Source organism: Triticum urartu, chromosome 1, assembly GCF_003073215.2.
Source record: "Triticum urartu cultivar G1812 chromosome 1, Tu2.1, whole genome shotgun sequence".
Taxonomy (NCBI): Eukaryota; Viridiplantae; Streptophyta; class Magnoliopsida; order Poales; family Poaceae; genus Triticum; species Triticum urartu.
The window spans coordinates 395,381,197-395,452,828 of record NC_053022.1 but is presented as its reverse complement, the minus strand read 5'-3'; the positions used below and the strand labels follow the sequence as shown (position 1 = coordinate 395,452,828).

At 47.1% G+C, this 71,632-nt stretch overlaps 3 protein-coding genes and 1 long non-coding RNA gene across 4 annotated transcripts; 3 read left to right on the top strand and 1 right to left on the bottom strand.

Annotated features, from left to right (window-relative positions):
- Positions 1–30,532: 30,532 nt before the first annotated feature.
- On the top strand, positions 30,533–34,103 carry LOC125514448 (probable protein phosphatase 2C 48). The gene is made up of 4 exons (XM_048679791.1): positions 30,533–31,269; positions 32,603–33,020; positions 33,102–33,325; positions 33,410–34,103. Exons 1-4 carry the CDS (start codon positions 31,075–31,077, stop codon positions 33,587–33,589), a joined length of 1,017 nt encoding a protein of 338 aa, XP_048535748.1. The 5' UTR covers positions 30,533–31,074; the 3' UTR covers positions 33,590–34,103.
- Positions 34,104–43,954: 9,851 nt separating this feature from the next.
- LOC125514430 (probable protein phosphatase 2C 48) lies at positions 43,955–47,369 on the top strand. The gene is made up of 4 exons (XM_048679758.1): positions 43,955–44,732; positions 45,890–46,307; positions 46,394–46,617; positions 46,702–47,369. Exons 1-4 carry the CDS (start codon positions 44,436–44,438, stop codon positions 46,882–46,884), a joined length of 1,122 nt encoding a protein of 373 aa, XP_048535715.1. The 5' UTR covers positions 43,955–44,435; the 3' UTR covers positions 46,885–47,369.
- LOC125514436 lies at positions 47,103–52,209 on the bottom strand. The gene is made up of 8 exons (XM_048679769.1): positions 51,847–52,209; positions 51,635–51,765; positions 50,575–50,652; positions 50,428–50,472; positions 50,224–50,268; positions 50,071–50,122; positions 48,007–48,103; positions 47,103–47,569 (listed from the first exon to the last, which is right to left on the bottom strand). Exons 1-8 carry the CDS (start codon positions 52,151–52,153, stop codon positions 47,404–47,406), a joined length of 921 nt encoding a protein of 306 aa, XP_048535726.1. The 5' UTR covers positions 52,154–52,209; the 3' UTR covers positions 47,103–47,403.
- Positions 47,544–48,031, top strand: LOC125514442. Its single transcript, XR_007286450.1, has 2 exons — positions 47,544–47,674; positions 47,781–48,031. It is a non-coding gene; the product is annotated as an uncharacterized LOC125514442 (long non-coding RNA).
- Positions 52,210–71,632: the final 19,423 nt, after the last annotated feature.

Here is a 71,632-nt window from a genome sequence, read left to right as displayed (position 1 = left end):
GCTCAGCCAAGTTGGCCAGGTGCGCCTCCTCCAAGGCCTGGGCCTCGAGGGTTTATCCAACGATAGGAGTGTGAAGTGTATCCATATTACGGCGGCGAAGATCTTACCTCCGCTGCGAAGAGAGGGGTTCGGGGCGGTACTCCTCGTGGACATGTGATGGGTCGTCGACGCCATCACCACCGTCTTCACGGGTGAAGCCAGGAGGACTGTGTGGTCCATTGACCATCAAGACTTCCACCGTGGGGTCGCTGCTGTCGCACTCAGATGCAGTCTCGACGGAGCTAGTCGACAGATCGAATAGGCCGTAGAGAGTTTCATCAGGCTCGATCGCCGTGATTTGTGGGGTGGCCGATTGGCGGGCACCGCATGCCTCACCCACCGTTGAAGCCGCGACCGACCGGATAACTGGCGCCGACGAACAACGGAAAGCGAGGTCGCCGTAGGAGCCGACTGATACTGAGTCGACGGCTGCCGAAGAAGGACGCCGCGGACGCATGCGCGGAAGTGTGTCGCCCCGCGGACGGGGAGCGCCTCAACGTCGAGTGGAGCCTCATGGAGCCAAGCGGAGTCGTCGGCGATGAAGACAAGCGCGCCGAGACGGATCTCACAGCCTTCAGCCAATCCTCCGTCGGAAACCATGATGACGGGAATCAGAAAAATCGCAACTTCTCCAACAAACTGCTAAGACACTTGCCCCACGGTGGGCGCCAACTGTCGTTGATCTAAGACTGACAGGAGAATGGGGGTAGGTATGAGGAGGCAAGATCCTAGCTATGGAGTAGTTGTACACACGAGTTTACGAGTTCAGGCCCTTCTCGAAGGAAGTAACAGCCCTACCTTTCGGTGCCCTGAGGCGGTCGACTGGATTATATGCGTGTGTGAGTTTACGAAAGATGCGAACCCCTGTCCTGGAGGAGGGGGTGGCATATATAGAGTGCGCCAGGACCCCAGCTCCCCTCCGTTATGCGTGGTTCAATGTACATAAAGAAGGAGCATTACAGGTAACGTCCGTATTAAAGTGCTATAAATGATAGTTAAGTCTATGAGTAAATGCTCGACCGTTGCTGTGTAGAGTGGCTTCAGATCTCCTGTTTGTCGAGTGATTTCTGTGACGGTCGAGTGACATTGATTCTTCCGAGTGGAATGTCTCTGGTCGAGTGGATGATGGTACCCTTTGAATGCTGCTGGCTTTAGGGTGATGTCCTTGGGGAGGAAGTCTAGGTCAGGCCTATGACCCTACCCTAGGTACTTCATGAGTCAGGACTTTAGTTAATGTTAATCCCACTATTTTGGAAGAGTGTCAATTTTGCATACATGTGGATCGTGTTAAGAATATGTTTTGTGATAGCTATATTGTTGAATTTTCTTATTATCCTACATGTAATTATTATGAGGGAGGAATTGTAATAATATCAAGTTTCCTCTTTATGTGTTGAAAATCTTAAAGATTTGTTATTTTACCTCCCTATGCAAGTTGATTATTGTTCCCACAAGTTGTTTTCTCACAAAATCCCTATGCATAGGAAGTGGGTTAGACTTAAATGTTCTACTCATATTCTTCATGATGCTCTCTTTATGTTTCAATTCTTATCCTTTATGTGAGCATCATTGAAATCATCATGCCTAGCTAGGGGTGTTAAACGTAAGCGCTTGTTGGGAGGCAACCCAATTTTATTTTTGTCCTTTCCTTTTTGCTCCAGTTTAGTAATAAATAATTCATCTAGCCTCTGTTTAGATGTGGTTTTATGTTTTAATTAGTGTTTGTGCCAAGTAGAACCTTTGGGAAGACTTGGGTGAAGTCTTTGCGATCTTGCTGTAAAAAAATAGAAACTTTTGCGCTCACGAGATTAGCTGCCATTTTTACTGGAGAGTGCGATTAGGTTGATTATTTTTGAATATGATTAATAGACAAATTCCTCACGTCCACCAATTTATTTCAGAATTTTTGGGGTTACATAAGTATACGTTTGATACAGATTACCACAACTGTTCTGTTTTTGACAGATTCTATTTTCATTGTGTTGTTTGCTTATTTTGATGAATCTATGAGTAGTATCGGAGAGTATGAACCATAGATAAGTTTGAATACGGTAGATATTACACCAATATGAATTTATAATGAGTTCACAACAGTACCTAAGTGGTGATTTATTTTCTTATACTAACGGAGCTTACGAGTTTTCTATTAAGTTTTGTGTTGTGAAGTTTTCAAGTTTTGGGTAAAGATTCGATGGACTATGGAATAAGGAGTGGCAAGAGCCTAAGCTTGGGGATGCCCAAGTCACCCCAAGGTAATATTCAAGGACAACCAAGAGCCTAAGAATGGGGATGCCCCGGATGGCATCCCCTCTTTCGTCTTCGTTCATCGGTAACTTCACTTGTGGCTATATTTTTATTCACCACATGATATGTGTTTTGCTTGGAGCGTCATTTTATTTTCTTTTGCTTTGATTTATTTTTGAATAAAATACCAAGATATGAAATTCTTAAATGTTAGAGAGTCTTCACATAGTTGCATAATTATTCGACTACTCATTGATCTTCACTTATATCTTTTGGAGTAGTTTGTCGTTTGCTCTAGTACTTCACTTATATCCTTTTAGAGCACTGCGGTGGTTTTATTTTGAAGAAACAGATGAACTCTTGTGCTTCACTTATATTATTTTGAGAGTCTTTAGAACAGCATGGTAGTTTCTTTGGTTATGAAACTAGTCCTAATATGATGGGCATCCAACATGGATATAATAAAAACTTCCATATAGAGTGCATTGAATACTATGGGAAGTTTGATACTTGATAATTGTTTTGAGATATGAAGATGGTAATATTAGAGTCATGCTAGTTGAGTAATTGTGAATTTGAGAAATACTTGTGTTGAGGTTTGCAAGTCCCGTAGCATGCACGTATGGTAACCGTTGTATGAAAAATTTGAAGCATGAGGTGTTTCTTTGATTGCCTTCCTTATGAGTGGAAGTTGGGGACGAGCGGTGGTCTTTTCCTACCAATCTATCCCCCTAGGAGCATGCGCGTAGTGCTTGGTTTTTGATGACTTGTAGATTTTTGCAATAAGTATGTGAGTTCTTTATGATTAATGTTGAGTCCATGGATTATACGCACTCTCACCCTTCCATCATTGCTAGCCTCTTCGGTACCGTGCATTGCCCTTTCTCACCTCGAGAGTTGGTGCAAACTTTGCCGGTGCATCCAAACCCCATGATATGATACGCTCTGTCACACATAAACCTCCTTATATCTTCCTCAAAACATTCACCATACCTACCTATTTTGGCATTTCCATAGCCATTCCGAGATATATTGCCATGCAACTTTCCACCATTCCGTTCATCATGACACACATCATCATTGTCATATTGCCTTGCATGATCAAGTAGTTGACATCGTATTTGTGGCAATGCCACCATGCATAATTTATCATACATGTCACTCTTGATTCATTGCCCATCATGGTACACCACCGGAGGCATGCATATAGAGTCATATTTTATTCTAGTATCGAGTTGTAATCTTTGAGTTGTAAATAAATAGAAGTGTGATGATCATCATTAATAGAGCATTGTCCCCTAAAAAAGAAAAAAAGAAGGGAGAAAGGCAAAAAAAGAGGGAAAGGCCCAAAAAAGGATAAAAGAAATAAAAGGGACAATGCTACTATCCTTTTTTCCACACTTGTGCTTCAAAGTAGCACCATGATCTTTATGATAGAGAGTCTCTTGTTTTGTCACTCTCATATACTAGTGGGAATTTTTCATTATAGAACTTGGCTTGTATATTCCAACAATGGGCTTCCTCAAATGCCCTAGGTCTTCGTGAGCAAGCAAGTTGGATGCTCACCCACTCAGTTTCTTTTGTTGGGCTTTCATACATTTATAGCTCTAGTGCATCCGTTCCATGGCAATCCCTACTCCTCGCATTGACATCAATTGATGTGCATCTCCATAGCCCGTTGATTAGCCGCGCCAATGTGAGACTTTCTCCTTTTTTGTCTTCTCCACACAACCCCCATCATTATATTCTATTCCACCCATAGTGCTATGTCCATGGCTCACGCTCATGTATTGCGTGAAAGTTGAAAAAAGTTTGAGATTACTAAAGTATGAAACAATTGCTTGGCTTGTCATCAGGGTTGTGCATGATCGGAGCATTTTTGTGTGACGGAAATGAAGCATAGCCAAACTATATGATTTTGTAGGGATAAGCTTTCTTTGGCCACGTTATTTTGAGAAGACATGACTGCTTAGTTAGTATGCTTGAAGTATTATTATTTTTATGTCAATATTAAACTTTTGTCTTGAATCTTATGGATCTGAATATTCTTGTCACAATAGAGAGGATTACATAGATAAATATGTTAGGTAGCATTCCCCATCAAAAATTCTGTTTTTATCATTTACCTACTCGAGGACGAGCAGGAATTAAGCTTGGGGATGCTTGATACGTCTCCAATGTATCTATTATTTTTGATTGTTCCATGCTATTATATTATCAACCTTGGATGTTTTATATGCATTTATATGGTATTTTATATGATTTTTGGGACTAACCTATTAACCTAGAGCCCAGTGCCAATTTCTATTTTTTCCTTGTTTTTGAGTATCGCAGAAAAGGAAAACCAAACGGAGTCCAATCGACCTGAAATTTCACGGAGATTATTTTTGGATGAGAAGAAGCCCACGGAGTACCGGAGATGGGCCAGAAGAGTCCCGAGGCCACCACGAGGGTGGGGGGCGCGCCCCCCTACCTCGTGGCCACCTCAAGGACCCCCCTGACTTGTTCCCGACTCCAACACCTCTTATATATACCCAAACATCCAAAAAGAAACCTAGATCGGGAGTTTCGCCACCGCAAGCCTTTGTAGCCAGTGAAAACCAATCTAGACCCGTTCTGGCACCCTGCCGGAGGGGGGAATCCATCTCCGGTGGACATCTTCATCATCTCAGTGCTCTCCATGACGAGGAGGGAGTAGTTCACCCTCGGGGCTGAGGGTATGTACCAGTAGCTATGTGTTTTATCTCTCTCTCTCTCGTGTTCTTGATTCGGCACGATCTTGATGTATCGCGAGCTTTGCTATTATAGTTGGATCTTATGATGTTTCTCACCATCTACTCTCTTGTGATGAATGGAGTTTTCCCTTTGAAGTTATCTTATCGGATTAAGTCTTTAAGGATTTGAAAACACTTGATGTATGTCTTGCATGTTCTTATCTGTGGTGACAATGGGATATCACATGATCCACTTCATGTATGTTTTGGTCATCAAGTTGCGAGTTCCGTGACCTCGTGAACTTATGCATAGGGGTTGGCACATGTTTTCGTCTTGACTCTCTGGTAGAAACTTTGGGGTACTCTTTGAAGTTCTTTGTGTTGGTTGAATAGATGAATCTGAGATTGTGTGATGCATATTGTATAATCATACCCATGGATACTTGAGGTGACATTGGAGTATCTAGGTGACATTAGGGTTTTGGTTGATTTGTGTCTTAAGGTGTTATTCTAGTACGAACTCTAGGATAGATTGATTGGAAAGAATAGCTTCATGTTATTTTACTACGGACTCTTGAATAGATCCATCAGAAAGAATAACTTTGAGGTGGTTTCGTACCCTACAATAATCTCTTCGTTTGTTCTTTGCTATTAGTGACTTTGGAGTGAGTCTTTGTTGCATGTTGAGGGATATTTATATGATCTAGTTATGTTATTATTGTTAAGAGAACTTGCACTAGTGAAAGTATGAACCCTAGGCCTTGTTTCCTAGCATTGTAATACTGTTTACGCTCACTTTTACCACTTTCTACCTTGCTGTTTTTATATTTTCAGATGACAAAAACCTATATCTACCATCCATATTGCACTTGTATCACCATCTCTTCGCCGAACTAGTGCACCTATACAATTTACCATTGTACTGGGTGTGTTGGGGACACAAGAGACTCTTTGTCATTTGGTTGCAGGGTTGCTTGAGAGAGACCATCTTCATCCTACGCCTCCCACGGATTGATAAACCTTAGGTCATCCACTTGAGGGAAATTTGCTACTATCCTAAAAACCTCCGCACTTGGAGGCCCAACAACGTCTACAAGAAGAAGGTTGTGTAGTAGACATCACTGGGGGCCATAGGTTTCGCTAGAGGCTTCTCTCAAGATAGAAATTATTATGGTGGGTGAACAAATTACTGCCGAGCAATTGATAGAAAAGTGCAAAGTTATGACGATATCTAAGGCAATGATCATGAACATAGGCATCATGTCCGTGTCAAGTAGACCGAAACGATTCTGCATCTACTACTATAACTCCACACATCGACCGCTATCCAGCATGCATCTAGAGTATTAAGTTCATAAAGAACAGAGTAACGCCATAAGCAAGATGACATGATGTAGAGGAATTAACTCAAGCAATATGATGAAAACCCCATCTTTTTATCCTTGATGGAAACAATACAATACGTGTCGGTTCCCCTTTTGTCACTAGGATCGAGCACCGCAAGATTGAACCCAAACCTACGCATTTATCCCATTGCAAGAAAAACCAATCTAGTTGGCCAAACCAAATCGATAGTTCGAAGAGACTTGCCAAGATATCAAATCATGCATATAAGAATTCAGAGAAGATTCAAATAATATTCATAGATAAGCTGATCCTAAATCCACAATTCATCGGATCTCGGCAAACACGCCGCAAAAGAGTATTACATCGAATAGATCTCCAAGAACATCGAGGAGAACTTTGTATTGAGAATCAAAAGAGAGAGAAGAAGCCATCTAGCTACTTGCTATGGACCCGTAGGTCTGTGATAACTACTCACGCTTCATCGGAGAGGCAATCGTGCTGATGTAGAAGCCCTCCGTGATCGAATCACCCTCCGGCAGGACGCCAGAAAAGGCCCCAAGATGGGATCTCATGGGTACAAAAGGTTGCGGCGATGGAAAAGTGGTTTTGTGGCTCCACTGGAAGGTTTCGTGACCTAACTGAAAAGGGGTCGGCGCCCGCGCCCCACCCCTCTCTCTCTCTCTCTCTCGGCCCTCACCTCACCCGCGCCGTCGCCCCCGGGACCGAGCCACCCCCGACCCCCGCCGCCCCCCGCCCCGGCGCCTCGTTGACCCGGCCCGCCCCCGCCGCCCCAACCCGGCGCTCGCCGCCTCCTCCACCACCGCCAGAGCCAAGGTGAACTTTTTTCTACTGTTATTTGCTATTTTGGTTTAGGTGTTATTAATAGGTTTAGGTTAGTGGTAGGATTAGGTTAGTGCTAGGTTTAGGTTTAGATAATTAGAAGAAGGAGAAGAAGAAGAAGAAGAAAGTTGAAAAAAGAAGAATAAGTAGAAGAAGAGGAAAAAGGGAAAAAGGAAGAGGGTCATGGATCGCCGGTCGCCGAGGGGATAGATGGTGGAGCCAGTGGGTCCTGCCGGTCCCGCCGCCGTCGCCCATCCCGAGAATCCCCCGGTCTGAGTGTTGACCCGTCGACCGTGTGTCACCATACCAGAGGGCGCCCGGGGACGAGCGGGTTAGGGGGTTCCTCGACGTCGATGGAACCCTAAATAGCAAGTATCGCTGGTGCGAGATACATGTGGCCGTCGGTGTCGAACACTACATCCATGTGCCACAAGTGACGTCGGCCTCCGGTGTCTCGCAACAACAGTTCTCGGGGTCGATGACGGTCGAACACCTATGCGAATTTGTCTTGCAGCCTCTGCGGTGACGATTAAAATCCAAGTGTTGAAACTTGAAACACCCAGACTGACTCAAGTCGGTTTGGTTGTTTGAAGTTTCAAAACTTGGCTTTAATCCTCATCGCAGAGGCTGCCAGACAAATTCTCCAAGGTTATCGACCATCATCGGCCCCCAAAACTATTGCTGCGTGCGGGACACTGGGCGCCGGCGTCACTGGTGGGATGTGGATCTAGTGTTCAACGCCGAGCGCCACATGTATCTCGCACCGATGATACTTGTTATTTAGGATTCCATCGACACCGAGGAACCCCCTAAACCTCTCATCCCGTTGTAGATATTTAGTTAGGTTGATGGAAAAAACAATATTGCTATGTTACTCATCTTTCGATTTAAATGTGCAGTTTTTTCATCGCTGCGAGGGTCTAGTGTTCGACGAGCTCCGCCCCTGCGTTCGTCGGTGAGCACAAATGAAATCTCCTCCTCCCCCTTCATTTGCTCTGTTCCTATCTTCGTGTCGATGAAACTTGCTAGCTATAGGTGTCTTCAATCATCAGTATGCGTGAGCACTATGTGTCTCCCGTTCGAAAGGGTTACATCTATAAATATGCATGCATTTGCATATTTATAACCGTGATTCTTTCGAATTGTCCAACATTATCCATGGACAGCCCGAGTATGTGTAGATTGGGTTCGTTTTCCCATATGCTCTGCTCCGAATCTGATGCAGAATTTCATTAGTGCCTCCCTATTGTTCTCCAGGTACACATCCTCTCTGCTTATTGCCGAGACGTGTATCAGGAGAATAGCGGAGAGGTGCTGTCGAAATTTTACGTCCGATCTGGAGCAGAGCATGGGAAAACAAACCCAATCTACACATACTCGGGCGGGATTAGGACCTATCTTTTCCTATTAGCGTCTAGGTTGCATGGCGTAATAAAAGTGACAAACTCCATTAACTGATTAATATATACATGCTGATATATATATATATATATATTTCTTATGTGTCCAGTAGCTAGGCAAGATGAGTGATCGTGCATGGATGTACACCGGTCTCACTAGTCAGAAAGACATGACCATTGAATGGTTAACAAAAACCAAGGGGTTTCTGAGAGCTGCATTTGCAAATGGCCAGAGGACAACCTGGTGCCCCTATGCCGGGTGCAACAAAGAGGACAGAGGATGAAATGGGCAAACACCTATAGAATAGGGGTTTTACGCCAGGTTATACGGTGTGGACATTTCATGGCGAGTCTACCCAACGTGCTAGAGCTGAGGTGCTTCGTCGTCGCACCGATGAGGATGGTACCGGGATGGAAGACATGGTACAAGACTTTGATGATGCTCGGGACTCGGACGATGAAATGGAGATCTGCAAAGGCCTTCAATGAAATGTTGGAGTCTTCAAAACGTCCTCTCCACGAGCATAGTGAGCTTTGTCAGCTGGATGCCATCTCACAAATAATGGCTCTGAAGGCTCAATTCAACTTGGGTAGAGAATGCTGCGACGCTATAATGACAGTATTTGGATGTTTTCTACCCAAAGGCCATGTACTACCTGCAAACCTGTACCAGTCAGACAAAATCCTCCGTGCTCTTAAGACGCCCTATGAGAAGATACATGCATGTGAGAAAGGATGTGCCTTATTTAGGCTTCAATATGCGGACTTGGACTATTGTCCCATTTGCAAGTCATCCAGGTATATTGTGGTAGACAACGGTATGGGTGAGAAGACGCTGACCAAAATCCCCGTTAATGTTCTTCGGTATATGCCAATTGTACCAAGACTTCACTACTAGGAAAAGGCTTATACATAGAAGTTTACTAGTAGTGTGTATTATGGACCCCACACTACTGATAGTTACCAGTAGCGTCTGTTACAAAGCGCGCTACTGATACAACATAGTAGCAGCGTTGGTTTTTTGAAGCCACGCTACTGGTAAGTTTGCCACGGCACACCACCCGACCAAAAAATATTAGCAGCGTTTGTTGTCTAACAAGCGCTACTGTTAAGAAAGTAGTTGTAGCGCTCGTGCACCTAGACGCGCTACTGCTCTTCTTCTATGGGTAAACTTATACTAGTAGCGTTGTTTTTGTACAAGCGCTATAGCTAGTTTTACGTACCAGCAGATATTTTGGCTGACACTCATAGCAGTAGCGTGCTTTGGCACCCCGTGCTACTGCTATGGTCGCCACCCACCTACCACCTTTCCCCTCCTTCCTCCCCATTCTTATTCCTCTCCCCCTTCCTTTCTCCCCTTTCCTTGCACCTTGCATGTTCCATTCAATGCTCCCCCTCCACCACCCCTCCATTAGAGCCCTCCCTCCCCCTCTTCTTTGCCCTCCACCACCCCCCTCCATTAGAGCCCTCTTCTTTGCCCTCCACCACCCCCTCTTCTTTTCCCTCCACCCCCTTCCATTAATGCCTTCCCTCTCCTCTCCCACTATCTCCCTAGCTAGCTCTCTCTCTCCCTAGCTAGCTAGTTAGAGCTATATATCTAGAGCTACTAGGTAATTAAGAAGAAAGGTGCTTGATATCCCTCTCAACACATAGGTGAGCAAAAAAAGGTGTTTGTGTGGATAGGATCGCAACTATATATATATATGGGCGATATGAGAATATATATACTGATTTGTGTGTGGCATAATTTGAGTTTCCTACATTGTGTATTTGATGAAATAATGTGGGTGACATGAGTTGCCTATGTTTTGCCGAAATGTCGATTCATATCCGTTTCGGCGAATTTCGGGCAAACTCAATATGTCCTATGTTTAGGGAAGGTCATGCTGAATTTTTGTATGAATTTGATCCATGCATGCATATATACGTGGTTATAATATTTGCTCCATGCGCAGGTGATCATGAAGGTCAATGGAAGGATGGTGGAAAGATATTGGCAATCCGCTGTGGACGACATGTATGAAAAAAGAATAAAGGATGTTTTATGTCCGTGTCGAAAATGCAAAGGAATTGTCAGGCTCGACCCCTTTGAGGGTGGCACATTCAAGGCGCACCTGCTCATGCATGGTTTCATGCATGGCCATACTCGGTGGATAAGTGAAGATGATGATCATGATGATGATGATGATGATGATGAGGATGTCGACGGGGCAGGAAATAACGACATGGGGCCACCAGACGAAGAGATGACCGATTATGTGCCCGAAGAGGAAGACGGCCTCGGAAATGTTGATGGCGTAGAGGCAGTTCAAGGCGGAGAAGACACGGACACGCCACCGTCTTCGTCGCTACTAAGTTCAGCCATGCGGGGCCCGCATGTTCGAGACCTGCTTCGCAAGAAGACAACTAGCGACCGAGCTGCTTCTAGAGAGGAGGCCAAACTGGCGCAACTGGAGGTAGACTCGATGACTCCTTTGTATGATGGTTGCAATCAATGTTCAAGATATCTTCCGATATGCCGATAAATTGGCCGATTTATCGCTTATCGGTGTCTGACCGATAAGATAAATTTGCCGACAAATCAGTCGATATGGCGATAAATCGGTCGATATGCCGATAAACTGGCCGATTTACCCCTTATCATGGGTCGACCGATAAGTTCCTGATAAGCGATATCGTCAACATTGGTTGCAATAATCCCGAGGTGACCCGCTTGAGTTTCACACTAGAACTTCTAAAGATGAAGGCAAAAAACAAATGGACAGATACAAGCCTGGATGAGCTTCTGAAGTACCTAAAGAATGTTCTTCCTGCGGGAAGCCTGTGTCCTACTAGTGTCGAGGAGGCAAAGAAAATCGTGTGCCCTCTTGATCTGCCACATATTAGATATCACACATGCATCGATGATTGCATCATATATCGGAACGAGCACGCTGAAAAAACCATTTGTCCAAAGTGCAATGCTTCATGATATAAAAAGGCCAGAAAGAAAGCTCCACAGAAAGTTGTATGGTACTTTCTGATCACTCCGCGTCTGCAGCGGTATTTCGTAGATCGTAAGGAAGCAAAGCTTATGCGCTGGCATGCGGAGAGGGTGAAGCCAGATGACGGAGATGAGTCGAAGCTGAGACACCTCGTAGATGCTAGCCAGTGGAGAGCATTAAATGCTGACTTTGATTTTTTTCGCAAATGATCCAAGGAACATCATGCTTGGCGCTAGTAGTGATGGCATGAATCCATTTGGCAACCAGAGCACCAATCATAGCACATGGCCCGTGTTTGTATGGATGTACAACCTCCCCCTTGTTGTGCATGAAGGAAAAATACATACACATGGCTATGCTTATTCAAGGGCTGAGACAACCGAGAAATGATATAAATCTGTATCTCGGGTTACTGAAAGAGGAGTTACAGACCTTATGGACAACGCCGGCCAAGACATGGGATGCAAGCAAAGGAGAGTATTTCTACATGAGAGCCGCGCTGATCACGACGGTGCAGGACTATCTCGGTTATGGCTATCTCTTCGGCCAGGTGTGCCATGAATATTGCGGATGCACGAGGTGCATGGATGATACAACTTCTCTACAGCTATCGAAAGATGGCGGGTCTTCGAAAATCGTGTACATGGGGCATCGAAGATGTCTTGAGAAGGATGACCCATGGAGAAAGCGTGGAGATCTATTCAATGGTAAGGCTGAGCATCGAGGTCCTCCACGTAAGCGTAGCGGTGCAGAAATATATGAGTTATTGAAGAACTGGAAAGAGTGCCCCTCGCCGGGAAAGACGAAGAAAAAGGTGCCGGAGCCCCTGTTGAAGGTATGGAAGACGAGATCTGTTTTCTGGGACTTGGAATACTGGCCCATACTCGACACGCCTCATAGCCTTGATCAAATGCATATCACAAAAAATATCCTTGAGAGTTTGCTTGGAACATTGATGAACATGCCGGAGAGGACCAAGGATGGGCCGAAGGCAAGAAAAGACTTGGAATTTTTGAAAATCAGGAAAGATCTCCAAATGCCCGGTAAAAGGTCGTCAGAGGAGATCGAGACGGAGACGGAGACGGAAGATAGGGGGAAAAGTAAACAAGAAGGAAGAACAATATTGCCCCCCCCCCTCTTGCTTCACCTTAGATCCGAAGGAGGTCGATCAATTGTTCAAGTGCCTTGCCGAAATCAAAGTTAGTTTCGGATACTGTGGGAACATAAGCAGATATCTGGACACTAAGAAAAAAAGGTTCAGTGGGATGAAGTCTCACGACTGTCATGTGATGATGACGCAGTTACTCCCGGTTGCACTTAGAGGGATTATGGACACACATGTGCGTAAGACGCTTACTGACCTATGCCACTTCTTTGATGCTATCTCTCGAAAGTTGATCAGTGTGAAGCAACTCCATAGGCTACAGGAAGAGATTGTTGTCATACTGAATGAGCTAGAGATGTAATTCCTGCCTGCATTCTTTGATGTCATGGTGCATCTATGTGTCCACATCATGGACGACATCATCGACCTAGGGCCAACATTCCTGCATAGCATGATGCCGTTTGAGAGGATGAATGGGGTCATCAAAGGATTCGTTCGTAACATGTCCCGTCTAGATGGAAGCATAGCCCAGGGATATCTGACCAAAGAGTTCATCTCTTTCTGTGAGAGTTATCTGACCAAAGACCGTGTTGTTGGTTTGCCCGTCAACAAGCACTGTGGAAGGCTCGAAGGCGAAGGTCACCAACGGTCATAGGGATTTGAATGTGTTACGCTTGAGCCGACAAAACGACATTGACAGGGCAAACTTAGTAGTGCTACAACACCTAGAAGTGCTAGAATATTTCGTGACACTGCACAAAGATACCATCGCAAAGAAATACCATGACCGTGGGGTGCACAGGACGGACGCTGAAATTATTAGAGAGCACAACTCCACTTTCGTGTGTTGGTTCAAAGAGTGAGTTCTGGCTAATCCCCCGGAAGAGGGTTTTCCAAACGGAACACTCATATACGCCTTATCACATGGCCCCTCGACCAACCTCGCGACTTATCAAGCATATGATATCAATGGATACACGTTCTACACGGAGGAGAAAGATATAAATGGTGATGACCAAAACTCAGGGGTGACGATGGAAGCCATGACCGGGAATGTAATTGAAAGATATTACGGAAGGGTCGAAGAGATATGGGAGCTTAACTACTCTGGATTGCATAGCGCGACGATGTTCCGTGTCAGATGGGCTAAAAATGTACACAGAGAAAACCGACATTTCACTACCATGTGTATACCCGACTCCGATGATAGCGGTACCATCAAGGCCATCGGCAAAAATGAGCCATGGGTACACGCTAAACACGTGACACAATGTTTCTTCATAACTGATCCGATCAATCCCAGCCGTGTTGTCGTGAGGAGAAGCAAAAGGAGCATCGCCGGAATGGATGGAGTCGCCAACGAGGAAGACTATGACCAGTACGGTGATCCGATGAGGGAAGATGATGCTGATGACGACGAAACATATGTCAAAAGAAGAATGAAGACTACATTACCTACGAAAGATCGTAATCCCTGGAGAAGGAAAAGTCACGACCATGGGCTCAATTATTCGACAATGAACAAAAGAGGGAAGAAGATCAGTCTAAAGCGTCGTCGTCGCCCAAGCTGACAAACTAATCCACAAAGTTTGTGTGTGTCTTTTTTGTATACCGGTGTTAGCGGTCAAATCATGTAATATATATTATAGTAATTATTATCCGGAGGGTAACAGTGGTATTGCTCTAACGATAGACCAAATTAAAGGAAGGAAAGTGCAAAAGAAAGATAAGAAAAAGAAAAGTGCAAATGAAAGAAAAAGAAAAAGAAAGGAAGTTTTACAAAATGAAATGAAACGAAAAAGAAAAAGGAACTAATAGGTTGTGGAAAATGAAATGCAAGGAAAATTAATAAAATAAAAAGGGAAATAAAAAAAGAAAAAGAAAAATAATTAGCAGTAGCGCGTTTTATCCTGGGAAGCGCTATAGCTAAGAAAAAGAAAAAAAACTAGCAGTAGCACGTTTCTTCTGGACAAGCGCTATAGCTAACTTAGCTATAGCGCGTTTTGCCAACAAGCACTATAGCTAATTTAGCTATAGCGTGTTTTGCCAACAAGCGCTATAGCTAATTTAGCTATAGCACCGGTCCGCTAGCCCCCCTCTTTCTGTCTCTCTCACTCGCGCCGCCGCTCGTCGATCCCCTCTGACGCCAACTGCCGATGCCAACCCCGCCCCGCCGACACCAGCCCCGCCCCACCCCGCCTCGACCCCATCCCGCTCCGGTATGCCCCCGCCCCCTCTTCCTTCCTCTCCGACCCCTTAGCCCTGGCTCTCTCTGACCCCCTCCTGCTCTCTGCAGATCAGGGACCCCGGTGACCCCGACGCCGACGCTAGCCCCCCCCCCCCCCCCCCCCCCCCCCCCCCCCCCCCGCCCCCCCCCCCCCCCCCCCCAGACCACCTCACATCGAATACTACTTATGACCACCAGAAGAAAGGTGCAGAGAATCAAGAGATAGGCAAACAGAGAGGCGATGAAAAGGAGTCAGAACAACAAAACGAGCCCACTAGAGAAAAAAGGAAGAGCGCCGATCTATCGTAGGACAGCTAGCATACTCGCCATACCCCCCGAGCAGTCGCGCGCCATGTCGACTACCGATTCACGGTAGTGTTCCCACTGCCCCTCTTAACACCTTCCATTCCCAGCACCACATTAGACTGGCTATCTTTCATCTGACACCCAGCTCAAAAACACATAATTCCCAGTCCCACGCTGAATACTAGTTCGAAACCCCGAGACCTGCATGCATAGCCGAGCACGCACGCCACCCGAGCGACCGCGGCCAGCCTCAGAACCACCCATCCCGATCCGGTATGCCAACCACACAACTATCAGGAGCATCTAGTAACAGAACATGTAGTATCGGAAAACGTAGCATCACGCAAACAAATCGCTGCATACAGTGGTTGAAGGATGATTGAGCTGATGTGAGTTAGGTTAGTTGACGAAATCTAATTAAGAGATTTAAGAGATAGGTATAGTTAGCTTCGGATTTTCTATGTAGTCTAGGTAGTAATAAGGTGAGTGTATAAGAATATTATGGTGATAGAATAGTAGGATGGTGGATAGGTAGATAGGGACTCTAGAGTGCCAGCCAATAGTGATAAGGACTATACGACTAGGGTGGCATAGGAGGTATTGGCTTATGATGGAATAGTGATGAAGAGATGAGTAATGTATCATAGATAGTGAATGCAGTGAAATGCATGACGATCCGTATTGATTTAGTTAGTGATTGATTATGGTATGTCTTCTTTGAGAATGGGCTTTTTAAGCTTCACTAGTTTGGTCCTTCTACTCTAGCACTTCGAGAAACTACGTATAGCACTATGAGACGACAGATCGACGAGGAGGAGAAGGACCCCGGCCCCCTCCGCCCCGGTGACCCCGACCCCGAGGTGCGCCACCCCCTGTTCCCTCCCTCTTCATATGTCAGCACATAATGATGCAAGGGGGGTGTTCATAATGTGGCTATTAAAGTGTTCATAATGATGCATGATTGTGTATATGTTGGGCAGCAATGTTCATGATTGTGTATATGTCAGCAGCAACAAAGTGACCTATGTTTTGCCGGAAATGTTGATTCATTTCCATTCCAGCAAATTTCAGGCGCTCTATATGTGCACTTTCTAGAAAAGGTCATGCCGAAATTTTTCGTGAATTTCAGCATGACTTGTGCTAGAAAGTAGGACATATTGAGTGCTCAAGATTTGTCACTCCGGGAATGAAACGACATTTCTGGTAAAACAAAGGTCACTTTTTGTCATTATTCACTTTATTATATAAAGCTCGATAATTAAACCACTACGACATTGAACCCTAGGAAACATGACCGACACCGATGAGGCCGGAGGTTCTCAGTCCCAATTAGGTCAAGCACACGCCTACCTCGACTTTCTGGCGGATCAGGAGAGACAGGAAGCTGGGTGTCCGGACCGCCTTGTCATGACGGATGACAACGGTGGTGGCGCCGGCGCCGACACTGATGCCACCAATGACACTGGAACTGAAACTGGCGCTGATGATGTTCCTAACTATAGCACTTGGTGATGCTGACAGCAGTACTGGCTTCAAGGTTCTTGATAGGCTTGGCTTCAATCCACTTGGTGAACTTGTCGACTGCTACAAGCACATGAGTAAATCCACTCCTACCGGTCCTCATAGGTCCAACCATATCCAATCCCCAAACAGCAAAAGGCTAGACGAGTGGAATGGTCTTCAGGGCCGACGTAGGCTTGTGAGACATGTTGGAGTAAAACTGGCAACCTTCACATTTGTCGACTATTTCTTTTGCCATCTCATTTGCCCGTGGCCAGTAAAATCCCGCTCGGTATGCTTTGGCCACAATGGTCCGAGAGGGCGCATGATGACCACAGGTCCCTGAGTGGATGTCATTGAGGATCACTTGACCTTCTTCAGGTGTTCTGCATTTCTGGCAAACTCCAGTCACACTTTCTCTGAACAACTATCCTCTTATCACAGTAAAGGCTTTAGATCGACGGGCGATCTATCGAGCCTCTTCTTCATCCTCTGGGAGTTCCTTCCTAAGAATGTACGCGATATATGGTACTGTCCAATCAGGGGTGATGACCAAAACCTCCATAATCAAATCGACCACGGTTGGAACCTCAATTTCAGTCGGATCAGTGGCACTCTTCGGCTGCGGGGGCTCTTCTGTGAAGGGATCTTCTTGAACTGAAGGTGTATGAATATGCTCCAGGAACACATTGCTGGGAATGGCTTCCCTCTTGGAGCCTATCTTTGCCAGATCATCGGCCACTTGATTTTTCATTCGAGGGATGTGATGGAGCTCTAACCCCTCAAACCTCTTTTCTAACTTTCTCACTGCATTGCAATAACCAGTCATAGCTGGGTTTCTGACGTCCCACTCCTTCATCACCTGATTGACCATCAAATCTGAGTCGCCATAGACCATGAGGCGACGGACGCCGAGTGAAATGGCCATACGCAACTCGTATAGAAGTGCCTCATATTCAGCTTCATTGTTGGAGGAGTCAAAGTGAATCTGGAGAACATAGCTGAGTTTGTCACCACGGGGGGATACCAACACCACCCCAACACCGGAACCATTCAGCATCTTGGACCCATCGAAGAACATGGTCCAATACTCTGAGTGGATTTGGGCCGGAAGCTGCTGTTCGATCCACTCGACGAGGAAATCAACTATTGCTTGGGACTTGATAGCTTTATTTGCCTCAAATTTGACGTCCAGGGGAAGGAGTTCAATCGCCCACTTTGCCACTCGACTAGTTGCATCTCTGTTGTTCAGAATCTCTGATAATGGAGCGTCGCTGACGACTGTAATGGAATGATCAGAGAAATAGTGTGCAACCTTCTTCGTGGTCATGTAAATTCCATAAAAAAGCTTCTGATAATGTGGATATCTTTGCTTCGACGGAGTCAGAACTTCAGAAACATAATATACTGGGCGCTGAACTTTATAGGCTTTTCCTTCTTCCTCCCGCTCGACCACAAGTACTGTACTAACAACTTGTCCAGTGGCTGCAATATAAAGCAGTAAAGGCTCTTTGCTGATTGGTGCAACAAGCACCGGCTGGGTGGAAAGCAGGGCTTTGAGCTCTGCAAACGCTGCATCAGCTTCGGGGGTCCACTCAAACTTATCAGACTTCTTCATCAATCGGTAAAGAGGTAATGCCTTTTCACCGAGGCGAGAAATGAATCGACTCAAGGCAGCCAAACAACCAGTAAGCTTCTGGACATCGTGCACACGCACAAGGCGTTTCATCCGAAGTATAGCACCAACTTTCTCTGGGTTAGCATCGATCCCTCGTTCGGAAACGAGGAACCCGAGTAATTTTCCACCAGGAACTCCGAATGTGCATTTCGATGGATTAAGCTTGATATCATACCTTTTGAGGTTGGCAAAGGTTTCAGTGAGGTTAGCCAGTAGGTCGGAACCCTTACGTGACTTGACCACGATATCGTCCATGTATGCTTCCACATTCCGACGGATCTGAGCGAGTAAACACTTTTGGATTATACGCATGAATGTTGCTCTGGAGTTCTTCAGGCCGAATGGCATAGTGACATAACAGAAGCATCCGAATGGAGTGATGAAAGCCGTTTTTATCTCATCGGGTCCATATAGTCGGATCTGATGATACCTGGAATAGGTGTCCAAAGAGGACAAATGCTCACACCCCGTAGTCGAGTCGACAATTTGGTCGATGCGGGGGAGAGGAAAATGATCTTTCGGGCAGGCCCGATTGATATGCTTGAAGTCAATGCACATGCGAAGTGAATCATCCTTCTTGGGGACCATGACAACATTGGCGAGCCAGTCGGAGTGGTAAATCTCTCGGATGAACTCAACTGCCAGGAGCCGAGCCACCTCCTCGCCAATTGCTTTTCTCTTCTGGACGGCGGACCATCGGAGATGTTCCTTGACTGGTTTTACTTTTGGCTCGACTCGCAAACGATGCTCAGCTAGTCCCCTGGGTACACCCGGCATGTCAGAAGGTTTCCATGCAAAAGATGCCCCAGTTCTCACGGAGGAACTGGATGAGCGCTTCTTCCTATTTGCTGTCGAGTGTTGTTGAGATATGGGTCGGAGCAGCATTGGGAACGGTCGGGTGAATATGAATCGGCTTCGTTTCACTGGACGACTGAAATGCAGAATCTGTGGCAGGCTTCTTGGCTCGCAGCAAATCACTCGGATCTGCATTTTTCTGATACTCTTGCAGTTCTACTACTGCCATTTGTGCATCGGCAATTTTTGAGCCCTTTTGGAAGCACTCTTCTACCTTCTGCCGATTGCCAGTGACAGTGATTACTCCTCTAGGACCAGGCATCTTCAATTTGAGATACATGTAACATGGTCGAGCCATAAAACATGCATAAGCGGGCCTACCCAGAATAGCATGGTAAGCACTCTTGAAATCCACTACCTCAATGTCAACTTTTTCTTGCGATAGTGGAATCACCAAAAACCACATCAAGGGTGATCTGGCCGAGTGACTGAGCCTTCTTGCCAGGTATAACGCCATGGAAACTCATGTTTCTTTCGCTAAGCTTGGACATCGGAATGCCCATTCCCTTCAAAGTTTTAGCATAAAGGATATTCAGGCCACAGCCACCGTCCATCAGCACTTTAATCAGTCGAGTGCCTTCAACTACTGGGTCGACCACCAGTGCTTGCCTCCCAGGGGTGGCTATATGTGTTGGATGGTCCGACTGGTCGAATGTGATGGCAGTCTGGGACCACTTCAGATAACTGGGTGTTGCTGGAGCAACCACGTTTACTTCTCTGTTAATAACTTTCAATTGACTTTTGCTTTCAACATCAGCAAAAATCATCAGCGTGGAATTGACATTGGGAAGACCATCATCATCTTCTTCCCTATCCTCACCTCTGTCCGATTCCTTTTCCTTCTCCTTGGGTTGTTTCTCTCGGAACTGCTGGATCAGGAGACGACACTATCGATTGGTGTGTTTAGGGTAAATGAGATTCCCCTCTTCATCTTTTTTGGTATGAATATGGCACGGTAAATCAAACACATCATTCCCATCTTGATCTTTAACTTTTTTGGGAGTCTAGAGCCCTTTGGGCTTTCCTTTGAACTTTCCTTGGGCAACAACTAAAGCTTCACCAGGAGCAGCTGGTTCAGCCTTTCGTTTCTGTTTCCGACTGGAATTCCCTCCTTCGGTTTCTTGGGCGACTGTTTTGTGCTTGCCACTCCGGAGTCGGTCTTCCTCTTCACCATTGGCATACTTGGTGGCAATCTCCATCATTCGACTCAGGGACATATCTCATGTCCGTCCGAACTTCAGGTTCAACTCTCTGTACTTAACTCCTTCCTTGAAGGCACAAACTGCTTGGTGATGCGACACATTCTCCATTGTGTGGTGCAGAGTGATCCATCTCTGGATATAATCTCTCAAGGTTTCATTCGACTTCTGAACACAGGACTGTAATTCTGTCAACCCTGCTGGCCTTTTGCAAGTACCTTCAAAGGTTCTAAAAACACTCGAGCAAATTCCTCCCAACTATATATGCTGCCAGGAGCCAACTGATTCAACCACGCTCTGGCTGAGCCCTCCAACATCAAGGGAAGGTGCTTCATGGCCACTTCATCATTGCCGCCACCAATCTGCACAGCCACTTGGTAGTACTCAAGCCAAGTGTCTGGCTTGGACTCGCCGGTGAACTTGCTGACTCCAGTCGCCAACCTGAAGTTGGGAGGAATCACTGCTTCTCTGATGGCTCTGCTAAAACACTTGGGTCCTGAAACGTGCACCCTGCTTCTAGTCGGATAATCTCTATCGTGGCCTTCTCTGTGAGCCCTGTTCCTATCAACCAGACCTTGAACAAGAATAGATCTTGCATCAAAGCCTGGCTCTCTGGGGTCGACCGGAATTCTTCATCCGCCGCTGTGGGGGCGCCTGTCATCTTGCCACCGAGGCACGTATGACCCACTCCTCGGAGGAGGCGTGGGCACTCGACGACGGTCATCGTGGTCGAGTCGATGATCATACTGCTCACAGTCCATGTACTGATCTTGCCGGTGCCCACGTCCCTCACGCCGCGGAGGCGATCTTGGGCTGTGAGCAGATTGGACAGTATCTGCCACCACAGATCTACTATGAATCCTATTCCGCGACTGAGATACTGCTGTATTCTTCTCTCCTGCTGCCCAGAGTAAAGCCCGGATCTGCATCAAACCTCGTCCAGCTTCTGACTGGGAAGGTTGAATTGACTCTGCTATTCGACCTGCAACTGTGAGATTCTGGATCGGAGTTCGGTATACCTGAGTCGGAAGCGGAAAAAGTTGTCGTCGACTGGACTCGGGAATCCGCTACCGAGCACGCTCGTCGAGTGCGCGCTGGAGGTTCTCCAGTCGAGTGCGCTCAGCCAAGTTGGCCAGGCGCGCCTCCTCCAAGGCCTGGGCCTCAGGGGTTTCTCCAACGATGGGAGTGTGAAGTGCATCCATATTAGGGCGGCGAAGATCTTCCCTCCGCTGTGAAGAGAGGGGTTCGGGGCGGTACTCCTCGTGGACATGTGATGGATCGCCGACGCCATCGCCATCGTCTTCACGGGGGAAGCCAGGAGGACTGCGTGGTTCATTGACCATCAAGACTTCCGCTGCGAGGTCGCTGCTGTCGCACTCGAATGCAGTCTCGACGGAGCCAGTCGATAGATCGAATAGGCCGTAGAGAGTTTCATCGGGCTCGATCGCCGCGATTTGTGGGGTGGCCAATTGGCGTGCCACCGCATGTCTCACCCACCGCTGAAGCTGCGACCGACCGGATCGCTGATGCCGGCGAACAATGGGAAGCGAGGATGCCGTAGGAGCCGACTGATACTGAGTCGATGGCTGTCGAAGAAGGACGCCACGGACGCATGCGCGGAAGTGCGTCGCCCCACGGACGGGGAGCGCCTCGACGTCGAGTGGAGCCTCATGGAGCCAAGCGGAGTCGTTGGCGATGAAGATGAGCGCGCCGAGATGGATCTCGCGGCCTTCAGCCAATCCTCCGCTGGAAACCATGATGACGGGAATCGGAAACTTCTCCAACAAACTGCTAAGACACCAGCCCCAAGGTGGGCGCCAACTGTCGTGGATCTAAGACTAACAGTAGAATGGGGGGTAGGTATGAGGAGGCAAGATCCTAGCTATGGGGTAGTTGTACACACGAGTTTACAAGTTCAGGCCCTTCACGGAGGAAGTAACAGCCCTACATCTTGGTGCCCTGAGGCGGTCGACTGGATTGTATGTGTGTGTGAGTTTACAAAAGATGTGAACCCTTGTCCCAGAGGAAGGGGGTGACTTATATAGAGTGCGCCAGGACCCCAGCTCCCCTCCGCTACACAAGGTTCAATGTACATTAAGAGTGGAACGTTACTGGTAACGCTAGCAATTAAGTGATATAAATGACAATTAAGTCTATGAGTAAACGCCTGACCGTTGTTTGTGCAAAGTGGCTTTAGATCTTCTGTACGTCGAGTGCCTTCTGTGACAGTCGAGTGTCATTGATTCTTCCAAGTGGAATGTCTTTAGTCGAGTGGATGATGATACCCTTCGAACGCTTCTGGCTTTAGGGCGATGACCTTGGGGAGGGCGTCTAGGTCAGACCTGTGACCCTACCCTAGGTACATACCTTCATCAGGCTCCACCCACAAAGGGTCCACGAAGAAGCAACCTTGTCTATCCCACCATGGCCATCGCCCACGAAGGACTTGCCTCGCTAGGGTAGATCTTCACGAAGTAGGCGATCTCCTTGCCCGTACAAACTTCTTGGTTCAACTCCACAATCTTGACGGAGGCTCCCAAGTGACACCTAACCAATCTCGGAGACACCACTCTCCAAAAGGTAATAGACAGTGTGTTGATGATGAACTCCTTACTCTTGTGCTTCAAATGATAGTCTCCCCAACACTCAACTCTCTCTCTCACTGATTTAGATTTGGTGGAAAGATGATTTGAGTGGAAAACAACTTGGAGAAGGCTAGAGATCAAGATTCATATGGTTGGAATGGAATATCTTGACCTCAACACATGAGTAGGCGGTTCTCTCTCAGAAAATGTATGATGGAAGTGTAGGCATGTTCTGATGGCTCTCCTCACAAATGAAAAGTGGGTGGAGGGGTATTTATAGCCTCCACAGAAAATCTAACCATTACACACAAATCACCAAACTCGGTGGGACCGAATAATAAAACTTGGTTGGATCGATTTAGTTCAAAATGTGAACGTTAGGATTTTTGGTGGGACCGAGATGTCAACTCGGTGAGACCGATTTCATTAGGGTTAGGGCATAACGTAATCTCAGTGAGACCGATTATACAAACTCGGTGAGACCAATTTTGGTAATAAGCTAACCAAAGAGTTGGTCAGGCAAACTTGGTGGGACCGATTCGCTCATCTCGGTGAGACCGAGATGTTACGATGGAGAAACAGAGAGTTTGCATTGTGAACTCGGTGGGACCGATCGCTCATTTCGGTTGGATCGAAACGTTACGAAGGGAAACAGAGAGTTTGCAATCCCATATCGGTGAGACCGAGATCCCTATCAGTGAGACCGAAAAGACTAGGGTTTTGTGGCAGTGGCTATGTCAACTGAACTCGGTGGAGCCGGATAGAAAGTGTTGGTGGGGTCAAGTTTGACTTTTGATTTGGGACATATGTGGATATGAGAAAATGGTTGAGGGTTTTGGAGCATATCACTAAGCATTTTGAGCAAGTAACCCATTAAGCAACACCTCATCCCCTTTTAATAGTATTGGCTTTTCCTATGGACTCAATGTGATCTTGGATCACTAAAAGTTAAATGTGGAGTCTTGAGCTTTAGAGCTTGAGCCAATCTTTTGTCCTTAGCATTTTGAGGGGTCCACATTTCTAATCCATGCCATGCCAATCATTGAGTTTTCCTGAAATATTTATCTTGAAATAGTATTAGCTCAATGAGCTATATGTTGTTAGGAATTACCAAAACCACCCAGAGATAGTTGCACTTTCAACTACCTTGCTGCACTTTTGCTACCATTATCGTTACTTGTTTGTTACAAATTTTCTTGCTATCAAACTACTCGTTACTTATAATTCCAGTGCTTGCAGACGTTACCTTGCTGAAAACCTCTTGTCATTTACTTTTGCTCCTTGTTGGGTTCGACACTCTTACTTATCGAAAAGACTGCAATTGATCCCCTATACTTGTGGGTCATCAGCCCCCTTATGATCTAGCATGTGCACAAACAGTGCCACATATAGTAAACCTATGGCCGTGGCATTTTACCATTAGGGCAAGCCAGGACAAATCTCAGGTCAAATCAATGTCAAAGCACGCACGTGGTGTGATGAGGAAAACGAAACCAACTTAGGTGGCCTAAGTAACATCATACCTCATCATTTTCCGGCAATCTCGCTCACCCCCGAGAATCTACCCCACGCGCACACGGATCGAACCAAGTGTCCTCCCGCGAGTGGCCGCGCTGTGTAGACGGTGCAGTGTGGGGTTGTTGGACAGGTTTCGCCATGAGAGGGCTCCTAAATTTTACTGCTTCGGTCTCAAAATGTAAGACATTTGGCTTCTATATCAATGGAGTCTGAAATTTGGCAAAAATTTAAAACTAACCATTATATTTCAAGAAATTCAGATTTTTCTTTACACGTGTACATAGGGATATGCCGTTCATGTCCGTAAATTTTCATGAAGAAATATGTTTTTGATGTGAGCTACATGAAAACAAAAATTAGCTCACATAAAAATGCATTGCGTCATGAAACTTTGCAAACACGTACTCTCTCCGTTCCATAATATAAGAGCGTTTTTTACGCTAGTGTAGCGTCAAAAACGCTATTATATTATGGGATGGAGGGAGTAGTATATACATCCTTATGTATATGAAAATTCATAATTCTTTGAAACTTAAAAGGTTAAAATTTGAATTTTTCAGAATTTATGGAGCCTGAGCTCTGTTAGCATTTTCCGTGAGCGAGTGAGGTTGTTGTACATGTTTCAGTCCTTGCATCATGTATGCTGCAAGTTAAACATAAACAAAATTATATACAACCAGGTTTTGCACGAGAGTGCTGCTTCGAGACCAAATATTACACAATTAATTTGCTGTGCTTTTCTTGAGAGAAGGAGGCTCATGGTTCTTTTCATGCCAAATAGCGAACCGTGCCATAGTTATCAAGACCAATCGTATGTAACTAAATAAATGATCCCATCAACATGTTTATATTAACTTGCAAGCCTGCCATAATTATTGATGAAAAATTCCATCTAAACATGGAACAACCATGCATGAGAAAAAAAATTAAGTGGATGAGAAAACTATTATGCTAGATATATTCAGTAAATATATAATATCAATAATTAAATACAATAAATAATATCACCATTTAGTTTCGGTATTCATATCATATTAATAAAAACTAGAAGAATGCCCATGCGTTGCAACGGGGCCACATTAATTTTAACAGCTCAATATTAATATTCTCATACATATCAAGTGATATTGGCGACTTTTTTACCATCAAATCCTCACACACACTCTCTCCCTCCCTCTTCCTCACCATAATCCATCTATTTCACACACACACACACGCTAGTGCATAACAATATGGATTATGTGTATTATATTTTCCACCACAACTGAGGGAATTAATTTCATGTAAATCCGCCAGCCACAGCTCCAAGAATACGCGGAGGAGGTGTCCAGCTTCCAGGTGCGTCTGCGCGCCGACCACCCACGCCGGGTCCTTCAAGTGCCGCTTCCACCGCACCAACTCTCAGGGCCACGACCATGGCCAGGGCCAGGGAAGCCGCTGAAAGATCGTGGATGTCGCCTAGAGGGGGGTGAATAGGCGTTTTAAAATAATTACGGTTTAGGCTTGAACAAATGCGGAATAAACCTAGCGGTTAATTTGTCAAGCACAAAACCTACAACAACTAGGCTCACCTATGTGCACCAACAACTTATGCTAAGCAAGATAAACTACTAGGTGATAGCAAGATATATGATAAGAAAACAATATGGCTATCACAAAGTAAAGTGCATAAGTAAAGAGCTCGGGTAAGAGATAATCGAGGCACGCGGAGACGATGATGTATCCCGGGTTCACACCCTTGCGGATGCTAATCTCCGTTTGGAGCGGTGTGGAGGCACAATGCTCCCCAAGAAGCCACTAGGGCCACCGTAATCTCCTCACGCCCTCGCACAATGCAAGATGTCGTGATTCCACTAAGGGACCCTTGAGGGCGGTCACCGAACCTGTACAAATGGCAACCCTTGGGGGCGGTCACCGAACCCGTACACTTTGGCAACCCTTGGGGGCGGTCACCGGTCCCCGTCAAAATGTTCGGGGCGATCTCCACAACCTAATTGAAGACCCCGATGCTTGCTCGGAGCTTTACACCACAATGATTGAGCTTCAAACACCACCAACCGTCTAGGGCGCCCAAGCACCCAAGAGGAACAAGCTCAAGGGTACCAAGCACCCAAGAGTAATAAGCTTCTCAACTTGTAACTTCCACGTATCACCATGGAGAACTCAAACCGATGCACCAAATGCAATGGCAAGGGCACACAGAGTGCCCAAGTCCTTCTCTCTCAAACCCCACCGAAGCAACTAATGCTAGGGAGGAAAATGAGAGGAAGAACAAGAAGGAGAACACCAAGAACTCCAAGATCTAGATCCAAGGGGTTCCCCTCACATAGAGGAGAAAGTGATTGGTGGAAATGTGGATCTAGATTTCCTCTCTCTTTTCCCTCAAAAATTAGCAAGAATCCATGGAGGGATTAAGAGTAAGCAAGCTCGAAGAAGGTCAACAATGGGGAAAGAACACGAGCTCAAAGGATAAGGTTGAATGGGGAAGAAGACCTCCTTTTATAGGAGCTCCCGAATCCAACCGTTATGTGCTCAGTCCGCGCACGAGCGGTACTACCGCTCAGGGGAGCGGTACTACCGCTCGGGCGGTAGAACACGGAGAGTGGAGCGAAACAGAGTGTGAGGCAGAGCCGTATGAGCGGCACTACCGCTGGAGCCAGCGGTACTACCGCTTGAGGCGATAAGCGGTACTGCCGCTCCGGACCGACGGTACTACTGCTGGGACTGCGCACAACGCCTACCACGAGCACAGGGAGAAGGAGCAGAGAGGAGAACCATTGAGCGGCACTAGGAGTGGTGGTAGCCGCGGTACTACCGCACATGAGCGGTACTACCACTTCTACTGCCGCTCCTACTGCCGCTGAACCCGACACGAGAAAACCACGTCTCGAGTCGAGGCGGTACCAATGCGGAACCGGAGCCGTACTACCGCTTATGGCCATGGGCGGTACTACCGCTGTGGGACAGCGGTACTACCGCTTGTGGCGATAAGCGGTACTGCCGCTCCGGCCCAGCGGTACTACCGTTGGCGCCATCCTTATGCCACTTCCATGAAAGCAAGTAAACTCCACGGAAAACCAGAACTGCCATAACTTTTGCATATGAGCTCCGAATTGAGCAAACTCAAGCTTGTTGGATACAAGACGACGAGTAGTATCAAAATAGCGACAGGGGAGGTATGCCAACAAATAGAGGAGTGAAACCTCCAACCGAGAAGAACCGGCAGAACCTCAAACATCGAAAACATCATAGAAGATGCATGTGAACTCCGTTTTCGATAAACTCGAGCTTGTCATCAAGATGACCATAAGCTCTAAGACTCTCAAAGAGAACCAAACAAGAACCAAGAAAGATGATGCAAGGATGCAATGGTTTGAGCTCTCAACGAACAATATGATCAAGCTACTCATCGAGAGCCCCCCTTGATAGTACGGCAATCAATCCTATAACCCGGTCTCCCAACTACCATCATGAGACCGGTAAAATAGAAAACCTATCAAGGGCAAACATTTGCCTTGCACATGGTCCACTTGAGCTAGATGAAGACGATCTTGACTCCCTCAAGTTGGACCACCTTTCTTGATTGTGTTGGCTCGATGAAGACTAGTTGATTGCTCCCCCATACTCCACTATGGGTGAGCCACTCTTCCGCACATCTTCACAAGTCCATTGTCACCACAATGGACGGCAAGCTTCAAGCACTTGATCTCTTTGTGATGCATCACTTGAACTTGCACACGGCAACCTAACCCCACACAGAACTCTCACGAAGACCATGGGTTAGTACACAAAGCGTAATGACAATGCTTACCATACCATGAGATCACTTGATCCCTCTCGGTACATCTTCTGCGCTTTGTGAGTTGATCAACTTGATTCACTCTTGACTTAGTCTTGATCAACCTTAAACCTTTCCAATTATCTTCATTTGGATGATGTCTTGAAGGTAGACATGAATGATCACACAATCTTCTTCTTCAAGACATGCTTGCAATAAGCTCAACTCTCACATGACCAATCTTTGGATAATTCCTTGAATAACACCTTGATCGACACAAACTCTCCTTGAAATCAACACATGTACTCCAAGAAAAGCATATGGACAAAACCTTCACATATAACTCAAGGCAACCATTAGTCCATAGAGATTGTCATCAATTACCAAAACCAAACATGGGGGCACTGCATGTTCTTTCAGCCGCCCTTCTTCGCCCCCTTCACCAGTCGCGGCCAACGCGGTGCCACGGCACCCGGCCTCACCGTCCTCGGCATCCGGCACCGTCGCGACCCAGTGACGCAGCCCAAGCATCGGCCTCGAGAATCAATAACGCTCGACAACGAAGAGGGAAGGAAAGATCATATACATGTCGTAAGAAAGGGAGTTTATTTACTGCTCCCTCGATGTATTGTTTGTTTCCTTTGTTTGGAGATTGATTACCGTCCGTGAGTTAAGGTAAGATTAATGTGATTGAGCGATTTTTCTGAAAATCAATTACGTATTTATTTTCTAATAATATGATTGAGTGATTTAAGGTAAGGTTAATTAATTTAGATTTGATGTTTAGAGATAGTTCATGATTGATTCTACATTACTAAATAACTTGTGTCAGTATGGAAAGTTCTGATCTGTTCAGATTTCTTTCAGTGTGTGAGAGGGTGACGCGAAAATAAACCGTTGAAGTGGGGGGACGGGACGAAAAAATCTACAAAAAAAACCAGCGAAGGTGAGAGGAGGTACCAAAAAAACCATGGGAGGTGGAACGAAAAAAAATCTGAAAACGAGACTATCAACTGCTCCATTAGGAGTAGAGATAATCATATCCCAAACTCATTGAATTGTGTTTCAACTAATTCGTACCCCAACGCACGAGGCATAAGCTAGTATATATCTAAATTGCTGATTCCTACCATCTCTAATTCTCTCAACAATTATGCCACATCAATACCTACTAACACTATTTTTCGGTCAATGCAGACCACATTGTCAAGTACTCAACCCGTCCCAAAATATAGTGTGTTCGACATATATTTTTTACTCAAACTTTGACCAAATTTATGAACAAACCCCAACATCTAAAATACTAAATCTACAATTACTTTTGTAATAACATATATTTTCATATGATATAAATAAAGTATCATAGGTATAGATAATTTTCTCTATAAACTTTGTCAAAGTTTATGAAGCCTTCCTGTTGCTAAAATCAATGCACATTATATTACATGGCTAGCTGATGGAGTATATGTTTATTGTGACTGACGGTATGCCCCCAAATTAATTGTTGCAACTGCTATGATCCAGCGTACATACACACTCTCCATGTTCATAGATAATGGAAGTATGAAACATTTATCTATACCAATATAAAAAGACTCAAATAGGCAGATTCAAACCATCTCGACCGTATGTTATCTAGCGGTTCAAATCGCTCCAATGTTGAGCACCAAACACGTTTAACGCTCTAATTACCCACCACTGACATTGGTTATAAACACGTTTTGACTCAACGCTATCCCTTGAAATCTGTCATGTAATTAATATCCTACCATTCCCGTGAAAAAATAATTGATATCTTACCAAATACCAACGTGCAACAGATATATCTTACCTAATATAACGTGCAACTAATATCCTACCTGATATAAACGTACATTGCACGTACATTATTACTAGTACATTAAAACACACTAGCTTTTATTTCAACACACACACGCGCGCTAGCTTTCAATTCAGTAGATCTTTCCTCCGGTGATAACTCATCTAAAAATAATCTTTAAATGCCCATAACAACTCCAGAAAAAATCTCATCCATTCTACCGAACTCACACACGCCATTGCCCATGAAGCATGCCCCGGCAGGCGGCATCATGGCACATTCCAGAACGGGACGGGGACAAAACGCAACACCGGAAAGCTGTTGACGGAACGGAATACGCCGAGTCGGTCTCCGAGAACATATACCCGTCGTCCTCGGCCAAACAAGCATCTTCGATCGTGTTGCTGCCTCGCCCTGCCTCGGTCTGCATGTTTGCTTCGTTGCTGTGGCTTCCACTGCACGCCCGCACGCCCGGCTCTTCGTCCCCAACCCACCTCTTGTTCCCCAACTCACCTCTCCAGCTCTCCTCCCCTTTAAAAGCTCCTCCCGAGCTTTCACCTCACACCACAACACGACCTTCGCTTCTTCCTATTAATCCTTGCTTGCTCCCCTCCTTCTTCCTTAGTGAAGTTAGCCTGATCGACCGATCCTATCCATATCTCCAGTGAGCCCAAGCTCGATCGTTTCTTCAATCCAAAGACCAAAGGAACTCCCTGGAACAAGAAAGGCCCAGGAGAAACGAATCGATACTAAAGAAACCTCCCGAGCGAGCTCCCTATCCTATCCACCCATCGCCATGGGCAGGCAGTGCTCTGTCCTCGCCCGTGCACACCACCAACAGTGTCGTGGGTCACCCAGAAACTAAGAGAGCAAGGGAGAGAGAAGAAACTCTTGCACCGCCCAACTCTTTTGGGCTGTTTCTTTGGGCTAGCGAGAATGCGGCAGCTGTCGTCGCTGCTGCAGGGGCTGGCCCGATCCATGGCTGGAAAAGAGAGGAAGGAGGATGATCCGCAGGGGACGGTGCTGCGGTCGTCGGGGACGCTGCGGGGCGAGGGCTCCGAGACCTTGGCCGCCGTGTGGTCTCGCCGCGGCGAGAAGGGCACCAACCAGGACTGCTCCCTCGTCTGGGAGGTGAGTTCCATCCAGCCGTCGCCTCTGCTCTGCTTCGTGATCCTGTCGCTACATGTTGATGCTCCGTTCCACGTGAAATTATATGCTCGTGGTGGTGGCAATCATTGGCGCCATACAGAGCATCTTGTAGAGCTCAGCACCCTACGTGGAGCTCTTTTGGTGAATCTTTTCATCAAGAATTTGAACAGGAAACTGTTTTGCTCCGGCGTTTCAATCAGATTGTGTTCTGTTTCTTTTCTTGCAAGCGAAGAAGATATTGTGCATGCTAGTGTCATGGTTCGTTGGCCCTGTCCCGTCGACCCATCCCTGCCATAGGAGGAAATAGTCCAAAAGAGGAGGCAGTTCTTGGGAGGGACTAGTCGCTGGCTTGTTCTCGTTCCTGACCACAGAATAAATCAAACGGCTTCCTAAAATATGGGGTTCAAAGCTCTCCCCGCTGTGTGCCTAATCATTTTTTCTTCTAATTTTTCTTTGTTTTTTGCGAGGTGTTTTAGTTCATCTTGTACTCTCCCGTACCGAGTTTTTCTTGTTACTGCGGGAAGTCTTGAATACGACTCAGACCCAATCTATCTTTGCGCCGTATTATGCTGAATTCATTTTGTAATCTGCTAGAAAAAGTATATTTTGTTACGTGCTAGAAAAAGTACAGAAACATACGTAGATATGTTTCTTACGAAATAGACAGAAACTGATTGAATTTTGTACTTACTAGTACAATCTAATGGGCAATGCCAAACGGAGTTGTGATTTTGGCCCTTAATTAAGCAGGCTCACTAATGTAAGTAGTGATACGTGGCTTATCTTGGCATAGGTTTTGTAGCATGTTGTTCACGAGGTCCTTGGATATGCTGCTTGCTTTTGGCTTCTACAGTACTCCATGCCAAAAAGGCATAATACACGTGTCTTGGTTTGTTGGAGAAAAAAAGGTGTTCGGCTTCTTGGTTTTCTGAATCCAATGTGGCTTGTTGGAGACTGACTGCGACGGCAGAAAGGGGTATTACGTTACCTACACTCGTAAACGGCACTGCTGAACACAGGTTGCAATGGGGGGAGAAACAAAAATCGCATTAGGCCAGGCCAACCAAAACTGTAACTCGATGTAAATATTAACCGCGTGTGTCTAGGGCACATCTAGATGTGCTCTATTTATTGCATATTTAAATGAGTGAATCAAGCATAAAGAAAAAAGAAAAAAAAAGAAAATATCAGCACGAATCTCAACGTAAGATCAATGACATAGGATTTAGATATGCAATACTTATGACACATTTAGATGTGCTTTAGCAAAACTGATATCAATACGCCAACAAATGAAAATACTCCTTTTCTTCAGGGATTCGGATGCCAGGATGACACCATCTTCTGCGGCATCTTCGACGGCCACGGCCAGTGGGGCCACTACGTCTCCAAGGCCGTCCGGGACTCGCTGCCGCCGTCGCTGCTGCGCCACTGGCAGGAGGCCGTCGCGCTGGCGTCGCTCATCGACGGCGAGAAGAAGCTCGGCGACTGCCAGTTCGACCTCTGGAGGCAGTCCTACCTGGCCGCCGCCGCCGCCGTCGATGAAGAGCTCCGCCGCAGCCGCCGTCTCGACGCGGTCAACAGTGGCTCCACGGCGTTGTCGATCGTCAAGAAGGGTGACACGATGGTTATCGCGAACGTGGGGGACTCACGAGCCGTCCTTGGCACCACGTCGGACGACGGCAGCATCGCCGCCGTTCAGCTCACCGTCGACTTCAAACCAAACCTGCCTCGTAAGTACAATACGCTGCTGCACATTCAGGATGGTTGATGAGAAGGCCGTTGCTCACTGGCAGCCAAATCTGATTTTGCAGAGGAGAAGGCGCGCATCGTGCAGTGCAAGGGCCGCGTGCACTGCCACGACGACGAGCCCGGCGTGCATCGGGTGTGGCTGCCCGACAGGGAGGCGCCGGGGCTGGCCATGTCACGCGCGTTCGGCGACTACTGCGTCAAGGACTACGGCGTGATCTCGGCGCCGGAGGTGACGCAGAGGAGGATCACCTCCCGGGACCAGTTCGTCATCTTGGCCACCGACGGGGTAAGCGACAAATTCTTCCTCTCGATGGTGGTAGTTGGCACAGTTCTACTGCATCATCTGATGGACGTGGGAAAATGGTGGCAGGTTTGGGACGTGGTCTCCAACGAAGAGGCGGTGCAGATCGTGGCTGACACGCCGGAGAGGGAGAAGGCGGTGAAGCGGCTCGTCCAGTGCGCCGTCCGCGCCTGGAGGCGCAAGCGGCGGGGCTACGCCGTCGATGATTGCTCGGCGATCTGCCTCTTCCTCCACCCGCCGCCATCGTAGACGGGCGCGCATTGCCATGTGGACCAGGAAGAGAGAGAGAGACCAGAATGGCAGATCACTGCAGATCAGGAGAGCGTGCGGCGGTTCGGCGGGTGATCGGGACGCCCGGACGGTGGGCGAACGTAACTGCTGCCGGTGGATGACCGAAAGATGAGGAGGACATGCGCCGATTGTCACCCGTCGACAGCTGCTGCGATCTGAACGATGACCAACAATGCATCCTACAGTGAATGCCATGCATGCCCATGATGGATCGCCCGGGATGTGGGAAGTGGGAACGGAAGGATAGGCACGTATGGGCGTGTATGGCGTGCAGGTGCAGCACGTTACGGCCGTGTCCACGCACTTGGACTGCGCATGCACAGGTGGCCGGTCAAAATGTGATCGACATCCGATCGCGTGCATGTGGCGCGCACCTGCATGCACATGTATTCTCCAACCACGTACCCCTCTTCCCTGTGCTCATCACGCAATAAAAAAATATAAAAAATAAAAATGCCTTAATTACATGACACATCCCCGTGCTTATCATGTCAGATGTACTGCTTCTAACCCTCTGCATCTGCACGCTGTAAAAAAAAATCACCTGCTGCATTATAAAGTTAGGAATGTGCATCTGCAGATGTGTACGTAACGTGCCGCGTGCTCCAACTTCCTTCAAGTCGACACGATTGACTATTCACAGTTTCACATACTTTCTTCGTCTAGAAATACTTGTTAGGGAACCATTTTCCCGACAAATATCTTCAGACGAAGAAAGGAGTATATAGTATTGCTTGCTTTACCGACCGATCATTATTCGTTCCTAGTTAATTGGTCGCCCAGTTGATGCGAGGTTTTTAATTGCTCCGAGATTTGCCGTTTTGTGTATGATTTGTGTCAACGACATTAGCTGAGAGTTGACGTGCGTGTCTCCATGCTTCTCATTAATCATAAACCGTTCTTGTTGATCAGTTCTGGAAAACAAATAAAAAAGAATACGTCCTCATGTGGTTTTTTAGAAAAAGGAGGATAATTCCTGGCTCTTTATCATTGTGATGCACACAGTCAAAGTATGTTTTTGGAGAAGGGGATAACCCTTGGGACTCGGTCATGATATGTTGTAGTATGACAACCATATACTCCCTCCGTTCGGAATTACTTGTCTCGGATATGGATGTATTTAGAACTAAAATACATCTAGATACATTCATTTCTGCGACAAGTAATTCCGGACGGGGGGAGTATATCACAAAGCTGATTTAATGTGTGCCAACCCGTTTGAAACTCTGCCACTTCTGTTATCGTTTGCTCAATAATCTGATCATTCATGGATGTCAAGAATCTTCAGCAGCTATGATAGTGGTGTGGATGTGAGAATTGAGGCTAAAGCATATGCAATTAAGCAGGGACACGTACGTGTTATATAGAGGCAAAGATTACAAAGTGGTTAGGTGTAGGGCGTGGATTGATCTACAAGAAACTAGGCTATGCAATCTCAACAGCCCCACCGATCCTTATCCCTCGGTTACACATAACACGCACGTACGCACGTCTACATACGGTTTATACATCACCGTAGAATACAATGCTTAACACTACCCCTCAATCATAACTTATCTAAGTTAAGATTGTGTCGGAAAGCTTCTAGCTGCCTCAAAGACAAGGGTTTAGTAAACCCATCTGCAACCTGATCACCTGTAGGCACAAACCGAACATTGAGTAGTTTATTTGCTACCCATTCGCGAACAAAGTGATAGTCGATCTCGATATGCTTTTGTTCGAGCATGAAAAACAGGATTAGCGGTCAAATACGTGGCACCAAGATTATCACACCAAAGTGATGCAGCCCGCGGGTGATGAAGATCCAATTCTGTCAACATATTCTGCACCCAAATAACTTCAGCAGTTGCATTAGCTAAGGCTTTATACTCAGCCTCTATGCTAGACCTGGAAACAGTAGCTTGCTTGCGAGCACTCCAGGACACTGCGTTGCTTCCAAGAAAGACTGCAAATCCTCCCGTGGATCGTCTGTCATCAGGGCAGCCTGCCCAATCAGCATCAGAAAAGGCACTGACAAGCATGGAGTCAGATTTGCAAAGTTTGAGTCCAAGCCCTAGCGTCCCTTGAAGGTACCGGAGGATCCTCTTAACTGCAGTCCAATGAACAGAAGTGGGAGCATGCAAGAACTGACAGACCTTATTAACTGCATAGGAAATATCTGGCCGAGTCAAGGTAAGATACTGTAGTGCTCCTACCACACTCCTGTACCGAGTGGAGTCATCTGGTGCAAGTAGTTCTCCATCATGAAGAGATAGTTTCTCAGAGAGGGCCAGAGGTGTAAAAGAAGGTTTGCAACCTTTCATCCCAATGCGTTGAAGAATTTCTTGGACATATTTTTCCTGTGATAACAAAATACCACTTGCAACTGGTTTCACCTCAATGCCAAGAAAAAAATGTAGAGGCCCTAAATCTTTGAGTGCAAAATCCATACGCAGGTCCTTAAGAAGAGACTCAACTGCTGTAGGAGAAGAGCTGGTAAAAACAATATCATCAACATAAATAAGCACGAAGATGATAATGCCACGCCGACAATAGAAGAACAGCGAGGTATCTCCTTTTGATGCAACAAAACCAAGAGACTGTAGCTTGAAATATAACCGAGAGTACCAAGCTCGGGGTGCTTGTTTCAAACCATATAGAGCTTTGTCAAGCTTACAAACATAATGCGGTGAGGTTGAACTTTCATACCCAGGAAGTTGCCTCATAAAAACTTCCTCTTCCAGAACACCATGCAAAAACGCGTTCTTGACATCTAGTTGTCGAATGCACCAGTTTCAAGAGACTGCAACTGAGAGAATTAAGCGTATGGTGGCAACCTTTACTACAGGACTGAAAGTGTCCTCATAGTCAAGTCCATACCTTTGCTTGAAACCTTGGACAACCAAACGAGCCTTGTACCTGTCAATGGTGCCATCAGATCTCTTGATTTTATACACCCATTTATAGTCAATGACATTGCTACCCTTGACTGGTGGAACCAAACACCAGGTTTTGTTGTCCATTAGTGCCAAGTATTCCTCATCCATGGCCTTTTTCCACTTGGGATCACCAAGTGCTTCACGTACATTTGTTGGTTCACCTGCAGCACAAAAAGAACCCCAACGAACACAAACATACTTATAAACTTTAGGTTTGACAATACCACTTTGTGACCTGGTGTGCAAGTGCAGAGGAGGAGGCGAAGCAGGTTGAGCGGATTGAATTTGCAGCCGGTTTTGTGAAGCAGAATTGGCAGAATCAGCCGCAGCCACAGAAGATCCTGAGCCGACCGCAGCCGATCCCGAGGCAGATACATGGACGGGTCAGCGAGATGCGGCGCGGCCGCCCGTGGCGAACCACCAGGTGACAGATCCTGGCTGGGCCCTGGAGATTGCGGCGGCAGAGAGGCTTCCGAGTCCGCACCCAAGCCGCCACGTGGATCGCGCGGAGTCAGAGCATGAGGGGGTGGCCCGCCTGGCCGACCAGATGCACGTGGGGCTGGCCCGCCGGGAGCAGACGCGCGTGGGGTTGGCCCGCCTGGCCCGGACGCGGATGACAGCCGACCAGGGGACAGCGTGCCAGGGGGCCCGCCTGGCCGCCCGCCTGACGCGTCTGGCGACGCGGATCCCGGAGTAGATGGCGCTGCGGTTGCGTCAGGGAGCGATCCTGAGGAGACACTCCCGCCCAAATCCACTTCGGGAGCTGCGTCCGGATCCTCTGCAGCAGGCGATCCTGGCTGCATAAAATCAAGGTTATTTTCATTGATTTCTTCACTGATTTCTTGACCTGTTGCCTGCACACTTTCAGCAGAATTATCAAGAGTATTAGATATAGACATAGGGCCTGCAGCTGCGTCCACTCCTTGGAGAAAATTAGGTGGCAGAAGATGTGGTGGTAAAAGAACAAGTTCTTTCCGAAGTTGCGCACCGGCATTGGAATGAAGTTTGGCGAAGGGAAAAACTTGTTCGTCGAACACAACATCGCGAGAGATATAGACACGCTCGGAAGAGATATCAAGGCATTTGTACCCCTTGTGAAGACTACTATAACCCAAAAAAGCACATTGCTTGGAGCGAAACTCGAGCTTGTGCTTGTTGAAAGGACGTAAGTTGGGCCATACGGCGCACCCAAAAATACGAAGGAAGGTGTAGTCTGGTTTGGTTCCAAAGAGACGTTCAAGAGGGGTTTGGTTCTTAATAACACGACTAGGAACGCGATTGATAAGGTAGACAACTGTGAGGAATGCTTCGTCCCAAAACTTTAGTGGCATAAACACATGAGCCAAAAGCGAGAGACCAACTTCCACGATGTGCCTGTGTTTTCTTTCTGCAGCTCCATTCTGTTGATGGGCATGAGGGCACGAGACATGGTGAGTAATGCCAATGCGCTCAAAAAAAGGATTGAGCTTTTGGTATTCACCTCCCCAGTCTGTTTGCATAGCGAGAATTTTACGATTAAAAAGGCGTTCAACATGAGCTTGAAAGGAGTGGAATTTCTCAAACACATCAGATTTATTTTTGAGCAAATAGATCCAACTAAACTTGCTGAAATCATCAATAAAACTGACGTAGTACTTTTGTCTGCCTACAGAGACGGGTCCAGGACCCCAAACATCTGAATAAATGAGCTCTAAAGGAGCTTTGGACTCACTATTGGAACGGGAATAAGGTAGCTGATGGCTCTTGGCCATCTGACATGCATCGCAAACCAAGATGGTCTTGTTTATTTGACACACGAAGATGAAAATCTCGAAGAATTTTCTGAACTACCGGAAGGGAGGGATGCCCTAGACGCTTGTGCCACCGAGATGTGGATGGTGTGGTTGCTTCAAGGGCTTGGCGTTGAGGCACACCTTGCCGACCAGTAACAGGAAACAAACGCCATTTACTCTTGTTTTGAAGAATGGTTCTCCGGGTAGCCTGATCCTTGACAAAAAAAAGTTTGAGGGTGAAGCTCAATAAACACATCATTATCTTTCATAAGCTGATAAGCAGAAAGAAGACTCTGTTCGGCACTAGGGACATGAAGGATGTTGTTTAATTTCAAGGAGCCAGAGGGAGTGGACAAAACTGAATGGCCAATATGTGCAATATCCATACCTTGACCGCTAGCGGTGTGAATTTGTTCGTTGCCGGTGTAGCGATCACGGACGGCCATCTTTTATAACTCTCCGGTGAGGTGATCTGTAGCACCGGTGTGGAGATACCAGTTGGTATCCACGCCATAGGAGTGAGCTGCGTTGGCAGCGCGAGGTTGGCCGCCGCCGCCACCACCGCCGCCGTTGTTGCCGCGATCACCACCACCAACAGGGTTGCGGACGTTATTGTTGTAGCTCTTGTCATAGCGCTTTTTGCAGCGCCACACCCCATGGCCCTCCTCTTTGCAGATCTGACAGCGTTCACGGTCACCGCGGTCACCACCCTGGTTGCGCGGCGCACCGCCAGAGGAACCACCACCATAGTTGTCGTTGTAGCGTGGTGGTCCAGGGTTGTTGTTGTAGCCGCCACGTCCACCGTCGCCGCCACTACTGCCGCCACCACGGCTGTAGTTACCGCCACGGCCGCCGCCACGTGACGCAAGGTTGGCAGAGTGGTTCGGGGAGAACGCCGCCTGCTGGGCGGCGACGCGGCCTTCCGCCGCCAGGAGCAACGAGAAGAGCTCAGTGAGCCCGATCTGTTGATCAGTGGCGGCTCGCGTGGAGATGGCCGAGACGAAGCCATTGTAGTACGGTTCATGCACCAGGCCCTGAAGAATTTGATCGACTAGATCATCTTCTCCAAGAGGCTTCCCGGCTGCTGCGAGTTCGTCAGCAATGCCCTTCATCTTGGTGAAGTAGGCTGCTGCCGACATGTCCCCCTTGCGCGTATTACCTAGGGCAGACCGAAGCTGGAGAGTGAGTGCCCTAGATTGCGATGAAAAGCTTTGCACCAAAGCTTGCCAGATGCCAGCAGAAGTAGTATGGTTCGAGACTTGCATGAGGACATCATGAAAAAGAGATGCAATCAAGAACGTAAGCACCTGTTGGTCCTGTGTCTCCCAGATGGCGTGCTCGGGGTTCGACGTGGTGACGGTTTCCTTCTTCCCGTCGGCGATGTCCCTCTCCGTGAGAAGAACGGCGTCTGGCTCCTTGCGAGATCCATCAAGGTAGCCCATCATGCCTGCAGCTTTGATGTGCGGCAGGACTTGCGCCTTCCATACAAGGAAGTTTTCCCTGGTCAGTTTCTCGATGATGGTGTGACCAAGAGATGCGAGGGAGTGGGAGGCCATGGCGACGGAGGAGGACGAGGATGACATGACCTAGATGCATGGGAAGAGTTTGGCTCTGTATACCATGTGAGAATTGAGGCTAAAGCGTATGCAATTAAGCAGGGACGCGTACGTGTTATATAGAGACAAAGATTACAAAGAGGTTAGGTGGTTAGGGCGTGGATTGATCTACAAGAAACTAGGCTATGCAATCTCAACGGCTCCATCAATCCTTATCCCTCGGTTACACATAACACGCACGTACGCACGTCTACATATGATTTATACATCACCGTAGAATACAATGCTTAACAGTGGGAACTGTGGATTCCATGCGCATAAACATTGCATCAACCACAGAAGACCGTTGGGGGCGGGTAATTATTACTTATCTCTATCATAGCATGCCACTGCAACATGATTCCGTTCCATTTTCCTTAATTAAGACGTAAGCAACAGGGTTAGCCGAGCATGGAATAGAGTAGGCTAAGAAAGAAAAAGACTAGTGCAATGCCACTTTTGGCTTACTCTATTGTTGAAACTTAAAACCCACTCGTCTGAAGGAAATAAAATCTCAGCATCCTTCATTCCACATAAATTCTAAAATTCCCTCATCCTATATTCTTGTGGTGCATATCGTCGTAATTTTTTTGTATTCGATACTTGGACTCACTCAGGTCTAGAGGTCTTCTTTTATCTCTTGGGAGTTTTACGGACTATACTCGAATTTACCTTTTCGTAACCCCTAGTTCAAAATTGCACGCCCTTATCCATATACTGATAATAATCTGTGAAAAGTCACCACCAAGTATGAGTACTTCCTCTGGGGTTGGAACAACATGATACATATGGAGAAAATAGTGCAGAGGTCGACATTGAGATGTACTATCGGAGGATAGACCGTGAAAATAAATCAAAAATGAAGCACTAAGATCTTTTTTCTCCCATGCCATGAAAAGATGAAAAGAAAAGTGCTTGTGATGGATAAATCCGATCATGGCCTCATGCATGCATGTCAGCGTGTGTGCTCATAGTCCAGACGTCGACTTTTCAATAGTAGGAGTACATACGTACTCGTACTCCCTCTTTGATACGGAGGGAGTATTAGCTTGAATCGAAAGCTAAATAAATATCCATGTGATGGCTCAGAGAGCTTCACAGGATTAAACGAACTTGAGATTAAATAATTTGGCTGCAAGATGTGAACTGATGTCAACAGCAAGCTTGATTTGGAATGGGACGGCGAGCGTGTTAACTTGTTATAATCGAAATGTCTCTCTCCGTCGGCATATCCATGAGCTGGTGGGCCGGGGAAAACTATTAGAGAAACATATCCTCTCAATCACTACAAACAATCTATCTAAGAAAAGGTGTCGACAGCTCACAGAGTGCTTAAAAATACTTGCGTTGCGACCTCTTCTCGTAGGTTCATAGTACATAACCCCTTTGTTTCTTACCTGATTAAAGGATTACTCAGCATATATAAAGTAATTATTCTGGGTTTAATTGCAGGGCTATTTGGCTTTTTTTTTCAAAAACAAAAGGGAGCTAGCATGTAATTCCTCCGGTTTTTTTGGTCCGCATATAAAAAATTTCTAAAGTCAAACTTCATAAAGTTTGACCAACTACATAAGAAAAAATATAAAAATCCACAATATAAAATCAATATATTTAGATGCATCATGAAATTTATTTTCATACTATAACTTTTGTATTGTAAATGCTGCCATTTTTAAAGATAAGTTTCGTCAAACTTTATGTAGTTTGATTTCAAACAAATTTTATACGCAGAGCAAAAAGAAACAGAGAAAATATCTATAGCTCGCTTCACTTGTTAAAACCACTAGATGTGTCAGAAATCATAGCTACTCCCTCCATCTCATAATATAAGATGTTTTTTTTGCGGGAGCATAATATAAGACGTTTTTGCAAGCTATTTTATATTGTGGGATGGAGGGAGTATGCATGTTCCGAGGAACGAGCCACTTGGGTAGGTTTCGATCAAATTTTCGAACAGCTAAGGCCTCCTTTGGTTTGTAGGAATGTCATAGGATTTCTATAGGATAGGATTTGCATAAGAAAATTTCCTTTGAGGCCCTTTAGTTTGTAGCAATGGATTCCTATTCCTATATAGAATAGGAATCAATCCTTCACATTTTGGAGGAAAAAAAACATTAGCTAAGACTCAATGAAAAAATCCCTATCCTATGCATCAAATGACATCTTTTTCTCTATAGAAATTGAGATGCATGTCATTTCACTTCCTATGATTTTCCTATTCCTATAACATTTCTATCCTATGAACCAAAAAAAGCCTAAATTTTTTGTCTAGCTCAGTAATAGGAGTCTACACTATTTGCCGACAGACTGTGGTGACGTCCTTCCGGAAGAAGGCACACCTGGAGCCCGATGTCATGGCAGGCGCACGACATTATCCTAACTATGCATGCACTGTGCTACTTTCAGCACCAAACTAAACTCATCCAACCAGCACATACATGCAGAAAAAGATCTAGCATGTGCATAAACAGTACCACATATAGTAAACCGGGGACAAATCACCGGTCGAATCAACGTCAAAGCGCGTGTGCGGTGTGATGAGAAAAAAGGAAATCGACTTACGTGGTGGCTCAAGTAACATCACACCTCATCATGTACGGCAATCTCGCTTGCCAAGCTACCAGCCCGAGAATCTATGCCACGCGCACGCCGACTGAGCCAAGTTTTGTTGCAAGGACATGTACAATGATTGATAAGATAGTTTTATCTTAAGTTTTGCATGTAAATTAGAGATGACAAAAAAACATGTCTACAATAGGTCATCTCTTAACCTTATCTATAATAATTAGTAGTTCTTAAAAATATGGTAAGACAAATTATGCTAAGAGATCATCTCTTATCTTTTCTTAAATAAGATAAGACGAGCCTTCTCTTATGATTTCTATCTTCTCCACCTCATCATTTATCCTATGTGGCACTCTTAAGATAGAACCATTGTACATACCCTAACTGGGATGTACAGTGTGGGGCTGTCGTACAGGTTTCACCACCACGAGAGGGCTGCTAATTTTTATTCACAGGGATTACTGAGTCAGATTTTTGTATAGGTTTTGGTCTTTGCATCATGTACGCTACAAGATGAACATAAACAAAATTATAGACAGTGAAGGTTTGGACGAGTACCGCTTGGGGAGCAAATAATACACACTTCATTACCTGGGTTTTTCTTGAGAGAAAAATGTTCATGTTTCTTTTCGTGCCAAATAGCAAACCGGGCCGGTGTTAGCAAGACCCATCGTACATACCTAATATAGCTGATCCTATGAACTTATTTCTGCAGCTACAATCATACACGGAAAAAGATACACCAAAACATGCAACGACCACATCTCATTGAATTATCAAATTCCCACATTAACTCGCGAGGCAATCATCTAGTGTATTTAAATAGTTGATCTCAACTATCTCTAATTCTCTCATTACGTTGTCTCCCACCTCTTCAACTACGCCACGCCAACATCCATTAGCACTATTTTTAGGCCTACGCAAACCACATTCATGTACTCCCGCCGTCGCAAATACAAAGTGCATGGAGAAAGTCCACCTCAACATGCAAATAAGCATGCTAATTTCCACTCTATTGTGCTACTTATATTTAATTAATATTTTGCAACTACAAACTAATGAAACTCAGTAAATCGTATGTATTTTCAGTTTTAACTATCACATTATTACTCAAAATATTCATGTTCGATATAATTGAACCTCATAAAAATATATCACAGCATATTTTGGCAACAACGTGTGAGGTGGTATCATCTGTTTCCTCTGTAAAGAAATATAAAAGCATTTAGATTATTATAATAATGATATAAACGCTCTTATATTTCTTTAGTGCTGAAATAAACAAACCTATCCATTGTATCGACCTCGTGCACGCGGCTGACGATCATGCCCCTGCCTCGTCGCACATTTCAGAACGGAACGGGGACAAAACGCAACTTCAAAATGTTATATTTTCGATTCGAAGACCTAAAAGTTGTTGACGGAATGGAATACGCCGGGTCAGTCTCCGAGGAAATATACCCCGTCCCGTCGTCCCATCTCCTTTCCTTGTTCCATGGGCAAAGAAGGCATCTTCGTGTTGCTGTGCAAGCGGACGGCCCCGCGCTGCTGCCTCGGCCTCGGTCTGCATGCTATCTGTAGCTTCTACTGCACTCCCGGGCTCTTCATCCCACCTCTTCGATCTTCCCTCCCCAGCTCTCCTGTCCTTTAAAAAGCTCCCTCCCTCCCCAGCTTTCACTTCACACCACAGCTCGACTCACGCCTCTTCCTTGGCGCCAGTCCAATCCTTGCTTGCTTCCCCACTTTCTTCCTTGGCCAAGTTAACCAGATCGATCGACTGATCCTATCCATAGCTCCAGTCCAAGCTCGTTTCTTCAATCCAAAGTCAATCGCCCTCATCCAAGAAAGATCCAGGAGAAACGATCAGGGCATCTCCCAAGCTAAAGAAACCGTGCGTGTGTACTCCCTGTCCATAACTCCATATCCATCGCCATGGCCGGAGACGGAGAGTGCTATGTCCCTGCCCGTGCACACCACCGGCGTCGTCGGTCGCGCAGAAACTAAGAGAGGAGGGGGAGAAGAAACTCTTTCGGGTTGTTTCTTTGGGGTAGCGAGAATGCGGCAGCTGTCGTCGCTGCTGCAGGGGCTGGCCCGATCCATGGCTCTGGGAAAGGAGAGGAAGGAGGAGGAGCAGGGGACGGTGCTGCGGACGTCGGGGACGCTGCGGGGCGAGGGCTCCGGGACCTTGGCCGCCGTGTGGTCTCGCCGCGGCGAGAAGGGCACCAACCAGGACTGCTCCGTTGTCTGGGAGGTGAGTTCCATCTTCCATCCATCGCCTGCTTTGCTCTGTGTTTCATAATCCGCTCGCTGCATGTTGATGCTCTGTTCCACGTCTCGTCGCAATCATTGGTGACTTTATAATAGTAGTAGCGAATTAGCGACGAGACAACTCAATATTCTCACTGACTTGGAGATTCTCATAAGGAACTTAGTTATGAAGAAGAAGAAGATGCTGTGCCATGGTTCGTTGGCTTTGTCCCCTCATTGCTGTAACCTGTTGAAGAAGAAGTCTAGAATAGTTTCTGACCACTGAATAAATCAAACAGCTTCATGTACCTGTCTCAGTCTGCCTGAGATATGGGCTTCAGCTCTCTCCCCCTTCGTTTGCCTAATCAATTTTCTGATTTTTCTTTATCTTTGTGAGGTGGTTTAGTTCGTTTTGCACTCTTCAGTACAGTTCTGTTGTTGCTGCGACAAGTCTACAATACATCCTAGACTCAGTATGTCGTTGTGCCAAAAAATATTGCGTTGAATTATATTGGTTATCCACAAGAGAAATTTATAGACAGAAATAAAGATATGTTTCTTAGTAGAAAAATGGACCAAAACTGATTCAGTAAACGAGACTATAATAACAATCTATCGGAGCAAAGTGCCCAACCGAGCAATGAGGTAGTCTCTTTACTAAATTACTGATGTTGGCCCTTAGTTAAGCAGTTTTTTTCACTGATGTAGTGCTACGTGGCTTATCTAGACATAGGTTTTGTAGCATGTTGTTCACGAGGTCCTTGGATATGGCGCTTGCTTTTGGCCTCTAGGCGTTTCTCTTTTACTATACTAGTACTACTAACTGTATCTCCATGCCAAAAAGGCATAATACGTGTCTCGGTTCGTTGGAGAGAAAAAGGTGTTAGGTTTCTTGGTTTCTGAATCTAATGTGTAGCTTGGGTCGTTATCCAAGAGGTTATGACTGCGATGGCAGAAAACGGTGCACTACCAAAGACAGGTTGCATGAGAAACAAAAAATCTCAACTTCTCAAGCCGTACATCTCTAATTCCTAGTTCAATCTCGAAAAAATATCTTTAATTCCTAGTATTTTCATGCATATTTCAAGTTCAAAATAGCCAAACCGAAATGGACACCAAGCTAAAAGTAAACTTGTTCTGTGGTTTTCTCCTTCTCTTCAGGGGTTCGGATGCCAGGAGGACACCATCTTCTGCGGCATCTTCGACGGCCACGGCCAGTGGGGACACTACGTCTCCAAGGCCGTCCGGGACTCGCTGCCGCCGTCGCTGTTGCGCCGCTGGCAGGAGGCCGTTACGCTGGCGTCACTCATCAACGGCGAGAAGAAGCTCTGCGACTCCCAGTTCGACCTCTGGAAGCAGTCCTACCTGGCGGCCGCCGCTGCCGTCGACGAAGAGCTCCGACGCAGCCGCCGCCTCGATGCGGTCAACAGTGGCTCCACTGCTCTGTCCATCATCAAGAAGGGTGACACGATGGTGATCGCGAACGTCGGCGACTCACGAGCCGTCCTGGGGACCACGTCGGACGACGGCAGCATCGCCGCCGTCCAGCTCACCGTCGACTTCAAACCCAACCTGCCTCGTAAGTACGCTGCGACAGACGCGCCGCTGCACGTTCAGCATTCTTGGGACGGCCATTACTCACCCACGGTGAAAACTGAATTGCAGAGGAGAAGGCGCGCATCGTGCAGTGCAAGGGTCGCGTGTACTGCGACGAGGACGAGCCCGGCGTGCACCGGGTGTGGCTGCCCGACAGGGAGGCGCCGGGGCTGGCCATGTCGCGCGCGTTTGGCGACTACTGCGTCAAGGACTACGGCGTCATCTCGGCGCCGGAGGTGACGCAGAGGAGGATCACCGCCCGGGACCAGTTCGTCATCCTGGCCACCGATGGGGTAAGCAGCCAACCACCTTTTTATGCCTTGGCTGTTGGCACAATCCTATTGCATCGTCTGATGGTCGTCGAAAAATGGCGGCAGGTTTGGGACGTGGTCTCCAACGAAGAGGCGGTGCAGATCGTGGCGGCCACGCCCGAGAGGGAGAAGGCGGCGAAGCGCCTGGTCCAGTGGGCCGTCCGTGCCTGGAGGCGCAAGCGGCGGGGCTACGCCGTCGACGACTGCTCGGCGATCTGCCTCTTCTTCCACCACTCGCCGCCATCGTAGACGGACGGCTTCGTCCCTGCATTGCCGTGAAGACCAAGCAAGAGAAAACGCCCGTCCTTTTCTTGGTAGAGTGAGTGCAGACGTCGCGGTCAGAGACCAAAATGGAAGATCACAGCAAATCACAACGTGCGGCAGTCGGGACGGTGGGCGAACTGCTGCCGGTCGATGACCGGAAAATCTCCCCCAAAATGCACGAGAATCAACAGCAGCCAACGGCAAGGGGGCAAATGCATTTTTGTCCTCATTTTTGGTGTATGCCTCCGTCTCTGTTATGACGGGAAATCGTCACAATCATTGCCTTGTTATCTGTGTACATCAATCACAACAGGGTCATACATCACCGCCTTTGGCGCCGATAATTTGCGCCCAAAACAATCTCAATCTTAGATATTCTGCACTGAAGCATCATGCATTATTTGGTGCATCCCTGTTCATATCGACTGCCGATTCGGTAGGAAGCAGTCACACAAGTGAGAATTTCAATCTGTGGTGGCTGTGGCCGTGAAAGTCATCGTCGAGTTAGCCGCCGTAGCGACTTCTTAGCGTCTCCGGTGGCTCCTCTTCCATGATGCCAGCTCCGGTCGTGGCCAAGTATTCCCTTATTGTGGTTCTCCGGTCACCCAGATAGGTGTGGTCCAGGAAATTGCTATATGCTGGTTCTCCCAGATTCTTGGCAGCAAGAACACTGCAAGGCAATCAAAACCCGTGTGAGGTGGTCGCAATATCAGAAGGATCGGACTTTATCTACACCCCCCTTGATGATAGAGACAGTTCGATAGAAAATGCGTTGGTACAAGAACTAGAATGTTCAGAGCAATGACTTATTTAGTTATTTTTGCTTCATGATGCATCTTGCTTTCAGATGTCACAAAGCAATGATATCATCTTGCTTGCAGAATGCCCCTTGCTTTGAGATGTCACTGATGAGATGTACCAGGAGAACAAATATATCATATAATAATAGGTGTCTCGGTGGAGTTCAAAGGTGTACAGTGATTTTAATATGCAGAAGATGCCTTTGCTGATGCTTATAACGGGTTTATTGAAGAACAGGATAATTAAAAAAAAGAAGCAACTAAGTGGATAGTAAGCATAAGATGCCTGAAGAGTAAACATACTTACCAGTGCCTGAGATATAGACGACAGGGTAAGATATCATCCCTCCATATTTTATCAATGTTGTACCGTCCATAGTGCTGATTATATATCTCTTTGCTTCCTGCAGAAAGAATTGGTCAACGTTTCAGTGTGTTACATGGAATTAGGAATGAGATTACAATTTTGGGCTGTCTTGTGCAATTATCCAAAAGTAAATAGCTTTGTACCTGCATAAGGCATCACTTTGCCATAAAAGGGTAAAAGAAATACTACCATGCTTAAAGCTTTGCTCATCGTCATAAAGTTTCACTATTTGAACAAACTTGTCTGTGTTAATTCTACTCTGATGCTTTTGTCATCCTATGATTCCTTAAAATCCTGATTTCTTTTCAGTGGAACTTGATCCTGCGATTCAAAGTATATGTGTGACCCAGTTTTAAAATAACTTTATATTATACATGAGCAAACTATTACTATCCTAGTAACCAATTGTTGATATCTCGTTGTATTTTTATTCAGGTATCACCCTGGCGATTTATGTAATTTTACCCTAGCTGGTCAATAGTAAACAATTGCGATAACAGAGGCAGATAAATATGCTAAAAGACCTCAAAGAATAACATAGTTAAAAGTCATATCTTGTTATAAATTAACACAAACATGCAACAATTCTTCTCAGAAATTGTTATCAAATATTATTAAATACTCCCTCTGTTCCTAAAGTATAAGAAGTTTTGGCAGTTCAAAGAGGAAAACAGGATGCTGGACACAAAAACGTAAAAGAGAAGTCTAGATCATCACTCCAATGTATCAGATGAATATAAAAAGGGATGCCAGGTCACCAAGAAAATAGTCTTTCTAGTTTCTACCAAATAATGGAAAAAGAAATATTACATCTGTCTCAAAATGTAAGACGTTTTTTGACATTACATTTTGAGACAGAGGGAGTATATCCTACCAAGCTCTGCAGCTAAGGGCCTGCTTGGATATCGTTTCCTTTCTAAATCCCCCGTAAAACATTGCCGGGTAAGAAAAAGTCAGGTGGGTTCGCTTGGTTCATCGGATTGGGCCTGTAATATTTACACCTGTATCCCCTATCATGCTCTTATTCAGTCGGTTTATGATACAGGCCTCGACTCGTCGTTTTTTTTCCGGCTGGAAAACACCTGTGGCCCAGTAATATACGCATGTAAACTAATACAGCTGTATAATATTTACACCGATGCCAAGCGGGACCTAAGTATGTCTGGAGCATGGTAGCCAAATGTGTAGGACCTGTAGATAGACCTGGTTGTTTCTGCCAGTATTTCTGGTGGATTCCTACTTTCTTGCCTAGTAGAAGTCAAAACTTACAAATTGTGGGCTTGGCGGCTCTTTGCTGGGTGATGTGGAAACTTCCACCAGAGTTTGTTTTGAATTTAAACTGGTCTGATAGCCTGCTGAATTTGAGTGCTGTGCATGCTCGTTTATGCATTACTGGGCAGGCCTATAATCTGATGAAGTTCGTGTGATGCTGGAGGAAGGAGCGAATGCACTGCAATGTGAGGCACTGACGGCCCATGATGATGGACATGGTGAAGGAAGAAGGCAAAATCTGCGCCTGGAAGATGATGGACATGAGGAAGCTGAAGAGGACGATGGAAATGGGAACATAGCTATGGAGGAAGACTAAAAGAAAAGGCTGAGGTTTCAGTGGATACGGATGATCTGCCTTTCTCCTGATGATCTGGCACCCCTGACAATCAAGTTGTGTGCTAGGGTAGTTGGCTTTCAATCTCTGTAATATACACCGTCGTTTTCTTAGCAGTTCTTGCTGCTGTTAGCTTAGATGCGGCAGCGGCCTGCGAATTCTGTCGTTAGGCCCTTTTATTTCAGTTTGGACACAAATTTGCAATGGGTGCTTTTGTTTTATTTTCATTTCATTATCTTTTGATAGTGGAACCCAATCCCTTTTTCAGATCGTAATGGGAAAAAATCCTACCATATCTTATCAATAGTCAAACAGACAAACCCATTACAAAGTCAGTAGCAAAGTCATTGAAATGAAATGCAGAACTGAAAGAAATTTGAGTGTCATATAGATTCAACCTTTGCATCTCACTTGGAAATACTCTTCATCGCTATAGCGTGCACAGACAACCTGAACCAATAAATTCCATCAAGATGAATAATAACTGCATTGCAGGAAAGATCAAACAAAAAACTAAGCTAGAAATTCAGTCCCAAAATACAGGCCCTTACAGCTGGATTTGGAAAAGGCGCTCCATCCAGTCCTTCAGGGGCCACCTGACAACACATATATACATAAACAAAAGAGTTAGCCTAAATTAAAAGCCAGGACTGGACACTGGACAATCTAAACTCCACCAAAAGCCAGGCTTGAGATGAAGAAACTGAAAACCTAACAAAATTGGTTAGCATGCAGTGAATTAACTGCTCACCCACCGCAAGAAATCTGAACTCGAGCTCCCTCTCGATGAATGCTGGCACCTGCGAATATCCCAATTCAGTACTTCACTAAAACCTAAAAAAACTTCACTGGATTGCACATGAACAAAAAGTTGCACACTATCATAAAGTGCAGCACAGTACCTCCTCCTCCTTGATTTCAAACACAGTGACAACTATCATTTCTCCCTCACAATGCTCCACGCTTAAGCTTGAGAACTCCTACAAGTCAATCCCAATACTTCAATGAAAATCAAAACTTTATGGAAACCCAAATAAAAATGCAAGTTCCTGGCAGAAGCACACTAAACTCTACATCCTCAAACATACAAATCTAAAATCAATAATTTCGATCTATCAATAAAACACCACACTTTCCTTTCTTCTATTACCATAGACAACGAAGACGAGTATCCATGCTTCAGAAAATCTGCTTAAGCAGTAACAAAAATCCTCTTCTGCTTGCAATAGAGTACTACAATAATTATCTTATACATTCGTAAACATATTTCCATGCCTCAGTTTTGTTCAGTGCGACATGGTTTCATCCTTTTGGACTCCACAAATGGATCAAAAGAAGCTTGCGTTCACATGGTCAAATGATCCCACGAATAACAAAGAGAAACATTAAGCAATAGAAAAAAAAATCACATGTTAGTCAATATAAAAGGCAAGCAATTATACATAAGACGAGTTTCATGCGTTGGTCAATATTAAAGATAAGCAATAAAATATCTTTTTCAGAATTTTGTAAAAAGAAAAGTGATACGGTCATCTCCAAAATTGCATCTAGCTCATATCAGTGGTGGTTATTTGATTGGACAGATGCCCTAACTGCACAATGAAAACTTCTCTTTTTTCCCTCTGTATCTTTCAACATAGCAAAAATCGACAGTCAAGCGCAACTATGGAAGAGGTGAAAAATCAAAACCATAGAGAAGCTCAATTCCCTATCACCCTCACTATTTGGTCATCCAGGAATTCCAAACATCACAACATTCAGGCAGAATTGCATATGACAGCTCCGAGCAATCCATCCATGTCCCTATGGAAAATTGGAAATACTACACACCTTGTAGAGTAATCAGACACTACTACGCCACAAACAGAAATGTGAAATGCAATCGGACGAACTATGCGTACACAAAGATGAAGCACAAGTACTGACAAGAGCATCATAAAGATAAGCATACAGTCTGCTTGCCTTAGTGGCCTCAATGGCGATGCCGCGCTCGAAGAAGATGGGGGCGGCGTGGGCGAAGACGCGCCGGAACCCGCGCAGCGCCGCCACACGGAACCCCTTCAGCTCCGGGAACGTGCTCCTCGCGCTCCGCTCTGGCGTCAGGGGCCTCGAAACTTAAGCCAGTGGTTTGGACTCGGAGTTTGTTACTGACGGGGAAGAGCCGTGGCACTCACCGGAGAGAAGGGAGCCGAAGCCGATGACGGAGATGCGGCCGTCGGGAGAGGCGATGCCGGCGAAGTCGGCGGCAGAGGCCAGCTCGCTGAAGGCGTCGCCGACGCTGCTGGTGGCCCGGGCGGCCGCGGTAAGAGGAGGCATGAGGCGGCGGCTGCGGCGGATGGACGGCAGAGAGGGTTCCGGCGATCGCCGGAGGTGGAGGAGGGGTCGTCGGTGGAGGGTGGGGCGGCCTGCCGCGTTGGATTTTGATCGGACAGCTGCGGATGGCCCGGGGCGGAGCGTTCCGGCGGAGGCGATGCCGCGCATTATTGGGGAAGGACAGGCAGTCGTGTGCTTCGCTTACAGTCACCACGGCAGCTTGTTGGTTTTCTAGGGAGATCGATCTCACATTAGGTGAGATCAATGAGATCAAATTTACGAGTACATGTTAAAACATTGTTAAAAAATTATAGAAACACTCAAAAAGTTTCAGTCATAATTCGACCTACATTAATAAAAACAAAAACAAAAAAGAAATTTGAACATGAACAGTGTCAAAGTACTATTCACTAAAGCTGCCACTATTCATATTCAAATTTGTCTTTTCTAGATCTCCATATGTACATCGAGTTTTGAGCTGATTTTTTAGAGCTGGAGACAGACCCCGCGTGGATATTGTCAAATAGTTTCAGAATTTTTTGATATGTCTAAATTTTTTTTAGGGTTGATTTCACGATCTCACCTGATGTGAATCTCACACAAGTCTCTTCTGGTTTTCCAACACCAACAATCAATCGTGTTGTTGACGAGTAAATTAAGCCATCCATACGTGTAACACATGTTCGTGATGTGAGGAATATATTTTTAAAAAACAGAAAAAATTAGCACATGACTATTGTTACAACTTTAAAATAGTCACTAGAGCATGTATTGTGGTTGATAAGAGTGACTTATTTTAATCCTATCACGTAATCAAGAGATGACAAAAAAAATTAACACACGATGGGTTATCTCTTAATATTATCTCTAGTAACTAGATATTCCTATAAACACGATGAAAGATTTGTTACTAAGATATTATCTCTTCATTAAAAGGTTTCTCTTTCCTCTATGTTACTCCCTTCGTATCGTAATATAAGATGCTTAACTTTTAAAAACGTCTTATATTATGGGATGGGAGAGTAGTATTTATCTTGCATGCCATTATTAAAATAACACTATTGCACATGCCCTTGGTAAAGAGGTGTTTAATCTGAACAATCATGTTTTAATCATGTATCCACACATTTTCTATCAATGAAATTAATGATGCTTGATCTCTCACTTCCTTTGATCAACTTTACTTCTAGGGACATTTGTGGGCTGTTTGGTTCCTAGACACACCTTGCCACACCTTACCACACCTCACCTTAGGCAAGTTTGACCAAATTAGGTGGATGTTTGGTTCTAGCCACACCTAAGGTGAGAATATTTTAATGAGCAGTGAACCCCACATATCATAAACACAAAAGGTGTGGCAAGATTTCCCTTAGATAAGCCGGAGTGAGGCTAATAATTTGAACAACTCAAGTAAAGCAAGTGTAGCAAAAATAATGTGGCAGTATAGGGCAAAGATAGTCACAATCCAAACAGCCCCTTACATTTTTCTTCCTAACTCGAACCCAATATTGATATTTGCTCCTAATTTTTCATTGTGTTAAAATGTGTCCTTCTTCCGCCTGCTGGTGCTTCTATAGGAATACTCTTCCGTGTCGTTTTCGTCTACGCAAAGGCATTTGGCCATTTTACGGAACGTTTCCTGAACAATTTTGCCCATGTCTCCATATGTCACTTACAAATGGGCCTCCTCATCCATGCGAAAAAAACTCTCTCTGATCATCTCTCGTTATTTGACTTACATGTGGGACCTAACTAGAAAACAAAAAAATGAAAAATTACAAAAGGGGAAACTCTCTCTACCGCAACCACTCTCTCAACTCCGGCAAAATTGATTTTGCGACCATGGCTCGCTGCAGCCGCTAGCTCCCCACGCATCCATGATTTCTCCCCTCCCCCCTCTCTCTCCACTCACCGCATGTGTGCTCAGTCGACGAACTCGCGCCGCGACTCATCCTACGGATAACCTAGGCCTCCTTGCCCTTATCCCCACAACAATCACACCACTAGGGAGTTCTTGATCAACCCGCACCACTCTCTAGTCCCCTCTCTACAATCTTCCTCCTTTGGGGCCGCCGTATCTAGAGCACGCTCTGTTAGGGAATGTAGCATGCAATTTCAAAAAAAATTCTACGGACACGCAAAATCTATCTAGGAGGTGCATAGCAACGAGAGGGGGAGAGTGTGTCCACGTACCCTCGTAGACCGAAAGCGGAAGCGTTAGGTTATCGCGGTTGATGTAGTCAAACGTCTTCGCGATCCAACCGATCAAGTATCGAACGTACGGCACCTCCAAGTTCGGAACACGTTTAGCTCGATGACGTCCCTCGAACTCTTGATCCAGCAAAGTGTCGAGGGAGAGTTTCGTCAACACGACGGCGTGGTGACGGTGATGGTGAAGTGATTCGTGCAGGGCTTCGCCTAAGCACTACGACAATATGACCGGAGGAGTAAACTATGGAGGAGGGCACCACACACGGCTAAGAACAATTGATGTGCTTTGGGGTGCCCCCTGCCCCCGTATATAAAGGAGGAGAGGGAGAAGGCCGACCATAGGGGGTGCGCCATGGGGGGAAACCGACTAGGACTCCTAGTCCAAGTCGCCCCCCTTCCTTCTTTCGTAGGGGAAAGGGGGGAAGGAGAGGAAGAGGGGGAAGGAAAGGGGGACCGCGCCCCTTCCCCTTGTCCAATTCGGACAGCCCATGGGGGGCGCGCGCCACCCCTTGTGGCTCCCCTCTCTCTCCCGTATGGCCCATGTAGGCCCATTACTTCCCCGGGTGGTTCCAGTAACCTCCCGGTACTTCGAAAAATACCTGAAACATTTCGGAGCCATTCCGGTGTCCGAATACTATCGTCCAATATATCAATCTTTACCTTCGACCATTTCGAGACTCCTCGTCATGTCCGTGATCTCATCCGGGACTCCGAACAATCTTCGGTCACCAAAACACATAACTCATAATACAAATTGTCATCGAACGTTAAGCGTGCGGACCCTACGGGTTCGAGAACTATGTAGACATGATCGAGACACATCTTCGGTCAATAACCAACAGCGGAACCTGGATGCTCATATTGGTTCCTACATATTCTACGAAGATCTTTATCGGCCAAATCGCAATGACAACATACGTTATTCCCTTTGCCATCGGTATGTTACTTACCCGAGATTCGATCGTCGGTATCTTCATACCTAGTTTTGTCGGATTTCGGGTTCCGGCAAAACCCTTGAGGTTCGAACACTGGGGTGCGCACGAAGATCTCTCCTCACCCTTGCACTCACCCTCACCGCGATCTCAGAGCTAAGCGCGTCGAACTCGCAGAACAAAGGGACACAAGATTTATACTGGTTCGGGCCACCGTTGTGGTGTAATACCCTACTCTAGTGTGGTGTGGTGGATTGCCTCGTAGGCTGAGGATGAACAAGTACAAGGGATGAACAGCCTCCTGAGGAGAGGTGCTCTTGTGCTCGGTGAGTTTGTGTGGATGAGGATGATCTAAATGGCCTCGGATCCGTTTTTGAATCTGGCCTCCTACTGTGGTGGCTAGCCCTATTTATAGAGGCCCTGGTCCTCTTCCCAAATGCTGGCGGGAAGGGATGCCACGACGACCAAATTTGAAGGGAGACAACTAGTACAAGTTATCCTGACTAAAGGTGGTCTTCGCCTGCCAAAGGCTCTAGTGGTGACGCCGTCTTGGGCTCCACGGTGACCTCCGTCCTGCCGTCCTGTTGGTCTTGGTCTCGTTCCACTGATATGGAAACCTTTGCCTAATGCCTCGGGACTCCTCGCATGTGCTTGCCTCTTTAGCATCAAAGAGGAAACGAGGACACTGTGCGCGATGGCGCCCGCCTGGCCCCGGTCGTCATGGCTTGTGTCACAGGAACCTCGCAAGGTGCCCCTTGCCTTGATCTCTCCGCCCCTCGCGAGCTAGCCTGGTGAGGCCGCCCCCTAGGAGGTCTTGCATCATTCACCTCGCGAGGCTCGGCCCCTCGCGAGGGTCTTGAGGGTTTTCTGGTGAAGATGAGCCGTACGGGGCCGCTGGCGGAGGCACGCCATGGGCCGCAGGTAGGCAAGTCTGGGGACCCCCGTTCCCAGGACGCCGACAGTAGTCCCCGGGCCCAAGGCGCGCTCGGACTTGGCTTCGAGGCGAAGCCAAGGGGCAAGTGCGGAGCGCCGCGGGCCCTAACAGCCTGCGGCCTCGGTTGACGCGTGGTGATTGATGGGACTGTAACGCCCCGGATGTAACTTGCCATATTTGTACTCCGACTCTTGCCATTTCAGGCCTTAAGTTATGAGATTCCTTCGTGGTTGAGTTTTGTCTTTGTTTTGCATTTTTTTCATGTCATGCATTTCATATCATGTCATCATGTGCATCGCATTTGCGTACGTGTTCGTCTCATGCATCTGAGCTTTTTCCCCGTTGTCCGTTTTGCATTCCGACACTCCTACGTGCACCGGCGTCCCCCTTTTGTCTCTTTTCGTGAGCGGGTGTTAAATATTCTCGGAATGGACCGAGATTTGCCAAGCGGCCTTGGTACACCACCGATAGACCGCCTGTCAAGTTTCGTGCCATTTGGAGTCCGTTTGATACTCCAACGGTTAACCGGGGAACCGTAAAGGCCTCGTGTATGTTGCAGCCCAACACCCCTCCAAAACGTCCCAACAACCCTTCCAAACCACTCCCATGTCCTCCGCCGTCGGATCACGATCGCGTGGTCGAAAACTACACCTGATTTGGACACTCCCACCTCCTTCTAGGTATAAATATGTCCTCCCCGTCCAAAAATTCGGGTCGAAACCCTAGTCTTCTCCTCCCTCTCGCCCGCGGACATGTCCACACGCCGCCGGACGAAACCAGCCGCCGCCCCGCTCCAGTGAGAGCACGCCACGTGGCACCACGCTTGCTCGGCCGCTGCGCGGCCTGCGAGCCCGCAGCCGGCCCCCGCGGGCCCAGCCGCCGTCACCCACGCGCCCAAGACCCGTGCCACCGTGGTCTGCCACTCCGGCCACCGCCTCCTCCCCGCGCCGCCCGAACGCGCCGGACTTCCTCACTGGTGGCCGCGCCCGGCAACCACGCCACCGCACCGCGTCGCCACCGCGCCCGAAGACCGTGGCGTCTCCGGCGAGCTCCGTCGCCGCGCCGCCCAGATCCGTCCTCCCCGTCTCTCTCCGACCCCATCGTCGTCTACTCCGGCTAGGACTCCAGCGAACTCCTTCTCCAGCGAACCTCGTAGACCGTGCCCCGGAACCCTAGATCTGAGCAGGTTGACCTCATTTTCATCTCTAAGTCTTTTCCTGTGATGATTTATGCCTCTGTTCATCATGCCATAACTTGATGTGTGCTGCTCCGTTTTGTGCGTGCAATATATCAAAATGTTCATCATGATGTGTTCTTCATTTCATTCCATTGTGACATGCTTGTTTGAGTCCATCTTGATGCCCAAATCGTTGATGCAAGAGTGCTATAAATTGTTAGGTGCTGATTCTTATCAGAGTATGAGGATTTGTCATTTTTGCTACATTTGTTGTGTGCTGCATATGAACATGAGCTCTACATGTGTTTTGATGTATGCCATGCCATCTTTACAGGGGTGCTTGCCATGTATTTTTGTGAGAAATGTGGTGACTAGCACAAGCATGCAAAGTAGCCTTCGTGATATTGCTGATTTCAGGGACTTAGGATTTTGCTAAGTCCTTGCTCTGTTGATATTTTTATGCCATGTAACCATGATGCTACAGTGAGATCCATGCTTTGTTTGAGTATCTTTAGTAAGGATGATTTGGACATATGGTTATGCCCTATCCATTCATGCCCCTGTTTGAAATTATGGAGTGCCCTAGCATGTCTCAATCTTGCTCTATTTTTGCTATAAAATGTTCCTGGCAGATTGTTTACATGTTAATCAATTTTGCCATGGTTGTTGTAGTTGATCCTTGCATGCTATGAACTTGTTCTTGCCATGGTTAGCTTCATGAACATGTCTTCTTGCTGTTGCTATGCTTGTTTTATCATGCAAGGCTTTGTGATGAGTGATTTGAGCTCGCAAAGATGCCTTCATAATTCTGTTGATGCCATGCTCTGTTTTCTGCTAAGTCTGAATCTGTTAATAAAACTTGCTATGTTTACATGGGTGCCATCATATCTTCTGTCCTTTTTGGCTTATGATCAGTAAGGGACTTTTGTTCTATGCTTTTAGTAGATTCATGCCATGCCTTTGTTTGCTATGATCTGTTCCTGTAGCTGGTTGTTTGCTTGCTCTAAACATGGCTTCCTGATGTTAATTCCTGGCATGTTAATATTTGCGCTAAGTCTGTGAAGCTGATATCTTTTGCATTTTGTCATGCTTGTTTGAACCTTCTCTTGTGTGATTTAGCCATAGCTCAGTGTTCATATTTTGTCAAGCATCTTAAGTAGATCACTGCCATGTGCTTTGTTGCTATGTTGGGGTGCCGTAGCTTAGTTTATCATTGCATTCTAGATGGCATCGTGCTGTTAAATCAAAGAATTGTGCCATTCTTGTTTTGCTTGCCATTTGCAAACCGTGCCTCCGATTCCGGTGATCTTTATATCGATTTCGACCGAAATCATCTCATATTTCCAGCGGCACCCTTGGTTTGCCAAGTTGATGCCTTGATCAATCTTTTCCTTCCGGAGCATGCATATGCATTGCATATCACATCTCGCATATCATGCCATGTTTTGCATCATGTTGCTTGCGCATTGCACCGTGATTGATTATTGGTCTTTTGCTTGTGTTCTTGCCTTGGGTAGAGCTGGGAGACGAGTACGTGATCGAGGAACCCATTGAGTACGCTTACGAGGATCAAGCTTTCGTCAACTCGGAGAACTTTGTAGGCAAGATGACCATACCCTAGAAATCACTTCTATCGTTGCTTGCTAGTTGTTCGCTCTATTGCTATGCCGCGATACCTACCACTTGCTATATCATGCCTCCCATATTGCCATGTCAAGCCTCTAACCCACCTTTTCCTAGCAAACCGTTGTTTGGCTATGTTACCGCTTTGCTCAGCCCCTCTTATAGTGTTGCTAGTTGCAGGTGGAGATGAAGTTTGTTCCATGTTGGAACATGGAGATTGTTGGGATATCGTTATTATATCTTGTTTACTTTAATGCATCGATATACCTGGTAAAGGGTGGAAGGCTCGGCCTTATGCCTGGTGTTTTTTTCCACTCTTGACGCCCTAGTTTCCGTCATACCGGTGTTATGTTCCTTGATTTTGCATTCCTTACGCGGTTGGGTGTTATGGGAACCCCTTGACAGTTCTCTTTGAATAAAACTCTTACAGCAAGGCCCAACCTTGGCTTTACCATTTGCCTACCTACTACCATATACCTTCCCTTGGGTTCTGCAGACTCAAGGGTCATCTTTATTTTAAGCCCCTCCCGGGCCAGTGCTCCTCTGAATGTTGGTCCGAGCTAGAGTCCTTTGCAGCACCACCTCGGGGAAACTCGAGGTTTGGTTTTTAGTTGTACGGAGCGCTCATCCGGTGTGCCCTGAGAACGAGATATGTGCGACTCCTATCAAGATTTGTCGGCACATCGGGCAGCTTTGCTGGTCTTGTTTTACCATTGTCGAAATGTCTTGTAACCGGGATTCCGAGTCTGATCGGGTCTTCCTGGAAGAAGGAATATCCTTCGTTGACCATGAGAGCTTGTGATGGGCTAAGTTGGGACACCCCTGCAGGGTTTTGAACTGTCGAAAGCCGTGCCCATGGTTATGGGCAGATGGGAATTTGTTAATGTCCAGTTGTAGAGAACTTGACACTTAACTTAATTAAAATGAATCAACCGCGTGTGTAGCCGTGATGGTCTCTTTTCGGCGGAGTCCGGGAAGAGAACACGGTCTCGTGTTATGCTTGAACGTAAGTAGCTTCAGGATCACTTCTTGATCGCTTATTAGCTTCTCGACCGTGATTTGCTTCTCTTCTCGCTCTCTTTTGCGTAAGGTAGCCACCATATATGCTAGTGCTTGCTGCAGCTCCACCTCACCACCCTTTCCTACCTTTAAGCTTAAATAGTTTTGATCGCAAGGGTGTGAGATTGCTGAGTCCCCGTGGCTCACATATACTTCCAAATAGATGCAGGTACCAATGATGCCAGTGCAGGGGACGCTACTGAACTCAAGTGGGAGTTCAATGAGGATTCGGGCCGTTACTATGTGTCGTTTCCGGATGATCAGTAGAGGAGCCCAGTTGGGGCGATCGGGGATCTAGCATTTGGGGTTGTCTTTCTTTATTTTGGTACCGTAGTCGGACCATGATTGTATTCTAGATGATGTATGCTATATTTATGTATTGTGTGAAGTGGCGATTGTAAGCCAACTCTTTATCCCTTTCTTATTCAGTACATGGGATGTGTAAAGATTACCCCTCTTGCGACATGCCTACCATGCGGTTATGCCTCTAAGTCGTGCCTTGACACGTGGGAGATATAGCCGCATCGTGGGTGTTACAAGTTGGTAATCAGAGCCTTTCCCGACTTAGGAGCCCCCTGCTTGATCCAATCGCTGACGCTGTTGAGTCTAGAAGAAAATGTTTTGAGTCTTAGGATTACATATATCGGAGAGTAGGATTCTTTTTACTCCCCTGTCCCTTCGTCGCTCTAGTGAGGCCTCCTGACGTAGAGTTTTGACTCTTCTCTCCTCAAATTTCACGAATTTTTTTAGGATCACGCGGGCATCTTGGAATCGTTTCGATGGTTTTGTGACGAGAACATTGTTCTTGGTGCCTCCTGACATTTAGGGGTTGTGGCAGTGTCCCGGGGAGTTGAGCTCCAAGGTGCTGTCGTCACAATTTCATCATTGCAGTTCTGGAATACCTGAGTTCGCCGACATCAAAAATCTCTTTTATGCAGTTGTTGGTGAGATAACCTCGACGCCACCCAGTACTGGGGCGGGAGTTCGGGAGTATTGCCATAACTCTTATAACGGATGCTTTTCGAAGGTTGAGGTAAATTATTTCCGAAGGTTTCTTGGTTATGTGTTGAAGGATGGATATAACTGGATGTAGGATTTGCTAGTTTTGGGTGAGATATTATGCTTCCCCTGTATCCCCAACACCTGATTGCATAACCAGAAAGTTTCGGAAGTTTCATAAGTGGGAATTCATGTAGCTCTAGTATTTTCCCCGCAAATACTTGGTTTGTGATTGGGTAATCATTACCAGTTATTTGTTCATATCCGTACCTTGTTGCTTTATTCATCTACCTTTATCTAAGTGGCTTCTCAACTTTATGGAAGTGTGATGGTTTACTTTGGAATTCATTCATTCATTCTTGTTCGAATGTTAAGGCTATATGTTGCAATTTCAATCAATTGATTCAGCTTGAATATATGTCTTTCAATATGCTAACGGATGTCAACCTCTTCAGGATGGCTCCTCCAACGCGTCAGAATCCGGAACCTCCGCCACCACCTCCACCTCCGGAGGCACGGCAAGCTGTCATGGCCGCCACCAACGCCAACACTCAGATGCTTTTGCAACTCTTGCAAGAGCGCAACCAAGGAAATCAAGGCCAAGGCAACAATCAATCTCAGTTTGCTACCCTCAATCAGTTCCTCGCAAACCAGCCGAAGTCCTTCAATAACTGTGTCGAGGCCACAGACTGGCTCGTGGATATCTGCAAACATTTTGAGTGTAGCAATGTCAGGCCTGAGGACTTTGTCAAGTTTGCTTCATTTCAACTCAAAGACCAAGCTGCTGAGTGGTATCAACAATACAAAGATTCCAGAGGAGGTCGTGTGATTACCTGGGATGATTTCCGCCGAGACTTCAAAGCTCACCACATTCCACAAAGTGTTGCTAAGAGTAAGCGCGAGGAGTTCCGCAATCTCAAGCAAGGCAGCATGTCTGTTTACCAATACAACATCCTGTTTCAGAGGCTCGCTCGCTTCGCTAAACAAGATGTCCCTGATGAGAAGAGCATGATTTACCAATTCAGAGGTGGCCTCAGAGAAGATCTGTAATTAGCTCTCGTGATTTTTGAGCCAACCAAGTATGATGAATTCTACAACATGGAACTAAAGCAAGAAGCTGCTCAGCTCAAGTGTGATGCATCTAAGAAGAGAGTCAGGGATGCAACTCCATCTTCTTCTTCATCTCAAGTGGCAGCTAAGCAACAAAAGTTTTGGTTGCCTCCTCCTCCTCCTCCGTTTCGCCAGTCTTATCAGTAGAAGAGTAAAGGTGGCAATGGATCTTCCCACCCACCCAACCCAGGCTATCAGAACAAAGCTCCGTCTCATGCTCCAAGGTCAAGTGCTCCTTATCATCGTCCGCTCTCTGAGGTTACTTGCAACAAGTGTCAGCAGAAAGGGCACTATGCAAACAAGTGATTCAACCAAAGGCGCCTTCCGCCTCCTCCTCCTATGAGATCTACCAGCAATGCAGTGGTCAAGCATAATCCCAAGCATGCTAAGGTCAACATGATGAACGCAACTCAGGCAGAGGATTCTTCAGAAGTGATCATGGGTAACCTTCCAGTTAACTCCATTCCTGCTAAAGTCTTATTTGATACTGGTGCATCGCATTGTTTCATTTCAAAACCTTTTGCATCAAAGTATGAGTGTGATTATCAAGAATTGCCTAGAACTTTATCAATTGTGTCCCCGGGCAAGCAAATTTCATCTAATATTTGTGTCCCGGATGTTTCTATCGAGATGGGCGACTACAAATTTCTGGCTTCTCCAATTGTTCTTGGTAACTCTGATATTGATCTAATTCTCGAGATGGACTGGCTTTCTAAGCACAAGGCTCAGCTTGATTGTGCTGCCAAGCAGATTCAATTGACACACTCGTCTGAGGATGTGATCATCTATGCCGCTCGTGATGAAACCATTTGGCTGTTTTCTCTCAATGAGAAGGGCGAGTTGAATGCCATCTCTCACATTCCAGTCGTTTGTGAATATCAAGACGTATTTCCGGAAGAGCTTCAAGGAATGCCTCCTCACCGGCCAGTTGAATTCATTATCGATCTTGATCCTGGCACGGAACCTGTTTGCAAACGTCCTTACAAGCTTGGACCAAAGGAATTGAAGGAATTGAAGAAACAACTCGATGAACAAGAGCGTCTGGGTCTGATCAGACCCAGTTCATCTCCATGGGGTTGTGGTGTTTTTTTGTCCAAAAGAAGGATGGAACGAACCGACTTTGTGTCGACTACCGCCCATTGAACAAGAAAACAATAAAGAACAAGTACCCACTTCCCAACATCAATGAGCTTTTCGAGCAACTCAAAGGTGCTCAAGTATTCTCCAAGCTTGACCTCCGTATGGGTTATCATCAGATTCGCATTCGTGAGTAAGATATCCCCAAGATAGCATTCAGAATAAGCTATGGTTCTTATGAATATGATGTCATGTCTTTCGGCCTTGTCAATGCTCCTCCAACGTTCTCTCACATGATGAACTTCATCTTCAACCCTTACACAAATGATTTCGTCTTGGTGTATCTCGATGATATTTTGGTCTTTTCCAAGAACAAGGAGGATCATGCAAAGCATTTGAGATTGGTACTCGACAAACTCAGAGAACATCAATTCTATGAGAAGTTTTCAAAGTGTGAGTTTTGGCTCGATGAGGTTCTCTACCTTGGCCATATAATCTCCGCCAAGGGCATTGCTGTTAAGCCTGAGAAGGTGTTGGAGAGGACGACCGCCGACCTGAGGCCTGGTGATTCAAGGGCGGGGAAGTTGACGGGGGCCATGATTGTCAAAGAATTCATGAAGCAGCGCATGGCTCCCCTCCACTCGCGACCGCGCCCCTTGTGGAAGCTTGGAGACGAAGGGGACAACCTCTGCCTACGCCCGGAGACCCTTTCTGACGAGGAGCTGCGCTTGGCCCTCCGCTCCTTGGTTGGGGACAACCAAGGGTACTCGCCGGACTCCTTTGTTCCCTTGTACCGCCGTCCGGACGGGGCGAAGGTTGTCGCCACTCTGCCCGTCTTCGACGGGCGTGGGCTCGTGCCGCCTGCCCCCTCGAACGTCCTGGTGGCGACGACTCCGGTGGACGTGTCTTCCGACGAGTCTCAGGCGGAGGAAGAGGAGGAAGAAGAGGAGGAGGAGGAGCGCGACTCGAAGGCGACACGTGAAGGGGCGGGGGAGACCTCCCCTTTGTGCAAGGACGATATCCTCCGCACCCTGCCTGATGACGATGACGAGGCCGATGTCCTCCTTGTAAGTGGGGAGCTGCACGCGGCAGGGGGCTCCAAGGGGTCCAAGGTCAGTCCCCGAAGGAGGTCACCGGCCGAGGTTCTGACGAGGGGAAGGTCGGTGCTGATCTCCCAAAACGACGCCCCCGTTCTGACGTCGCCTGGAGCTGCTTCCGGCCTATCTGTTGCCCCCTCTTCAGCGCCTGGAGGCCGCGCGCCCGCGCCTCAGGCTGTGAGGCTCTTAGGCTTCAAGCTTAGGAAGCGGAGAGACTACGCCGCGGTGGACCAGTAAGTATTCTCGTCCTGCCTTGTTCTTGCTTCTGCTACTGATTCTTGACGCTTCTCCATTGCGCAATTAGGCCTACGCTTGCGGCGAACAAGAGGAAGGAGGAAGCGGCGGTACTGCTCGGGACCAAATCGCCTGCAGCGGTCGCGCCCTCCTCGCGGGGAAGGGCAGTGAGAGCGCTCGCGCTTCCCCGGCCCGATCGTCCTCGTGAGACTTAGGGGAGCGTCCTCCGGAGGAGGCAGCCCCCGTAGCCCCGCTGGCTCCGGAGGTGCCGACGTCCGGATCAGTTGCTGGGGTCCCCCAAGTTCAGGAGCTCCTAGCCTCTCAGGCCATGGTGACGACGTTGTCTCCTCCTCCTTCCGCCGCACTGCTGACCTTGGATCCTTCCGCCTCCCCTAACGTCCTGGAGCGCGCTCTCTCCGCGCTGACCCTGCCGCGAGAGGATCTTCAAGGCAACGACCGTCACCTGGCGGCCGCGCGCCTGAAGCTGATTTCTGACTGGCTTCACTCCGATGCGTCCGTCTGGGCGGCATTGAGCCAAGCTGCGGCGGCCTCCGAGAGGGAGAAGCAGGCCGCCGCCCAAGCCGTGGCTGCTCGTGAGGTGGCGTTGAAGGACGCCGGGGATGCCCAGGATCGTTGTCGGTCGCTGGAGGCCAAGCTGGAGACCGCGCACAATGAGCATGCGACTGAAGCTCGAGACCGCAAGGCGAAGGAGGAGAAGATGAAGGCCTGGCATGATGCTGTCAGGGGTCGCGACGCCGAGTTAGAGCAGCTGGCGAAGGCGCAGGCCGCGGAGCGTAGCCGGCTGGAGAAGCTAGAGCAGAAGGTGAAGGCGGAGAAGGCCGAGCTGGAAGTCAAGGCGAAGGTCCCGGCTGAGGACCGCGTGGTCTTCACATCCCTTGAGGAGAGGTCCCGCGTGGCACTGCGGGCACTCTACGAGAAGGGCTTGGAGGAGCCACTGGCGATAGACGACGAGGGACCCACCCAGCTGCTTCCTCATCTTGTCGCGGCACTTGAGGATGTCGTGGACGGGATCGGCCCCTTGGTGGAGGAGGAAGCCCGCACGCTTTCCTCAGCCGCGCTGACGCGCGTCTTCAGCCATCTCCATCTTCGTGATCCTAACGCCAACCTTGACGAGCTGCTGGAGCCTGTGGATGGCGAGCGCTACGCAACTGCTGCCAAAGCCGTGAAGGGCCAGGTGCAGGCTCTGCTGAAGAAGTTTCGTGCCTTCGACCCTGCGCCCCCAACTGGTGACGCTGCTGAACCTGCAACTCCAACTGGCGGCTCAGGTGAGGGCGACATCACTGTCGAAGGGACGCCTCTTGCAAGCGACGGCGGCGTCCAGGGATGATGGGATGACTTGCCGGCGGCTCCTTTTCCTGCTTTGCTTCTACAACATGAACCATGCCTTGTGGAGGCGTTTAAACTTGTGCCTGGTATTCAAGAAACAGTATGTCTTGTAATATTTGTTTGAAATTCCACGATTTCCTTTCCGTTTGCTTTGGTGTTCTGCGTCGGCAGGGCCCGACCTCGTGCATACCTCAGCCGCCATTGGGCCGTCCAGATCACCAGGACGAACCAAGGAGTGAGGGGCTACGTGGCCAGTTAGGCTCCTGAGTCACGATGCTCAGGAGTCCCCCTTGACGCGCAAACAGCTTATAGAAAGGAGATGCGGGAGTAGGCCTAGTGTTCTACGTCAGCAGGGCCCGACCCCACGCATACCTCAGCCGCCATTGGACCGCCCGGCTCAGCAGGATGGACCAAGGAGTGAGGGGCTACGTGGCCAGTTAGGCTCCTGAGTCGCGATGCTTAGGAGTCCCCCTTGACGTGCAAACAGCTTATAGAAAGGAGATGCGAGAGTAGGCCTAGTGTTCTACGTCGGCAGGGCTCGACCCCGCACATACCTCAGTTGCCATTGGACCGTCTGAATCACCAGGACGGACCAAGGAGTAAGGGGCTACGTGGCCAGTTAGGCTCCTGAGTCGCGATGCTCAGGAGTCCCCCTTGACGTCCAAACAACCTTCATACCTTGGCTCCGCTTGGGAGGGCGCGTGACGACCAGGTCCGAGGGACCTGGCATGGTGGCGTACGCTTAGGTGTGACCCGAGCACAGCCCCCTCGGGCGACTCTCCCGAGGGGAGGTGTTGCGATGAGGCCAGACACTGAGCTTGGAGGCTCCCTGAGGTTGATACGGCCATGAGGCCGCCCTTAGTTGTTTATCACCAGTGCGGAGCATAGCGCTTTCGCACTTGCACGGGCATAGCCGCTCCTCGGCAGTGTCGACTGCCAGCGCGGAGCATGGTGCTTCCACTGGTGCGTGGGTGAGGGCTCCCTCTGAGTGGAGCCCCCGAGGCATGTACAACCCTGCCCTGACACATGGCTTGCACGGCAGGGCTGGACGATGTGTGTCTAGGCACTCGTGATCCAGCACAGGACTCACGAGGCCCTACCCCAAGGCGGGTTGTGCCTGGTCTTGGCTCTTGATGGCCGTGGTGGTCCTGTGAGATGGTTAGGCAACCTGCACCGAGCGGATCTCCTGAGGCTATCGCATGAGGAGGCCAAGCACCAACTACCCCAAGAGGTGATGTGAACGGGGCCGGCCCGCCAGACAGAGCTCAGCCGTTGGGTTTATCGACACTGCAGGGACGGACCCGAGCACAGGCGCCGTACCTAGTCTTCTCATGCGAAGGATCATACCTGGCCAAATGGGCCGGCACGATAGCCCGTGTGCCTGGCCCGTCACGGGTCGGCACGACACGAGGCTATGCGGGTTGTGCCTGGCACACGGCCCTGCTTGGGCCGTGCCTGGGCTGCTATGCCTGGCACGCGTGCCAGCCCGGCACGACACGCCCAGTAACGGGCCGGCACGGGCACGGCCCGGGAGCACGATGCGCCTGGGAGAGAGCAAAGGAGGGAATCGATCCGTTGGACGCTTCGATCGAGGGAGCAGGGGGGGCTGGGGGGAGCGGGGCAGCGGGGGTTTAGGAGGTTTAGTGGGATTTAGGGGGGTTTTCTGTGGGGTTTGGCCATATTTGGGGCTGTTTAGGTATATTTTGTTGCAAATTTGAATATTTGAACATTGGAGGGCAAATTTGGTCTAAAAAATGTCAGCTTTTGCTATAAAAAGGGCTGCCCACCCCTCTCATTCCTCACACTCAAACCTCCTCTTCCTCTTATTTCTCACACTCAACACATGGATGATCCCATGGGTAGTGATCCCAACCGATTCAATTTCAATACTAGTGACTTAGATGTTGACATCCCCGAGTGGATCGATCCCACAACCACAACCCACACATATCCTTCTTCCGATGAGTATACTGGCAGCCATTCCACTTCCCAGTCCAGTACCTCCACCTCCATCGGCACAAAGAGGGTTCAACGCAAAACCTCGGCGTGCTGGGAGTATTTCGTTGAAGAAATAGTCGTGGAGGATGGTGTCAACGTGCTGAAAGCTCGGTGCAAGAGGTGCGGCCACTTGCTTTCCTGGGGGGGGGGAAGGAGGAACTGGCCACCTCCTCATGCACAACCTCATGCACCAGAACGCGGACAAGCGGTCTGCGGGGACATAGGGCACGCTCAAGTTCAACCCCGACGGTACGATACGCAATTTCACCTATGATCCTGCTCTTCATAGAGAAGCAATTTGTCGTTTAATTGCTTCTAATGATTTACCATTAGGTTTCGGTGAGTCTGAAGGTTTTGTCGAATACATTCAAACTGTGCATACTCCTAGTTTCAAATCAGTTTCTAGACAAACTACATCTAGGGATATGAAAAAATTATGCAAAACTAGTCTTCAGACAATAAAAGATGATTTTACTACATGCACTTTTTCAGTCTCTTTAACATCTAATATCTTGAGTGGTCGGGCAAAGCAAGACTACATTAGTGTGGTCGCTCATTATGTTAACAAAAAATGGGAACTACAGAAAAGAATTATAGGATTCGAATTAATTGATGGAGCACATACTGGTGAAAACATAGCTCAAGCTGTACTTAATGTTGTGTCAGAATTTGGTCTGACCGACAAGATATTTGCAGTAACTTTGGATAATGCTTCATCAAATACAACTGCAATGGAGAGCCTCAGTCCTCTGTTTTCTGTATATGCTGCATCTTTTTTACTGCATCAACATTGTGCTTGCCATATAATTAATCTTATTGCTAAATGTGCTATGAAGAGATGTGAGGGACCCATTGAGATTTTACGCAATGCAATTTCTTTTCTTGGTAACTCTAATCAGCGAATTAGTAGTTACCAGAGATATGGCATAGCAATAGAAAAAACTCCTCATAAGTATAATCTAGACATGCATGTTAGATGGAACTCTACATATATGATGCTGAAGGCAGTCATCCGAGACGAAGTTCAATTCTCGGGATGGATTAATGCAAATATGGGGAGAGAATATATCACTAATGATACTTGGGAAATTGCTAAAGGTTTGGTCAAGTTTTTAGAAATATTTTATGAGGCAACAGTTTCTTTGTCTGGGGTTTATTATCCCACATCTCCTTTAATGATGCACACTCTTGTAGACATTGCATCTCACTTGAAAGCATACGAACATACTAATTTATTAATGCCTATGGTTTCTCGCATGAAACTTAAATATTGCAAATATTGGGCGAAAATTCCTATTTTGTATTCATTTGCATTTATCTTGGATCCTAGGGTTAAACTTGAACTGTTTGCTAGTGCACTTGTTGTACTAACTGGGGCCCTAGGGATAGATTATATTGCTTATTCCACTGAGGTACGTGATAAGCTTTCTGAAGTTTATGCTAAGTATGATCAAAAGCATGCCGGAGTTCGCATGCAACGACCTCCACCTGCACCAACCACAGGGAAAAAGAAAGGAGCATGGAGAAAGTTGTTTGGTTCTACCACCTCTGCCCCGAGCTCTTCCACATCAGGCCCATCGCCTGTGCTTTTGGGTGGTGGGGAGTTAGCGAAGTACCTCAACAGCGATAAAGTCAACTTCAATGAAGAGGAAGAGGAAGACTTCGACATAATTCAGTGGTGGCATGAACACAAGCTTACATATCTGGTGCTTTCCATATTAGCACGAGATGTATTATCAGTACCCGTCTCATCGACATCATCGGAGTCTGCTTTTAGCCTAGCTGGAAGAATACTTGAGGAAAGAAGAACGAGTTTGACCCCGGATATGGTGAGAACACTCATGGCCGTGAAAGACGGAGAACTAGCCAAAAGGAGAGCCCAACACACCGCTGAAAATAGAGAACTGATGGCCACGTTCGAAAATCTTGCACTCGAAGATGAAGAAGACAAAGAGTAGTTGTAGTCTTTCTATTTTCTTTTGTAATTTTCTTATGCTTTTGTAATTTTCTTTTTCTTCTGTAATCTAGAGCGTGGCTTTGTACTACTTCCCAGTGATGGAAGGTTTTAATGAGGCAGTCACTAATAAAGCTCAAGATTTATCCCACATGATGACACTTTGCCTCATTTTATTTCTAATGTGCCGGCGTGCCTAACTTGTCTAACGTGCCTAGCTTGTCAAACGTGCCAAATGTGCCTAACTTATCTAACGTGCCTAACCGTGCCTAGCTTGTCTACCGTGCCGGCCCGTGTAAAAAAGTAAGTTTTTGGCTATATAAAGGGCTGTCTACCCCTCTTATTTCTCACACTCAAACACCATATCATTTTCAAGTTCCAACACTCAAACATGGATGCCCCAAAAGTTCAGCGAAGAAGCTCAGACATCTGGAACTACTATGATGAAGAAATATTTGTGGAGGATGGTGTCAACGTGCGTAAAGCGAAGTGCAAATGTTGTGGAATTTTGTTGTCCATGGCCATGGGGTACGGAGGAACCGGTCACCTGCGTCGGCACAAAGATGGACACACCAAGAGAGATGCGGAGGCCGTGGGGCATCTAGTCGTGCAGTTCTATCTTTGTAATTTATTTTTCCTTTGTAATTTTCTTATCCTTTTGTAATTTTTATTTCCTTTTGTAATTTAGAGCATGGCATTATACTCTTTTACTTCTTAGGGACGAGAGGTTTTAATGAGGCATGCTTTAATAAAGCTCTATATTTATCCCACATGATGACACATTGTCACAATCTTTTTACTTTCTATATTTATTGTTCCTTCTAATGAGGCATGCTTTAATAAACGTGCTACAATTCTTTGGAAGTAATAAACGTAGCAGTTTAACCATGCTAGTGCCACATTCACATACCAGGGACAGCGAAACATGTAGTAAAAAAAGCAGCGAAACATGCAGGCTGCAGCCAGCACGCGTTGCTGCATCGATGGCACAAGCCGACGAGCGCGCCAGCAGCCTTGCACCGCCCCTGCGCGCCTGCTCCAGCCAGACGTGCATTTTTTTGAAAAAATCGGGCCACCTCGTGCTGGCGGGCCACCTCGGGCCACACGTGCCTACGGGCCAGCACGTTTAGCCAGGGGGCCGTGCTTGGGCCTCGAAGGCCAGCACGCGTGCCGGCCCAGCTGTGACGTGCCTGGCCCGTTTATCTCAGGCCGGGCCGTGCCGGGCCGGGCCGGCGCATTTGGCCAGGTATACGAAGAATCCTAAAGAAAAATTCTTGTGGTGGGTGGCAATCAAGCATGTGATGACTATAAATAACTCATGCATGGGAACCGGCTAGCTTAGATAGATGCGAGAACGATACATGCCACTGGGACGGACCCGAGCGGTCTGCGGATGATGCAGCCCGAGGGGCGCCCCTGATGTCTACTACACAACCTTCTTCTTGCAGACGTTGTTGGGCCTCCAAGTGCAGAGGTTTGTAGGACAGTAGCAAATTTTCCTCAAGTGAATGACCTAAGGTTTATCAATCCGTGAGAGGCGTAGGATGAAGATGATCTATCTCAATCAACCCTACAACCAAATAACAAAGAGTCTCTTGTGTCCCCAACACACCCAATACAATGGTAAATTGTATAGGTGCACTAGTTCGGCGAAGAGATGGTGATACAAGTGCAATATGGATGGTAGATATAGGTTTTTGTAATATGAAAATATAAAAACAGCAAGGTAGCAAGTGGTAAAAGCGAGCGTAAACGGTATTGCAATGTTAGGAAATAAGGCCTAGGGTTCATACTTTCACTAGTGCAAATTCTCTCAATAATATTAACATAATTGAATCATATAACTATCTCTCAACATGCAACAAAGAGTCACTCCAAAGTCACTAATGGCGGAG

Coding starts and splice junctions, on each gene's coding strand:
- LOC125514448 (XM_048679791.1), top strand. CDS start 31,075: ATGCGGCAGCTGTCGTCGCTGCTGCAGGGGCTGGCCCGATCCATGGCT. Junction 31,270..32,602: donor ACTGCTCCCTCGTCTGGGAG/GTGAGTTCCATC, acceptor CCTTTTCTTCAG/GGATTCGGATGCCAGGATGA. Junction 33,021..33,101: donor CTTCAAACCAAACCTGCCTC/GTAAGTACAATA, acceptor CTGATTTTGCAG/AGGAGAAGGCGCGCATCGTG.
- LOC125514430 (XM_048679758.1), top strand. CDS start 44,436: ATGTCCCTGCCCGTGCACACCACCGGCGTCGTCGGTCGCGCAGAAACT. Junction 44,733..45,889: donor ACTGCTCCGTTGTCTGGGAG/GTGAGTTCCATC, acceptor CCTTCTCTTCAG/GGGTTCGGATGCCAGGAGGA. Junction 46,308..46,393: donor CTTCAAACCCAACCTGCCTC/GTAAGTACGCTG, acceptor ACTGAATTGCAG/AGGAGAAGGCGCGCATCGTG.
- LOC125514436 (XM_048679769.1), bottom strand. CDS start 52,153: ATGCGCGGCATCGCCTCCGCCGGAACGCTCCGCCCCGGGCCATCCGCA. Junction 50,269..50,427: donor TCGAGTTCAGATTTCTTGCG/GTGGGTGAGCAG, acceptor ATGTGTTGTCAG/GTGGCCCCTGAAGGACTGGA. Junction 50,123..50,223: donor CGCCTTTTCCAAATCCAGCT/GTAAGGGCCTGT, acceptor TTATTGGTTCAG/GTTGTCTGTGCACGCTATAG.